The following is a 72,089-nucleotide window of genomic DNA, read 5'->3' as shown; positions in this document are numbered from 1 at the left end:
AGCCACAACACCTGTGCCCTGTGCAAATAATGCAGCTTTTACCTCAAGCATGTCTACATTCAGCGTAAACATTCTGCCCACACATTTGCCCTCTGTGATCAGCTTACAGCCATTGTGGAAATCTTCTACATAACAGCCATTTGGATTGAAGCGAACCTGCAAACCCTGCTCAACCATTTGTCCAACAGAAACAAGATTCTTTGTAATGTTTGGGACATGAAGTACATCTGCTAAGTACTTTGATTTCCCACTCTTCGTATTTAGAGGTATGTCCCCTACATGAGCAATGGGGTGAGCTGTGTCATCTCCTGTCTGCACATAGCCTGACACATCTGGTTTGCGCATATCTCTAAACCACTGTCCACGAGACGTCATGTGATTAGAGGCACCTGAATCCACATACCAAACATCATCTTGGGTGGAATTCTCTGCAGTCATTGTATTCATTACATGCTGCATAACAAACATGTGCTCGTTTTTGCTGTCATCTACATCTCTGCTAGTAGATGCATAGTTGCCCTGTTCTCTCTTTCCACTTACTTTTCCCTTTGGACAGTCACGTGACATGTGACCTCTTTCACCACAAGTCCAACATTCTCTGTTATCTAGAGTATGTTGCTGCCTGCTTGATCCTGCACCACAACCTCTTTGACTCCCCCTGCCTTGAGACTGGTTTCCCCTGCCACCTGTATTGTTTTGATTTGATTGACCTTCCAGAAATTGGCCCCTGCAACCCCTTGGGCCTCGACCACGACCTCTACCTCTACCTATGTTGGAGTTAGAATAGAAGGCCTGTTCAGAATTATTCCTGCCATGAGAAGAAGATGTGTCAAGGTTCTTCTCCTCAAGAATAAGCATAGAAATCAAATCTTGGAACACGGGGATGTCGTCTCTTGTATTCATGGAAGACCTAAAATGTACATACTCATCTTGTAGGCCATCCAAGCATGCACGGACAACGTCATTGTCTTCCACTGAGACTTTAATAGATCCAATAGCCTCAATGATACTCTTGATCTTCAAGGCATAATCATTGATTGAGAGGTTGTTCCTCTTAACCTGATTTAGCTCCGACTTTAGTTGAAGCTTCCTGGCCTTGGTGTTCACCTCGAACACTCTGCCTAAGTTTCTCCATGCAATGGCGGGGGTTTCAGCATCCTGTAGATAGCCCATCATGCCATCTGTGATGCTCATAGAAAGCCAATACATCACTTTGCTCTGGCCTTGTTGCCAGTCCCTCAAAGCTTTCCTTTGTTCTGCTGTAGCATTTGCCTCGGGAATCTCTGGTTCCTTTTCATTGTCTCCTTCTACATAGTCCCAATAACCTTTTCCTTTTAGGAAATTTGTTATTCTGAACTTCCATGCAGGGTAGTTATTTTTCTCAAGCTTCTCAGTAACAATTTGACTGAAACCGTCAGACATCTTGAAGCACTAAGACAAAATAGCTGCAATCTGCAAAATCCTGCAAATCTGCTGAACCTGCTATCGTGGTACCTGTAACGCTTTCTACACTCAACGAGTGTCCACAATCAAGCGTACATACAACCACTGTACTTGTACAGTAAATCTCTGTATACTGCACTTTGGAGACCTGTTCAAAAACTTCGGCATCTGGTCGTGGATTGTGAACAAAGGGATTGTGATTCTCTTGCTCTCTTAGCCTCTCTTGCCTGCACCCGGCTCTGATACCATGAAAAGAATGAGGATGCAAGAGAGCTACACAAGACAAGCACAAAGCACACAGAGATGGAAAGCTTCTTCTTCTTCTTCATAGAAAAGAGAGTACAAAATGACTAAGTGCTAAAGCTGAAAAGTAGCACATATGTACATGCGGTCACTAAGTGTGAACTCGCTAGAAGCGTACTAGGCTGGCACTATAAGTGTAGTCCAGCTGTAGAATCACTGGCAAAGATCCTCCGTGTCGGTCACCTAACATGCCAGTGAGTAAATGCCGTAAGCGGCCAAGACCCGTAGTGGATGCCAGCTCAAGGTGTAGAGCTCCACATCTCAACACTAGTTTGACCAAGTTAGGTGTTAGAGATCTTCTCTTAATACCATGGGGAATGCCTTCCTAATAATCCATGGTTACTTAGGTTCTTAATCCGATTTAGGAAGCATTGTGTGAAATGTACTAGGGATTTCTAGTGGGCTTGACCCTATTGACCTTTAGCTTAAGTATTATAAAGGGAGTTTACTAATGTGATGAGCCTGGCGAGGTGTATCAGTGTTATATGACCCCCCAAAGTTACAAAATTAAAATGCTGAAAATGAACAAACAAAAAATCAAAGTGCCACATTGTAAAATCTTAAGTTGGAAGAGAAATCTCAGCTTGATTGGGTACTTCACTCACATGTATCGCCTATGGTACTAGAGCCCTAGAGGTTCCCAGTATGGGCGCTTTTCCTTGAAAAGCAAAAAACCCAAGGCATACAAAATAAGCACACACATGAAAATTGAATCACTGTGAAAAGACTTTGGGGGATCAAAGAAAAGGTAATCAGTCAAGCGATGATTTCATGAGAAATTCCTTTTATCGTAGCTTAACTACAAGGTCTTCTAGGTATAGCCTCTAGTTAGCCCTCGAACATGAAATACTTGGCGCTCGCGATTAAACAACTTAATTGACCAGAGAAAATTAAGAAGCTTACCCATGGTATTAATAGTCGATCTCTAGTACTTTTCGACCGCCCGTTGAATAAGCGACCCCATACCTGTTTAATTTTATCATTGCATCTGCTTATGCATTTGATTATATTGAAATTTAATGTTTATTGCTGACAAATGGTTTAAAATTCTGATACCAATCAAATTGTCTGCTTACAACTGCATATGCTTTTTAATTGCTTATGAGAATGCAATTACTGTGCCAATGTTGTTTGCTTTTGCAATGACCGAAGGAGGCTAAGGACATTCATCTCAGATGCTCTTCCACCTCGACGAACAAGCTTGAACTCAATAGCTTCCGAGGATGGAATCTACATCAGGAAGGGGGGCATGTTAACCCTCATGGCTCATAGACACCCTATCACCTACGACGGATGATTGTATTATTTACTCGGTAGAGTCAAGTATAGGGCTTGTCGGTCCAATAGGAACAGGGTAAGAGTGATTGCCGATGAGAAGCGCACTCTAACTAGAACATTCAAGAGATTAGTTGGCTAAGCATGGGCACCCAAGTGTGAATGGGGCGAGCTCATATAAAAGTCAACTAAACCTAAAATTCATTCATTCTCTCATTTGTGCAATAGAAGAGTGCTCTTGCTCCATCTCCATCTTCTTCTTCTTCATCTCCTTGTGTGTGTGTGTGTGTGTGTATGCGTGAGAGAGAGAGAGGGAGAAAGTGTGCGATCAAGCATTGCGACAACGGCACAGCGCGACGAAGCGGCGGCTCCTTCTTCTTCGCGGCGAGGAATCCTCCATGAAGCAAGTGTAGAGCGGTGAGTGACACACCATCGCCTTCTTTGAGCTTACTAGTTTAGGCTTGTTGTGTGCTTGGAGCCATTTGTGGCTTGCAAACGGTGTATCGGCAAGTTCCTTGCATCGACACGTGCGATATACGCACACAATGTCTCATCTTCTTATGTAAGAGTGTGTAAGAGTTTGTCTCCTATCCTCCTTTGATTACTATTATATTTATGTATGTCAACATCTCCATCTCTTTCTTTCTATGTCAACATCTTCCCTTCTTTGTAATGGAAAGTCAATGGTTATATTTCATCAATGGCCAGGTGTGGAAGCCTACCCTTGCTCCCAACAGTGGTATCAAAGCATTTGGTTTGAATTAATCAGCAGTTGATTTCAAATTTCAATAAGGAATCTCAAATCGGCAACATCGGATTTGCACATCAAATCTTAATTGGAGAATTTATCGGCAATTTATTCAACAATTTTTGCTTATTGGCAATCAAAAACGGGTATGTGCAGCACTTGTATCAAAGAAATAGCTAAAACTTGTGGCTTGTGAAGGCAAAAGTGTGAGGGTTTGCAAAAAAGGATTTGAGAAGACATAATATTATGAAGAATTTGAATTAATTGTTATTTGGGCTCGACATTGGGAAGCTTAGAAGGAGCTTGAGAAGGAGCGATTTGAGCTAAAGTAAAGAAAAGCGGAGGATAAAGATTGCGGTTGCAATCGGTTAATGAGAGATATCATGGATAATCCTTGTAGCTACCAATTCAATTTTTGAAGCTCTTAATGCTTAAGAGCAACTTGACAACAACCGATCCCTCAATATATATATATATACATAAACATATGAGCACTCTGAAATCTCTAGCACAAATTGTGTGATCACTTCCTTACATCCTCCAAGCCAGATCCGTCCACTACCATCAAACCCTTTAGAAGCTGCATTGTACTAAGTGCCCTAGGATTTTTAGCATTTTCTTTCTCCTCGCACGCTAGCCAAAATGGCATGCACCAGTTGCCATCTCTTCTTTCTCTTTCGTGATGTCACTATCTACGAATCTTGTTGCATCACATTTTTTTTACCCCATGCATTCAGACCTTTTAACTTTAAAAGGTGTGGCCACCCTCAATTGACCACAAGTCCTTGAAACTTTTGACCGCCCATTTAATGTCCAAACCCCACAAGATCAATTAATTTAAGTCTCAATTCTCCCCAGTGTTGCGGTTTTTGGTTCGTGATCCTAGCTAGAATCTAACTCTATTTGCTCCTCGTCTGGTGGAATTATTGGTACCGGTGGGACCAGAATCTCATTTTTAGGTTTTCCAATTGGAGTCTCTAGTAAAGCTTGGACTGTTTGAATCATTTTCTAACACATTTCAAGCCTTTGATTTTCTAGTTCTACATATGGATATGTCATCAACCTTTGTTCATGAGTTTGGTTGTTTTTGAGTCGTGCATCATATGCTTTAAGGAGGGTGTCTAATGGTTTGTTAACCCTCTCTACCAACATTGATCCTCCTGAACTAGTGCTCTTGGGTTCCTCAACTATGCCTGGCTCTGGTATTATCTCGGGGGTTTCCTTTTCTTTACTCGTTTTCTCTTCAATTTTCCTTAGTTTTTCTCTTGTTTGTTTTAGTTCCTCACCTAAGGAAGACTGTTCTCATTCCTTTCTAGCTTTCATTCTAGCATTCCTAGCTTTCCATGTCCTTCGTTGAATCTTATGTTCAATGCTAGGCGTGGCTATTTTTGGATCATCTAAGATAGGTCCATTTCTCATTTTTTGAGCCTGCGCTCTTGTGATTACCTAGATTGGTATCACATTTTTGTTTTCTGATCTATACCATATAGCATTGCCTCTAGTGTATTCAATGTTGCTTTTGCTCCTTTGTTACAGTTCTTTGGGCATTCAAAACTCTAATGAGTGATCCCACAATCAAGACAATATGCATTCACTCGTACGATCTCCTTATGAGGATACTCTTTCATCAGGTGGTCACCACCACACTTAGTTGAGGTTCTTGTAGACTCCAAAATATTTTCACATTTTTGTACCAAACTCGGGTTGATATGGGGATATGCGCGGGCATATTAGGAGCATTTGCATATAAATCACTGCATCATGATGCCTATTTAGCATGATTTTATGCCCTTTACATATGAATGATTAGATAGGATTTGATAATAATTGCATTAAAGTTTGAATGATTTGCTAGTATTTTCAAGGCAAGTTTAGGAGTTTGCCTAGCATTGTATGATTCGAGTTAATAGTTTTTTGACTTGGAAAGTTTACAGGCTTCAGACCTCGGAAGTCCTAAAGAAGTGGGTTCAAGTTCAAGACTAGCCAGGATAGATCTCTAAGGTCTTTTGGGATTGTCTTTATGGCTTTAAAATATCTTTTTATGGTCAATTTTATTGAGCAAGAGAGAAAAAGAGAGAAAGGCTCTGTCAAGCCGTGTTAGATAAAAACCCACGGTACAGTGTATGTTAATCGATCGAAATTGTAAAATCTCGGTTAGACTTTGAGCTTGCTTTTAAGAAATCTAGGAAAGTTTACACTAGTTTTAGTGTAATTAGTGATACAAGCTTTGAATTCTGATTCCGTTTTTATTTTTGTGGATGGTCGTTCAGTTTTCAAAACGACCTGTGGTGGTGAGCCGCTAGAAGGCGAGGTCACGAGGAGGCATGAGAGCCCGGGAGAAGGGGGCGTGAGCGTGAGTGGGAAAGAAGGGAGCCCAAGAGGGCTACCCTATGTGAAAGAGAAGGCCAGAGCCGCGGGTAGGGTTGTCGAGCATGCAGAATAAGCCAGAGAGAGAGCTTGTAGAGGCAGACCGCCCTGTGTGCAGGTGAAGAGGGAAGCCCGAGAGGGCGCTGTAGAAGGAGATCAAGAGCTACAAGGGTGAGGAAAGGAGTGAGAGCCGGGGAGACGCTCCACCTGTGTGTGTTTGTTCATTGCCTAAAGATAGTATGTATATGTGCATGTATGAGTTAGAGAGAGAGAGAGAGAGAGAGAGAGAGAGAGAGAGGTTTGGATAACCTAAAAGTGTGTGAGTAAGTGAATATTAGAGAGTGGGGATCTTGCCATAATTTTGTAGTGCAAGATATTTGAGAGCCAGAACCCGAGAGAGAGAGAGAGAGAGAGAGAGAGAGAGAGAGAGATAGATATATTTTATTATCGTCCTCGGAGGTCCAATATGACCTATGGGACCAAAGTTACATGTGATGTAGTACGTGTATGGCTGATGAGTGACTCTCGATGCTCCAAAAATTGTGGTGATGAGAGTCGCAATGGAGAGCCCACACTTTGGCTAGGAGAGGAAAGTGTGTAGGTCTAAGTTATGGCTGAAAATTTGAGAGAAGAAAATTTGGATGTGACCAAAAGCTAAGGACTCTAGTAGTGTGTGGTACTCAAACTCTGGAACTTGTAGTGAGCATAATGTGCACAATCAATTTGACTCTTCTCCGTTGCCCCAATGCCCTATCTTGCATTGAAGGAAATGGGAGCTAAGTCGGATGGGTGCGATAGTGCGTATCGTCGAGACAAGGGGATAGGCTCAAGCATGTAAGTGTGAGTACGGTTCGCTCTTTTAGAGAAGAACATGGTTTTGTAGTTGGGAGCAATATGGGTGGTGTAATGTATGAAGCATGACCCACCGGATTTCTCCCAAGCCGTAATACATTGGCGTTGTAGAAAAGCTTCATGCACTTGGGAGTCAATTGAAGCATCATGTAGCAAGTGTAATGCATTCCATCTCCCAAACCACTTCTTTATGTCTTGCATCCATCCCATGCTCAAGATCTTGCTTTTATGCGTCTTTTTGAACTTTTTTGCTTGGTTCCCATGCAATCGTAGGAAGTCGATGTGAGGGGTTTTGACGCATCTGTATCATGTACTCCACAACCCTTTCCATGTCCATAACCTCAATTGGAAGACATCCAGACTCAAGAAGTAGGAGCATATGTGGTGTTTGTGTCTTCACTTGGAGAAAGTTTGTAAGAAAATGCTTTTGGACATTCGCAAACTCTTTCCAAGTAGACTTTGAGATGCTCCCTCCCCACACTTCAAATCCATAAAGAAGAACCGGTGTCACCAATGCATCAAAAGGATACTTCTTGAGAACCCAACACTTGATGTTTCCCGCATTACACATGTTCTCAAATGCATAATGAGTGAGATAGCATTAGTAAGAGAAGAAGGGCTAGAGACTGAACCCAGGAGAAAGCAAGGATAGTGTGTGTCGTAAACTGAGTTGAGTGAAAAAAAATAGTATGTATGTATCCATGTAAGCAATAATAAAAGAGAGAAAGTAGGTTCAAGAGAGAGAACCTTATTGTGTTTAGTCGACAGCTAGGAGGAGGAAGAAGTGTAGTAAAAGAAAGACTAGGGAGAGAAGTGTGAGCAAAGGGATAATGAGAGCATGTAAGTGAACAAGAGATGACATGGATGAGTGCATTGAAGCAAAGCTATGGAGCAATGAGATCAAGAAGAAGGTCCACAATAAATCATGACAAGAACATTTAATTCAGTGAGAGGTTGGTCCAAAAACTTGAATTATAATTTAATTACAAACATAAAATTATACAATAAACTATAAAAATTGAATGTTGAGCATAAAATGTTGAAATATAAGTTGAACTTGCATATGTGTTTATGATTTCTGATTGAGTGTTTGCTAGAGATGTAAATTGAGAAAATATTGCATAATAGAAGCATTGGGATTGGGAGAATTTGCAAAACAATAAAACATTTATATGTAAAAATTACAAATTTCAGATATTTATTGTGTCAAGAACAAGTGGAGGGGCAATTGAGAAAGAAATTTTGATTGTGATAAGTAAAACATAGTTTTTATTGATTGTTAAATTCATGTGTTAGTTTGAAAGTGCAATCTAGTGTCTATGATTGTTGTGATAAAGAAATGTTTTGAGAAATGAGACACTGAGATATTGAACATATATGTGATCTTTGTTGGTGTGTATGTGAAAGGAATGTTTGTAAATGTGGAGTTTGCAATGCATTACTGTGTGTTTTGTAGTTTGTTTTAGTAGATTTGAGAACGCATATAATGGAGAAATTAGTATAAAATAGATATAGTTGGACTACGAAGTATAGGAGAATAAGTAAATTACGAACGTTAATTTATAAATCTGTTAAAATGGGCTTGGGAGTAGCAAGTAAGTGGAAAACTTGTGCATTTTTAGGCTAGTTAAAGGAGCCGTTGGATTAATTGAATGTAGTTAGAGAGACTTGGAAGGCAGCATTCAATTCTCCTTGAGAAACTCTCTGCTAATAAGCATGTCTTGATCCCACTAATCCTCCATTAGCTATAAACAGTGATGTGTGCTCATCCAAATTGTATCTACCTTCTCCAGAAGCGTGTGCAGCTATTGATGGTCCGACTGATCCAATCATGCTCCATGGTTTTGATGCTTTTGGTTCTTTAGGTGGGTAATACACTGTACCGATCATGTATCCACTAGTCTCCTCGTAATAGGCAAGGGATTGTCACTAGTGCTTGCTCCTCATGCTCTTTTATACTTGGTGTATATCTGACTCCTACATGTCTTGTTCTTGGTAGTGGAGGTTGTTTTCCTAAGACTGGTTGTGGTCTTTCAACTCCTACTGGTCCCAAAAGAATTCCCATTGTGTATCTTGGCACTGGTGGGGCTTGTGCTTGCGCTACTTGGGCTTGCAGGTCATATTGGCATTCCTTTACGTACCCCTTGTTGTAATAGCACTCCTCAGTTACATGATTTGCCATTTGTGCTCTATCGCACACCACTTAGGTTGCTAAATCTATGGCTTAGCAAATGGATTAATCCTCTTGAGCACCTCTTCGATTAGTTGTTCTTGATTTAGCAAAGATTCGGGTTTTTGTACTAACTTGGCAGATTTGGATCCACTATGCTGTGATGAGAATCATCGTCTAAATCCTTGCATTTCCCTTCCTTGTAGATAAGAGAGCCTCTTTTGTCAACTTATTCAATGTAGGGCTCTTTTTCATGTGTAGGTCTTTTTGGAGATTTGTGTTCCTTGGTCCTTGGATAAAAATGAGCATTAACATTGATTGGGCTGATAGTTCTTCTACTAGATGGAACTTCACATATCGTTTCAACCTTAAGGCTGCTTTTCATACAGAGTTGCCTTCTTTCTGCTTGAATTTGTGGATTTGCAAGACGGTGTTGTTAGCTATCCCTATTTGAGATAATTCCTTGATAAACTCGTCAAACACCTCCTCGATCGACTTAAAATCCCTACGTTCTATGGAATCAAACCAGGTGGCGGCATCCTCTAAGGGTTATCCAAATCCTACAAATTTTATGGAAAGTCTAGGCCTTCCTCAGCTCTGATTACGCGCACAGAGGCTTCTACGTGATCCCTGGGATCTTTGTTCCCAAAATATTTCTTGTTTACCCATTTTTGAACCTGGGATGGTATGATCCTATGGTGGTCTACAAACCTAATCATATGGTCTCCCAGTCCTCTATGAGTTCTTTTTGGCCTAAGGTAATGTAAGGGTTCCTCCCTTAGAGGTGCTTCTAATCTCCTTGAACCCTTTCTCTTTTCTCTCGTTCTTGGGCTTCCCGTCCGAGCAGAATCTTGTGTTCTCGTCCTACTCTCATCTCGTTACTATTCATGGAGTGGTGGTGGTGGTGGCACTCCTAGCCCTTACATGGTTTGATAACCACCTCTATTTGTGTTCTATTTTGATGATGCATATTGTTGGATTCATGCTTGCAATGATGGCAGTGTTGCTTGTTGATCTTGAGGGTTAAGCAATTGTTGTCTATTTGTATATGATGTGGTGTCATAATCATTTGAGAAGGGGTTTGTGGATTTTCTAGGGGTCTGTACGAGCCTTAGCTTCTCTTTAGAAGTATGTGTCAGCATTTCTGGAGGTATCAGTCTTTCTACATCCCTAAGAAGTATTGGCTCATATTCGCCTCCATACTTATCAACATACAGTATGTGACTCCCTTTGCTTGAGTCGTAAGTCTACAAGTATAGAATCTTTTCCGTGTTTAGCTCCAATGCATAGGGTGTTAGGCATCTGGAATATGATTCGGCCATACCATTAGTATGCTCATAGATTCCTATGTCTCATTGGCTTGTTGGAACTTTCACTACCTTCTTGTCAAACACCTTGATGGCATTAGGGAGATCTACTTGAGGCAGCATGTCTGCCATCTCCAAAATCATCTTCCCTTTTGCAACATTGTCTCCATACATGTTATAGTTTTGCGGATCTCTGACAATTAGGTAATAGACCCCCTCGTTATCTCAAAACCTATGTCCGTCATTGTACACCTGGATTGTCTCAAGTCCTCTCGCGGGCTTTTCCTTGATTCAAACACACTTGCATCCCCTAGCGTCAGCATGAATAAGGCATCCATGTGTGTTTGATCCCTCTAGAGAGTCATGGTGTACCTAGATGCTTGATACATGCTTATGGAGGTGCTACCTCCTTCAACCATGATGGTCTGATGGTTTCATGTACACTGGTTAGCCATAATGTAGAGCAAATGGTCGAATGAGGTGTTGGTCTTGCTACCCTCTTCTAAGATTGGTGCAAGGGGATCTAACCATGCTTGATTGATGTTCTCTTCCCTGGACACTAGGCTAACTTGTTCACGTGTTGCTTAAGGGTCTCTTTGTAGATATCTTCTTGACCTTAAATACATGAATTCACAGACAGATTTTGTTTGCAAAGCCAACCTCTTAACCAAAGGTCGACTGGCAGTCTTTCGTGTCGTCACCTTACTTTGAATGCTCTCGATACCTCTCGGCCGTTTGAGTGCACTTGTCACAACTACACAAAAATTGATAGGATGTACAGAAATTGCAAAAAATAGGTCAAAAAACTATGCGAATAGTCTCTAACTTTCACAGAGTGCTTGACAATGATTCTGGTGTCTGTTTTTCTTGAGTAAGGTGTTAAAATACCTCTCTCAAGACGCTCTAAGGCATGGGACTACTACAGACGGTGTCTGGGGCAGGTAGCATCAATTGCGGTCACTAGCACCAATTAAAGTAGCTGGTAGTAGAGGGATTTTTCATATCTGACACTTCCAGCTAATAGCCTATCCTTTGTGGAGTCTTTTGGCACTCCGTATGAGATGTTTCAATGCCTTTTGGTGTCTATTTGGCCCAATTTATCAAACTCTGGCTTTAGAATGTAGTTTTTGGTTGATTTTATGGGCTTTTCCTTGTTCAAATGAGTCAAGGAAGGTATATTTGGGATCCTTGTACTTCTAGGAATCAAATGGAACCAAGCCGGCGGTCTCACTCTGACACAAGTGGCAGCAACTACAATTGTTGTCACTAGTGGGTTTCTTTGAATTTTGACACTACTTGCAGCTTTCCTATGACTTGTAGAGTCTTTTGCACCTATGGCCGATGACCTGAAATTCTAAGATTTGACCTATCAAAAGGCACTTTTTCTCTCCAAGTCTGGTCACTTAGGCACTTTTGGCTAGATTTTACCCAAGTTTTCAACTTTTTGGACCTGTGAAAAGTGGATTTGGCAAGTACAGGGCTTGAGGGTCCTCTTGGTATGCTTTGGAGATGAAAATTTGTCAGGAGGCAACAACCGTGATAGCTGCCACTAGTACATGTTTTTTGTCCATTCAATTCCTGTAGGTTTCTTACCTCTAGGGCTTCCCAATGACACCTTGTATCACTTAAAATGACCACTTTTTGACTCTATTTCACCTTGGTGCCACAATTTTGGTCTGGAATTTCAATTTCTTAGCAGTTTTAAGGGCTTTCACCTCTCCAAATTGAGTATGGAAGGTATATTTGGATCCTTGGACTGTTAGGAGTCAATTGGCACCACTTTGCCTCATTTAGACCTAGATGGCAACAATCACAGTGGCTATCATTTGGTGAATTTTGAAGATCTGATGCTTCTTGTAGCTAGGGCTCCCTCTGTGGAGTGTTTTGTCCCTATGATGGACCTAAAATGATGAGATTTGGTTAGTCAGTGACACAAAACCCTTCAATTTTGGCCACTTTTTGGACAATTTTGGCTTGATCTGGCAATCTGTAGACCTTCTGGACTTGGCGAAGGTGGATTCTTGCTATACAGAGTATGAGGGTCGTGACACACTCTATCTATGAAATTGGGTCAAATTGCAGCAATCATGATCGTTGCCACTTGGAGAATTTTAGAATTTTGACAACTCCGGGTGATAGCTTAGCCTCTAAAGATTCTTTCAAAGCCTATGCACACCCAGTTTGGATCAGCTTTCACTTGTGAACAAGCCAAAACTGCTATAAAAGTATCCTAACTTCGGGTTTTTGGTCAAATTTTGGGTCTTTTTTAATAGGTACAGGTGGATACACACTGTAGACAACTTGGAAAACCTATGGGCAGGGTTAGATTCTGAAAATGGGGTAGATGGCAGCAACCGTGATCCTTATCAATTGTCAAAACCGGATAACTGGATGGTCTCCGGTGAATCCCTGCCTCTTGGGCTTTCCACTGACACCCTGCAATACTTAATTGGACACTTCTTTTGAGCACAACTAAGGTTTCCGTCTTTACTTTGTCAAAAATGCACAAGTCAGCTGTCAAGACACCGACAAGGCCGGACTAGACAAGGGCAGGGCTAGGCTAGGTGGTGTGGAACGGGAGTCCAACTAGGGCAAAGGGCTAGGGGCTTTGCTATATAATGGCTGGTTGGGTGGTGGACTCTTAGGCTCTAGCTTCCCTTGTCTTACACTAGTATTAGAGCTAAGTGCCTATTTTGGGAAAGGGGAAGGCGTGGTGCTTTCTAGCCACACAAAGCCTTGCATGTCGTGGTCCAATATTGTGGGGATCACCCCTTGCTAAGGAAGTCGACGAAGAAGAAGCCTCGTGGGCACGCGGGCTTGGCAAGGAGAACCGCCAGGTGCAGGAGCACCAAACTGACAGGAGCAAGGGCCTGCTTGTCTCTTCTTGACATAGGGCCGAAGCCCCTCTTGCATTGCATCGTCCGCCCCCAGTGCTCCAAGCACCTACGCGCTACTTGCTCACAGCCATAGCCGACTGGTTCGTTTTATTTTCCCACTTGAGGGCGCCCAACCCCCTTAGGGGTAGTGGCCATACACAAAACTTAAGCATAAGGGGCGGTACCCACACAGTGGGTACCCCACCCCCCCCTACTCCACTCCACGTGAGAGTACGGCAAGGCCGGAAAGGACGGCATCGACGAAGCCGGCACACATTTCGACACAAATTTTCTACGTATTACATAGAAACTCAGAGATTTCAAGACCACAAATTTTGCGGAGTTGCAGTACAAGTTTTTGGTGAAATCAATTATCGTTTTCAAGCCTAATTGATTCGGCTATCAAGAACTTGTGGAATTCCATATACGGCGGACAATTCGAATCACTCTCCACCGGACTACTCTCGATTTTGATGGAATTAGCAAGGCTCATTATACTTTGCGAGTGCTCTCAATATCATGTATTTTTTTTTAGTACTCCTTGCACCGCACTGTGTAGCCATGGATTCGGATATCAATATGACATTCGATTTTGAGCAAAGTACTCTTGATCCTGCCAATGATGGCCCATGGCCAGATCCTCTCAAGGAGAGTACCCACGACGCTACGATAGGTGAAGATATTTATGAATTGCTCGATATTCAAGAATTTCATGCACTTCAGACACGCATGACAGTCATGGATGAAAATTTTCCTAAACTATCTACATTAGTAGCATTAGCATTCTAAGAGTCCTGCTGACATGCACATGCATGAGCACGTTGCCACACAAGGGTAGGGAATTTCTAATCTAGGGCAAGGCCCAAATGCTGATACATTGCATACTCTCACTGCAAAAGAGGTGGATGAATTGTTAAAGAACACCAAACCACCAATTTTTAAGGGAGAAGACCGAGACCGCAATAAGGATGCAGTGATATCTTTCTCAGCAAGTGGGATATGAATTCACGCCTAACGGCGTACTCCGGATGTAGTCAGAGCTCTGCAAACAAGCTTAACTCTGGAAGGCAAGGCCTACAAATGGTGGATGTCTCTCAAGGAGAAGAACATCATACCACAAAGTTGGGCAGCTTTTGAAGCAATGTTTAGCAAGGAATTTTTGCCTACAAACGAGGCCGATCGAAATTGGACGGCTTGGGACACATGTTCCATGCACCAATACCCATCACTCCTTGAATATATCTCTCATTATCGGGACGTTATCCTCAAGTTGGAAGGCTTAGATACCTTTCAACAAGTACAGGGGTTCATACGAGGTCTGACACCCAAGCTTAAGAAGTATGTCAAGACCCAAGATCCTAAAACACTTGAGGAAGCCATAGTGAAAGCACATATTTATGATGATCCTGATGAGAAGAAAACACATAATAGTCACGTGCCTACTAATATACATGGTAATACACGCACTCAGTATGGGCACAATAAAAGAAAATTTCTAGTTGCCAATTCAGATGCATCTAAAAAACCCAAGGGGTCCAGGGGTCCTCTCTCTCCTAAGGACTTTAATAAAGCCAAGAAAGAAAAAATTTGTTTTCAATGTTTAGGAAGAGGTCATGGCAAAAAGGATTGTCCCGAGGGGAAATCTGCTGCTCGGGGCAAGGAGAAAGCAGTGCACACGGTGCAACTGCTGCCTCTTGAGTCTTCCTCATGATTCTCAACAGTGGAAGTAACACACACTGAGGTGGTGCATGAATGTTGTCTCACAGCTTCCATGTGGCAACCAACCTTTGGACCACATGAGTTAGTACCTATGCATGGATATCTGCAAGGGCACAAGGGGTGCATCTTGGTAGATGATGGTGCTACTCACAATTTCATCAATTACGGATTGGTGAAAAAACTCAAACTGCCTCAAACTCCGAGTACCCACCGCTACAAGGTAGCAATGATGAATGGACATGATACTGAAATATGGGATACTCAATGCCGAGCTGTTCCATTGTAAGTACAAGGGTACTCCACATGTTTGGATTTTCAGGTTATGAACATGGAAAGGGCTGATGTGGTTCTTGGTAGGAAGTGGTTGCATAGCCTAGGACCATCACTGAAGCGTAGCTATGAGCACAACAGCTTGATGTTTGAATAACATGGCTCACATGTGTTGTTGTTAGGAGAAAAAGATATACCTTCATCACCACTGATTTGTACCGCTGAGCTTATGCAGCTCGTTTCTAATAATGAAATAGATCAGGTTTTCTTGTGTTACTCACAGTCTCATTTTCTTTCTAACATTGAGTCTGTTGAACATTCTTCAACGCCGCATGCTTCTCTCTCCTCTATTCCACCAATTGCTAATTCTAAACAAGCAAACGTTGCTAGTCAATTACAAAAAGTATTAAAGATGTATTTCCTAATGATTTGCCATTAGGATTACCGCTGACACGATCAGGACAACATAGCATTGACGTGGCTGCAGGTTGTACACATGTTAGTAAACCACCTTATCGTGTGAGTTATTTAGAAGCTGCTGAGGTGGAATGTCAACTTGCTGACTACCTTAGCAGAGGGTTTATACAACCGAGAGTCTTCACCATGGGCTTTTCCTATCCTCTTAGTGAAGAAAAAGGACAGCAGTATGCGCATGTGCGTAGACTACCGTGGCTTAAATGCGGTTACAGTTAAGAACAAATACCCATTGCCCAGAGTACATGAGTTTTTTGATAAGCTCACTCATACTCGCATTTTTACAAAAATAGACTTGCGGTCAGGATATCACCAAGTCCGTATTTGACTTGTCGATATACCCAAAACTGCATTCCGAACACGGTTTGGACACTACAAGTTCTTGGTGATGCCCTTTGGGTTAACCAATGCACCCACAACATTCATGACACTTAGGGATAGTGTCTTGAAGCCATATTTGGGCAAATTTGTCATTGTTTTCCTCGATGACATCCTAGTCTATAGTGCTTCTGAAGAAGAACATTTACAACATCTCAGGCAGGTGTTTGAGTTGTTACGCACAAACAAATAATATGCCAAGGAATCTAAATGTGATTTTCTAAAAGATGAAATTCATTATTTAGGGCATGTCATTTCAGCTAACGGGCTATACATGGATCAATCCAAATCGGATACCATCCGGAAATGGCCTCCTCCTAAAAATCTGGAAGAATATCACATATCTTTAGGATTTGCAGGTTTTTACCGAAGGTTTGTTAAAAACTATGCTCAAATTGTTGTTCCTATGATGTATCAACTAAAAGGCAAAGGTAAAGCTTTTTAGTGGAGATCCGCTCAACAGCACAGTTTCGATACGCTCAAGGATGCATTAGCTACAGCTCCTATACTGGCTATTGTAGATCCTTTGAAACCATTCATTTTGGAAACGGATGCCAATGACCATGCTATTGGAGCAGTCCTATTACAAGGCGGACGGCCGATTGCATTTGAAAGCAAGAAGCTTGATGTAGCTCAACAAAACTATTCTCTTTACGAACGTGAACTCTATGCAATAGTGTCTGCCTTAAAAACATGGCGGCATTATCTGTATGGTGCTCAATTTGAGATTGTGTTTGACCATGAAAGCATCAAATGGTTTACACAACAAACGGATTTGAAGGATCGAAAAGCCAGGTGGGCCAAGATTCTTCAGGAATATGACGCCAAACTAAGGTATCACAAAGGCCGATACAATGTCGTGGGAGACGCTCTAAGTCGAATGCCAAAGATCAATTCGCTCTTGTTCACGGAACTTCGTAGTGAATTTTTAGATTCTCTCAAAGGCAAATATGAGCATGATGAAGCATATTCCAAAGTGTGGAGCCATGTTCAAAAGAGGGATCCTTATCACTCCAATGATGGTAGTGTACAATTAACCTCCACACCTAGTTCTCCTTTCTCAAGTGATGAACTACAGCGATGGAAGCATTTCACCATCGACAATGGGTACCTACTCCATAAGGGGAGAGTTTGTGTATCGACGGACATAGACATTCAGCACCAAATTCTTTATGAATGTCATGATTGTCCAAGTGCAGGGCACCCGGAGATTAGAAAAACTTATGCTCTTGTACGAAGATAGTTTTACTGGCCAGGTCTACATGGCTTTGTTCAAGCTTATGTCTTGCATTGCCAAAAATGTCAAGTTAACAAAACAGAGTGCCTAAAAGCAAGAGGACTCTTACATCCTTTGGAGATTCCCAATGGAAAATGGGAAAGCATCTCTATGGATTTTATTGTAGGTTTACCAACCACTGTGCGATGTCATGACTCAGTATGGGTGGTCATAAACAGGTTGACTAAACTATGTAAGTTTATTCCGACCAAATCAACGGTTAAGACACCAAAACTAGCCAAGTTATTTGTGGACAATCTACACAAACTGTATGGTTTGCCAAGTAACATTGTTAGTGATCGTGATCCCAAGTTTAACAGCCACTTTTGGAGAGCTGTATTTAAATGATTGGGTACACAACTAAACCTCAGTACAGCTGATCATCCAGAAACGGATGGTTAGACGAAACGGGTTAACCAAGTGCTAGAGGATATGCTAAGAGCATATGTCAGCAAAAAACAGTCAGACTGGGAAGAATACTTACCTATTCTTGAGTTTGCCTGCAACAGTGCTAAGCATGTCACAACAGGTTTTAGTCCTTTCATGCTCATGTACGGGTTTCAACCTAGGTCACCAGTTACGGTGGGGTTCGCAACCAAAAAACTCCAACAGGTTAAGGATTTTCTCCAAGACCACATGGATATGCAGAAACTTGCTCGTCAAAATGTCCGGCAAGCACAAGATCGGTATGAGAAGTACGCTAATGAGAAACGTCGGCAAGTTACTTTCGAAGAAGGGGAGAAAGTATCTTTACGTGTGCCAGAACATTCAGAAAGTCTAAAAACTGGGTCGACACCTAAATTATCTCCCCGATATTGTGGGCCTTTCAAAATACTCAAGCGAGTAGGTGATCGTGCCTACAAACCATTACTACCTTCACATTCTCGCATTCATTCGGTGTTTCATGTAGGCCATTTACGTAAGCGGTTACATGGGGACGACAATGTCATTGACCAACAGGTTTTGGTTGATTTCAAGTTGAACCTCCTACCTTACCGCATGAACCTGAACGTGTTCTTGATTATCATGAGTTGTGTACATGTCATCACGTACCTCAACAAACCTTAATCAAGTGGAAAGACCGACCTGAAGAAGGTGCCACTTGGGAAAACATTAGTGTTCTTAAGAAGAAGTTCCCCACTTTTGTTTTCGAGGACGAAAACTCCTCTTAAGGGGGAATTAATGTCAGGACACTGGCAAGGCCGGACTAGACAAGGGCAGGGCCGGGCTAGGCGGTGTGGAACGGGGAGTCCAACTAGGGCAAAGGGCAAAGGGCCAGGGGCTTTGCTATATAATGGGTGGTTGGGTGGTGGACTCTCAGGCTCTAGCTTCCCTTGTCTTACATCAGCCTAAATCAAAAAATACAAATCCAAAAGCAAAATTTCCAGATATTCTTTTCTAATGCATGTGCAAGTGTACAAAAAAGAATTCCTCAATTCATCACTCTAAATCGTAATTTTTGCACACTTTGCATTTTTGTCACTTTATGGTATCCAAGAGATGCGATATGGTATCCAAGCAACTTGTTTGTGCACACAAGCAACACCCAAATTGAATGTCTACCTAATGCTACTCCTACTCCTACAAACAAAAAGAAACAAAAGACATGAAAACGGTGTAAGAAGCAAAAAGCGATATTTACCACAATCAACCACTATAAACAATAACTATCAAACTCAAAGTGTGGACTCAATGCATAAAGCACCAAAACCATCAACAAGAATCTTCTAACCTACAAGGTAGCCAAAAGAGAACACATGGCTCCTTGGTCTACTTGAGAAATCACCAACCTCACTGACTCTCCCTAAGTAAGATATGAACAAAACACAAAAACTACAACACTCGGGCACTGGGTAAAGAAGAACCTCACCGTAACTTGCTTCACTAGAGTTAGTCCTACGTGCCCGGCAGCAACAGTGCCAATGTTGGTGGATCGCCATGCTCAGAGGATGTAGCCTAGCGAGAACTTAAACCAACATAAATATGTCAATCCAAGGATGTAGCCTAGCGAGAAAGGATGTACCCAACTAGTGCATGGAAAGGTCGAATGCATTGCCCAAACGACAATGCAATGAGGACTGAGGTGTCAGTCTCAAGCAAGGAAGCATCGAAAATGCCTAAGTCTCCCATGCGGTCTAACTAGCACTCAAATAGTTGTAGAGGTGTCAAATGAACTCCAAATGACATGAAACTTGAGATTGGGGGTCTGTAGGCTATAGGCAATAGGTTCCCAACAACAAAACCTGAAAAAATTCACTGTCGGGTAGATGAGCAACCGCTATTGTTTCCACCTCTCACCTTTATCAAAAAGGACAAATGAGGGATCGTTTGGCTCCTCCTAAGGCCTACTTACCTCTTTCCATGCTTGGTTTCACTTAAAACACAATTGACAACACAAAAAGAGCAATTAAACACACTAGGAGACCTAGAGCTAAAACCTCTCATTGCATCACACATGCACACACTCAAACATAGCACATTGAACATGTACATGATGATGCCAAGAGTACGCGGAAGCAACACATGAAGTTTCATTAGTAAGTTTAGTCATACTAAGGGTAGTGAATGTGTAGGTGTACTCTTCACTACGTGAGCTATCAAGTGAGTTACAATAATTGTGTTCTCCAAAAATGAGGCTTTTCTACCTATATCTAGGGCTAGAGATGGAGTGAGGATAAAAACTATAAGATTTTACAAAAAGTAGGAGCTGGTAGTGGATCCAATGACATTACTTACTCATCATGTCCTTGGATTCACTGCAAAGTATATTTTACAAAAAGATGGCTCAGGAATTTATATTGCTCGTCGATCACCAAAAAGTGATGCTAGGCAAAAAATGATATACATTGTGAGGATAGAATAACTTGACCACTTCTTGCCAAAGTGTACATCTGAAAACTCGTAGTAGTTGTTGCTCGATCTCAACACTCATTTTATGACTCAGACGATCATAGATTGATTTAGCAACAAACAGACTTACTTTCTACCCTCTAATAAGACCCTCTCAGCTAACCAAGCGGCTCTATTATTTCTTAAGCATATTTTTGTTTTGCATGGAATGCCTAAAATCTATCATATCTGATTGAGATAGATGTCTTTGCAAAAATTATTTTTGGGTGACACTTTTCACAAGTTTGGCCACTCAAATAAACTTTACTTTTGCATTTCATCCAAAATCTAATGGTGGATAAATAAAAATGACCAATAACACCATTCTAGATCTTTGAAGAACATACACTCATGAGAGATTAGAAACTTGGAACACATACATCAACTTGCTTCAATTTTCAAACATCCACACTCCTCATTCTTCAACCAAAAATTCTCCATTTTGAATTGTATATGAGTACTCATTGCCTACTCCTTTGTCTTGCATTTCTCATGAACTACCACATGTTGATGAAATTGATGGACAACATACCCAAATCTTGGAGCAAGAAAAAACAAGAAATCCACAAAGCACAACATTCATACATGAAATAGACAAATAAAAAGAGACAACCCATGGTATTCAAAGAGGGGGATTTTGTGATGGCATTGAAAAGAGATGCCTTTAGAAGGTAGATACAATTCCTATTGTCAAGCTAGCATTATGGTCCCTTTAAAATTACTAATCATATCAATTCTAATTCCTTTCAATTAAATATTTATAGTTGTTGAAAAATCCACAAAAAATTCACATATGTTTTCTTCATCCTTTCAAAATTTCTCTATCATCACTCCCTATCATTGATGATCCACCCCTTTTAGAAGAAGATTCTGAAATCCTATTACCTAAGGCCATCAAGACACTTTCACATGTAGTGGTATGTTGCATTACAAGTATTTGTTTAAGTATAAAAGTCATGCCTTAAAAGTGCCAAGTGGAAGCTAGAGAGGTTTTTTTGCTCTCATCCCAGTATCATGGAAGCATATTAAACTTTTAGAAGCTGAAAGTTTTTATTATTTACATAAGTTTGTCCTTTGACTGATGATTGTGGTATTTCATAGCTAAGGTTCATCCCTTGAGAGTTTGTCATAAAAACTAATACCTAACCAACCCAAATGATTTTCTCATATTAAATTGATCATTTAATGTGGGAGAATAAATGGGAACAAGGGTTAGAATATAGACATGTGCTTACGGGTCTATCTCAACACGGGGCCAATGATAAAGGGTCCAAATGAGAGATGGTATGCCAAAGAGCAAGGCTAGCTAATGGAGCTTAAAGACCTTAGGGTTAGCTTCATTAAAGACCTCCAAAGGTTAGTGTTAAAAGTCCTTTGACCTTAGGCTGTGCTTGAGGTGGGAACCCAGCCCAAGCTTGAGGTGCTTGTTGTGCTTTCTGACTAAGGTGCTTGAGGTGCTTAATGACTAAGGTGCTAAGGTGCTCCATGACTAAGGTGCTTGAGGGGGGTAAGGTGTTCCACAGTCAACATGATCCCTACTCATGAGGGGGCAAGCCCTCATTGTAGGAGCTAGAGAGAGAACACACACACCCTCACACAAGGCAAGCTTGGTATAAAGAAAGAAAATAGGCTACTGGTCAAGCTCCTCTTCATGTTGCCCTCATGGTGTGCCTAAATCCTATTGGTTGGTCTCTCAAGGGGTCCAATGATAATTTAGTTAATTTAATTAATTATCTATGCATTTATCAGGTCCTCTCTCTCAAAGGGGAGAGGGGGACACTTGTTTCAAGACTACCCTTGTTGCTTGGTATACATTGAGCATGTGATTGGCCAAGCTTGAGGAGGTCCAATCATGTGCAAGCTAGTGCTAGAAGAGGGGATTGAACAAAGCAAGGAGGGGGCTAGCTTGGGGGGTATACTCTCCCACACACACACACACACACACACACACACACACACACACACACACACTCATTGGGTGAGGTGCAAAGTGCAAGAGCTCCATCTCCTTCTTTAAGCTTGTAGAGAAGTTGAGAGCCTACACCAACACTCTTGGCTATGGAATGCAAATCCAACCAAGAGCCATGCTCCAATGTTTAAGCTTGCCATCTTCTCCATCTTCATTACTATGCTATTATGTATGCTAAGCAAGAAGAGTGATGATAAGTGAGGAACTATTTGTTTTTCCTATGAATGTTTCTTGTTCCTCTTCCCTACCCTCATTCTCCGCTAGCTCTCTCCACCTTTGAATGTGTTTGAGGCCTTGGGACTAAGGCTGGGGATGGTTAATACTTTTTACAAAGTCTATGTTATGCTCGTGATGCTTGAATCTTTCCATCTTCATTGCAACACCTAGGTCACAAGGAACACAAAGATTGTAATGTACCAAGTCTCTCTTTATGGGAGCATCTATAATACAAAAGCCTATTGGAGAGGGGGGACCGGCTCCACATAAATCCGGTCCTCAACTGTTGTCAAGTTCTCTAAACTCTCTCTCTTGCAAAAGTATTTTCAATGCCAAGAATTAAGTATTATGGTTAGGTTGCTACCGCTAGATAAGTCCACCCTCTATGTTCTCAAAGTAGTCGCACAAAAATGTTCTCTTTAAGACTCCTAATTCCACTATTCTCAAAGTTCATAGGCCATTTCCATTACACTGGTATCAGAGCTATTGGTTTTTCTTTTCTTGCTTAAGAGAAGAGAGGTCCTTAAGTTGTCCAAGAAAGGTTGGGCCTATTTATTGCAATAGGGTAACTGGGACAGGGATCTATTATCTTGGTTGAGAAGGACTTAGTTCGAGGTACACCGATGGAAACTATACTCTTCATAATGGAGCCTCTTGGGATTTGCCTTTGGCTTATTAACCATTATTGAGCTAGGACCAATCTCTAAGGAAACCATAATCTACCGAGAAACGTTATAACCTCTCCACTAGTCTTTGCAATCAACGGTGTCTAAACCACGGGTATGGCTGCTTGAGAACTGATTTTCAAAGGTAAATAGGAGTAGTGACTAAGGTTTTTGAGGGTACCAAAGCACAAAGAAATATAAACATAAGATTAATCAGCATGGATGACAATAACCAAGAGAGTAGAATGAACATTGATAATTTTGATTTTTCACATGAAGGTGCTAATGATGATGCCCCCATGTTTGTCAATTATCTTGTTACTAGGTTGCAGCAAGCTATGGGAAACCCTTGTAGGGAGGCGTTGTAGCACGACCTAATCACAACCCACAAAATTGTCAAATTGTGGATCGGTAACCCGGCTAGGGCATGGAAGCACGAGCCTAAGATGTATAGACATAGAGGATTCAAGGGATTCTTCTACTCATCATAGAGAGAAGCCATGGAAAGGACTTCCTCTAATCAACCATACATTCCTACTTACTAATCACTTGCACACAATCATGTGATTGAAATTCACCTCTCACATCAATCACTCTATTCACAACTCTTAATCACACAACTACACAAGCATGCAATTAACATACCTACTCCGCATTAGTGTGTCCATTCCGGCACATCCCCTCAATGTGACTACGTATGCACACACACTAACCGTACACCTTGTAGAGAGAGATGAAGAGAAGGAATGCATAGCCCTCACACACCATGGCCAATGGTGTGGATAGAATAGATTAACTTAAAAAAGGGAGGAGATCTACCATGACACTAATACAATCTCACTCCATGTAATTAAACAAAGAAGACTAATAAGAAAGAAAGTTTAATTGGTTATTAGAAATCAAGAGCTACATGGGCATGGAAAGCCCATGAGCCTCATGACCATCCACTCTACAAAGAGAAGAACTCACCCAAGAATGACTTCTCATTAAGCATAGGGCTCTTTCATAGCTTTGGGCCTCAAACCCTTCAACTATGGGATAAAGTTGAGCTCTTTAGTCTGAACTTATACAGCTTCGGAACTCCTAAATGAACCCAAGTCCCTATACAATGAAAAGGAAATATTGTGCACTATAGCACATCCATAGCTTGGTGCATAATTGGTGTAGCCTATGTTAGCTCCTGCTACTAACATTCCCCGCTTCCTAATTTGGCACACGTCCTCGTGTGCCGGTGAAGCAAGACACGGTGACATGGTAGAAAGAAAGTCCATGGAAGAAATGTTGAGCTGCAAAATATAAGAACAAGTAATGAGCATCAAAGGCCACAAAGAATGAATAAAATATGAACCACAAATGAACAATCATGCAAAGTGATTTTTTGCTTCTAAAAGATGGGTCAATCATAGTCAAAAACTAAACAACATAAAGCAAAAAAGACACCTAAACTATCGTGAAGATTAAACCACTTGAAATCTCAGTTTTATGCATGAAACACAAGCAATCAATTATGACCCTAGGCTAATGCAAGTTCATAAACCTACTAGCCTAAAAGCTATGTGAACAGTCTTAATAAATTATTCAAGTCTATCATGTCTATGGGCTATAAAAAAACTCTTGATCTATTAGTACATTGTCACAGCTTTTTGAAGCTCATGGAAGTTTGTTTTTGTCAATCATTGAAAAAAGTATAGCACAATCACAAGGCTACCACCCCAAGGCACTCTCGGCTCCTTGAACCCTCAAGAAGGTGTTCCAAAAGCCTACTAGCCCACCAAGGTGACGGCTAACCCCTATCAGCCCAGGGCATCGATTTAGGGCCTTGACCAAGCGAGCCAAGGTGATTACCCTCGCCTGCCAAGTGCCAATAAGGCGCTAGGCCTCACATAGACACAACATAACATATAGATTTTGATTTTCATGTGTTAGTAGCATTTTTTCTACTTTTTCTTGATACTTTTTTTGCTTCATTGTTTCACTTTTTAGCACTTTTTTATTTCTTCCAATATGAGATGCTAATGGCAATTGGACTAAAGGACTAAAGCCTAATCATAGCCCTAGGTCATGTTAAAAATGAATGGAGTATTAAGACTATCACTAAGAGTCTAGGACTAGCAAGAACTCATGCTACATTAACCTAAGGTCAAGGCCAATTACCTATGATTAGCACACATAAAACCTATTTTTTTGATGAGTTAATTTTCACAAAGCAAAGCGTTGAAACTTTAGTATGCCTAACCTTTAAACAAGAAAGAACCATACCTTAGAAGTAAAATTTCACTTAAGCCAAGCACAGAGAATGAAGAGATAAAACCATGGAAGAATTACACCTATTCATGCTCTTTTGAGCATTCTTGAGCAAGCATCCCCTTTGTAGAGAAGCCTCTTGATGTTTTTATTAGCAAAAGAAGCTTATTTGAAGCTAAGTGTGAACACAAGCTCCAAAGTCCTTTTATTAAAAGCCAAAAGCACACAAAATACATGAATGAAAACCTAAAGCTAGGGTCTTGCATACCAAATATGCTAAAGGGAAAAAACCCAAGGGAAAAAAATGCCTTCGGTTATACACATGATGCTCTTTGTAGCAAATTTATGCATACATAACAACAATGAGAGAGATAAAAATGAGCTTCTACATAAGCGAATTTTGCAATTTTTACAACCTCTCATGCATGATTCAAAAGTTTGATTAATTTCTAGCTCAATGAAATATGGAATTTAAAACAAGCTAAGAGCTAAAAATAATGCAACTTTTGAATGAAATGAAGTGGCTCTCAAAAGCCAAATTTTATAATTAAAAGCTTTCCAAAAAGTTGGCTAACAACTAGCTCACATGAAATTTTCAATTTAAGAGCAATCTATGAGCTAGAGATGACTTCAACTTGATGAATTGAAAATGAATGGCTCTCAATAGCCAAATTTCTACTTGAAAGCTCAAAAAGTTGGCAAACACTAGCTCAAATGAAAACTTTTACAATTTAGACCAAGCTATGAGCTAGCATATATACAACTTTTAGTCCAAAGAAATGGAATGGCTCTAAGTAGCCAAATTTTTCAAATTTTGCAATGATGACCCCTTCTTGGATCATTTGAAATCACACTCATGTCCACATCCCTTCAAACAACTCAACTCATTTGTGCTCTTAAGCATTTGGAAATTCAACACAAGCACTAAAAGATGCATAATTAACCACAACCCCAAAATTTTACTGCTCTCCCATGATCATTCACCGCATCTCAACTTTAGTGCTATGCAAGGAAAAATAAAGCACTAAAATGCACAATCACCCAAGCATCAAATCATTAGCAATGGTAGCTCTCGGAGTTCATATGCTTGTCAAAAATAACATCCCTTTTAGTGCAAAGAGAATTTTTCAATAAAGCCAAGCACTAGATCATGCATAAGCCAAATACTCACACAATCATCATCCACACTATCCACACCCACTTATTGCTCTTACATAGAAAATACGACATATATAGTATAAGAGAGAGAGCTTAAAAAGAATTTTTAGCTCTTGCCAAATTGGTTATGAGTTGATTAACCCCCAAATATATGAAAGTGAGTGAGATAATGCACAAGAGATGTCCCTGACTCATGATAAATGGCAACTGATAGAAAAAATTATGATCTATTATCATGGCGACCTCTCTTTGGCCAATCATTTCCCAAAACCTGTCAACTTCCCTTTAATTGTTATTGCAATGTCAAATTCAATTCAAGCACCCGACAAAATTGTGAGTGACAAGGCCTGCAACCATTACGACAATCAAGAAAAAATCCAAACCATCATGATGCACATTGATCTCATGCGGTAAACATTTTCATTCAAAGCATGTAACAACACAAATTTGATTCGGGCCATATTTTAAGCTAGCATCTTGCAAAATCTGATTTATGTTCCGCCTTGCTCTCTTCTTGTCGGCAATGAGCTCAAGTCCATCAAGCTTTTGAGTTCGACGGTGGGAGCTCCCTCTTATTAACAAACCAATTTGTTTTGGCTTATATTATTATTTTTTAAATAAATCGATGCTTCTGGCAAGTCGCGGCCTGGGTCATTGACACACACACACACACATAGGTAGCATTAATTTGGGTGCATGTGTGGGATTTGAGCATGCTTGTTGCAACAGATGAATCGGGAGCAGCCTGTGGGTCCCAGCTTGCGTGTGTGTGCGTGTGTTCCAGGCTACAATTGCGAGCCAGCGAGGTGGGCCAAGTCAAAACGTTGCCACTAAAGCCGCGCATAGCGTGGCTGCGTGTGTGAGTGGGGTCGACCTGAGTAATGCCAAGATCAGCCAGCGATGATTGAGCCACAAATGCGGCACCTTTCGAGGCTCGAGTGGTGTGTGTGAGTGTGTGTTTGTAGTCAAAGGCTGTAGAACGCAAGCCAGCATGTGTGTGAGTGTGTGACTTGCTAGCTAACACAGGATGCCACTCCTGGCGAGTGCATGATTTCAGTGAGCGCACTGCAGGCTACAATGAGTGCACTGCAGCCGGTTGAGGAAGAGAGAGAGTCGATTGAGAGCAGGAAGGGCTAGGTAGGTGTGTGTGTTAAATGGCGCGCAACGGGCCGAAAACTATGCAAGGTGCCAGCGCGAGATAAAACGAGCAGCGAGTGTGTGTGTGTGTGTGTGTGTGTGTGTTCGTGATACGCCAAAATCGGCAGTCATTGCGGCCCTTGTGTGTGTGTTTGTTTCGCCCAGTCAGGAGCCAAAAGCGGGACCAGGTGGGAGAGGGTGTGTGTGGGTAAAGACAAAGCAAATCCCGGCCATAATTGGCAGCACCACTAGCAAACAAAACCGGTTATGTATTTGTGTGTGTGTTGCGAGCCCATGTGTGCCAGCGCAATTCCAGTAATGTGTGTGTGTGTGTGTCGTGTTGAGACCGCCAAGCGGTTCAAGGCAACAGGCAAGGTTAGCCACAAAGAAAAGGTGAAATAGGCCCCTCCCCCTCCCTTATTTATTTTTTATTTTTTATTTTTGAAAAACTCTTTAAGGGGAGTTCTCATGGGTATCAAAGGCGAGTGAGGATTCTATGCATACTTAGTGGCGCTATATTTTTTTTTAAATGTGATTTGCAATATCACCCAATTAACCAATGGATATACCCATTAATCTTTGCAAAGTTGATTGCTCACATCCCAAGTCAAAAATCATCCAGATCCGATTTGATAAGCCTTTTGGGTTTACAAGGCTATATATATTTGATGTTTGGTCTTAATTGACATGCATTTGATGCAAGTTTATCACATCCAAGCGAATTTTGACTTACCATCTAGTGGTAATGCGCATATATAATCCCCAATTGCATATCAGTTGAGCCATTTACACCATTTTCCAAACGATGCAAGCTCATGGAGCATTGCACACATAAATGTAGCATTAGACTTTTCCTCAATTGTCTTCAATCATTGCAATTTTGAATTGCTCATATCCCACTAGTTCAAATCAACCAAACCAACTTGGCTTTGTCATTTTTGGACTACACACACATGACTTTTGGGTACAATTGTGCACACACATCAATGTAGTAGTTCCATGTTGATAACTCAATTTTCGAGACAATTTGTGTTACACACATTAATTCTTTGGCCAAATTAATCATCATAATTGGTAAAAATTACCAATTATTCATTCAAGCACCGCATTGCACATGCCATTAAGTAGGCACACACACCCAAATTTAGGCCAAAAAAATTATGCAATCAATTGCACATTGCAATGCACAAATTGCAAGCTTGATCAAGCATAATTAAATGCCAACATGCTCAATTTCAAAAAAAATAGCATTATTTTTACCCAATCAAGCAATGCACACACTCAAAAATTAAGCACAAAAGTTCAAATTTGGATCAATTGGCAATGCATTTAGGCTTACACCTAATGATTGCACACACTTTCCATACAAATTTCATAATAAAAAACCATTTAGGTGCCCTTATTGACAATCAATCATTAAAAATCAAGTGGTCGTGGTTGAGCACACACACTCAAATTTTGCCCAATTTTTTGGCAATTAGGCTTATCCAATGATTGAATTAGCCTAACATACACATCATTTACATGATTGCATACTCATGTATCATCAATTCCATCAATTTTTATGTATGCACACATTCGAGATTAGGTGCACACACACTTGAAATTTTTGACAGTTTTTTCCCTCTTTGGTGTGTGCACACACATGAATTCTTGATGAAAATTAAGCATTATTTGGATACACACAAAGTTCATTAGTCACAATTTGACTATCAATTTCATTCCAAGTGTATCAAATTAGGTGCAAAGTGTAGGTCAATTTTTGTTACACACCTAATTTTAGCAAATGATTAACAACATTAAACCTCATTAATCACTCAAGTATTGACATAACAAGTGAGTGCACTTACATCGTAATTACACTCCAGGCTATTCCTTTGCTCCACGCGAAGTCGCATCATTGCACACACAAGTGTGTGCATCATCAATTCGGCTCCAAAATTGACCATTTGTAGGTCAAAATCAAACACTCAAATCATCAAATTAGGCATAAATTAGCACAATTAACTTGATTAGAGTGATGATTCCATCTCTTGCAAGGGGATTTCACATACTTTACACTTCAAATATTAGTGGTTAGGTTAGCAAGGTCAGTCAAAATTAGTAAAAATTAGCATGAAATTAGTAAAATTAGCATGGAAAGAAGCGAAATTAGCAAGGGTTAGCATGAAATTAGTGAAATTGGGGGTGGAATTGGGGGTTTGGGATATTCATAACTCAACATTAGCATCAATTTCTTGCACAACATCATCAAATCAAACCAAAAAATGAGTTACACACACTCGAAAACCAACAAAATTAGTAGTGAAATTACTCTATTCTACACATCCTAAACTCATAAGCTTAGGTTATCGTTCTCAGCAACGGTGCCAAATGTAGGGAGGCGTTGTAGCACGACCTAATCACAACCCACAAAATTGTCAAATCGCCCGGCTAGGGCATGGAAGTACGAGTTTAAGATGTATGGATATAGAGGATTCAAGGGATCCTTCTACTCATCGTAGAGAGAAGCCATGGAAAGAAATTCCTCTAATCAACGACACATTCCTACTTACTAATCACTTGCACACAATCATGTGATTGAAATTAACCTCTCACATCAATCACTCTATTCACAACTCTTAATCACACAACTACAAAAGCATGCAATTAACATACCTACTCCGCATTAGTGTGTCCATTCCGGCACATCCCCTCAATGCGACTACGTATGCACACACACTAATCGCACACCTTGTAGAGAGAGATGAAGAGAAGGAAGGCATAGCCCTCACACACCATGGCCAATGTGTGGATAGAATAGATTAACTCAAAAAAGGGATTATGGGATCTACCATCACACTAAGACAATCTCACTCCACATAACTAAACAAAGAAGATTAATAAGAAAGAAAGTGTAATTGATTATTAGACATCAAGAGCTACATGGGCATGGAAAGCCCATGAGCCTCATGACCATCCACTCTACAAAGAGAAGAACTCACCCAAGAATGACTTCTCATTAAGCATGGGGCTCTTTTATAGCTTTGGGCCTCAAACCCTTCAACTGTGGGATAGAGTTGAGCTCTTTAGCCTAAACTTATACAAATTTGGAACTCCTAAATGAGCCCAAGTCCCTATACAATGAAAAGGAAATATTGTGCACTATAGCACATCCACAGCTTGGTGCATAATTGGTGTAGCTTGTGTTAGCCGCTTCTAACAACCTTGTTTTGCAAGCCAAAGTTACCCAACAACTTCGTGCTTATGGGATTTCCCTTACTCTCCAAGAGGAGAGAGAGCTTAGGAGGCCTCTTTATAAGACCCCCAAAAGAAGACTCTCTCCCATACAAGAGGAGGAATCCAAAGAACAAGAAAGTAATGAATCCCTAAGTTCCTCTAAAGATGTGGCTCCATGAAGAGAGCGGTCTAAATGGTCGCCAACTCATCCCGAGAGGAAACAATCAACCCGCAGTCCTTCTCCTCGTCGCTCCAAAAGGGAAGAGAGAAAACAAAGGAAGAAAAGGTCACCCTCTTCTCCTTCTTCTTCACCTTACTCCTCTTCCGAAGAAAGCTATGGATATTCTCCTAGAGAATATAAGAGGGGAGGACATCTAAATCTTACCCTGCATGGTGAAGATCACAAAAGCTCAAGAAGTTCAAAGAGAGAGGAAATAATATCTCTATTCTCACCTATGATGGCACATTTGGTGCTCCCACAAAGTATTGGTCTTCATCCATGACTTTGATGCGGCCTTTTGAGACGAGGGCTTCACAGAGTCCTCCAAGCTACACCATGTAGCTATGCACTTCCACAAATGTGCTCGTCAATGGTGGGCTAGGCTTTGTGGCAACGGAGAAGCCCCAAGACATGGAAAACTCTACAAGTTTCCATCATGAAGCAATTCCTTGCAAGCGATGCAAAGGAAAAAGTGCTTACCAAATGGCTGAGTTTGAAGCTTCTCTCCCATGAGTCTATCCACAAATACGTGGACAAGTTTTTGGATTTACATCTCAAGGCTATTGTCTTTCAAAACATAGACTTTGTCGAGAAAAAGCAACAATTCTGTGCGGGATTACTTGAAGAGATGGCCGAGTACGTCAACACCCAATGGCCTGCTTCTTTGACCAAAGTAATCCACCACACCATGGTTGCTTTGCGCATCAATTTCCAACAAGGGTCTAGAAGGAATGCAAGTATGATAGAGGGAAGCAACCTGGATTACTCCAACCATTGCCAATCCCTAATTCACCATGGGAGAATATATCCATGAATTTTATCTTTCAATTACCGAAGTCTATCCATGGGAATACGAGAATATGGACAATAGTCGACAGGTTTAGCAAGCAAGCACACTTTATTCCTGTCAAAAGACTATTAAGGCACACCAAATGGCAACTCTTTGGAAGGGTCTCTTTGAAAATCTAGGTACAAGATTGAATTTCTCTTCGACCTGTCACCCACAAATGGATGGCCAAAGTCAGATGGCCAATCTTACAATACTCAATCTACTAAAGATTTATATTACAGAAGTAAATCAATGCTCACAATGGGAAAAGTACTTACCCCTTGTAGAGTATGCGTACAATAATAGTGTCCATACTTCTACGGGAAAAGCGCCTTTTGAAATTATATAGGGAAGACCTAAAAGTCCCTTGCTACTTAAAGTACATGGGAAGATCTTCGTTTTGCTGATGAGTATAGCCATGAACTACAAGAATATTTTCAAAAGATTAAGGAGGCTATATCCATCTCTCAACAAAGGCAAAAAACAGCTGACAATCACAAAAGAGCCTTAACATTTAAAGAAAATGATTGGGTCTTAGTTTCCCAAGGCTCGATTGAGGCAAACGACGGGCAAAAATAATACGAGCCATCAAAAGTATTATGCTAAACTAGCAAAAAGATACTATGGTCCTTTTCAAATCTTGAAGCCAATCAATGAGACGGCTTATCAACTCAAGTTGTCGGACCAATTGACTAATACAAAATTCTTTTCATGTGAGCCTACTTAAGCCCTACAAAGGAGAGCCACCAAGTGAACCAATTCTTGAAGACCCTCCTGAAATCAAAGACAAGAAGAGGGCTACAACCTGAAGCTATCATTTGGCATGAAGACAAGGTACTACAACATGGTAGGATTATCCGGAGGTATCATATTAATTTCAAAAATTATCCTTTTGAAGATGCTAGATAGATGCAAGCAATACAGCTTAAGGATAGTATGAACCTTGTCAATGCTTACAATGCTACATTAAAGTAGGTAAATGTACATGTTTCTTTCAAATGATCAATGTTTTTTCTTATAAGATTAATTCTCTTTTTATTGTGCACAGATTTAAGTAGTATGCATGCTTAGAATCATGTTTGTGATGACGACGTCTCTCAAACACCAAGTGGCATTTTTCACTCTACTTGGGAGAATAAAATGGACTAAAGAGCAGACATTCTTGCGACAGATATGCCTCCAGCGCATTTATCAAGTCCTCTCTCTCAAAGGGGAAAGGGGGACACTTGTTCCAAGGCTACCCTTGTTGCTTGGTATGACTCTTGCTTGTGATTGGCTAGGCTTGAGGGTTCCTATGAGATTCAAGCATGAGCTACAAGGGGGATCGACCAAAGCAAGTAGGGGGCATGCTTGGGGGGTATACTTGCGCCACCCCCCCCCCCCCCCCCCCCCCACACACACACACACACACACTCATTGTGTATTGTGCAAAGTGCAAGAGCTACCTCTCCTTCTCCAAGCAAGTAGAGAGGTTGTTAGCCTACACCAACACTCTTGGCTATGGAATGAAAATCCTACCAAGAGCCATGCTTCAATGCTTAAGCTTGCCATCTTCTCCGTCTTCATTACTATGCTATTATGTATGCTAGCAAGAAGAGTGATGATAAGTGAGGAACTAGTTCTTTCTTCTATGAAATGTGTCTTCTTCCTCTTCCCTACCCTCATTCCCTGCTAGCTCTCTCCACCTTTCAAGGTGTTTGAGGTCTTGGGACTGAGGCTTGGGATAATTAATGCTTTCCACAAAGTTTATGCCTACCATTTTTATTTGAGGAAAGATTAGGATCTTTTAGAGACTCTTTAACAAAAATCATGTATGCAGAAACAGATCTCTTCATTGATTTATCAAAAGCAGGAGGATTTACAAGTGGTATAGTACAACCACACTCACTAGCATCTATATACATGTTCTTTCCCTTGTAGGTGAAGTAGATTCTCCTTTCAGGAAACTTCATGTTGGCAGCCATGCAATCAAACCATGGCGCCCCTAGGATAGCATCCTCATGTTGGAGAGGAGAGATGAAAAAGTCTTCTTTGTCGACATAGCTTTGGACATGAAGCCGCAACTTCCCAATCAAGGGAGTAACGGAGGCTTGCTGTCCCTTGAAAGATGTGTCAGCCGTTATAATATCTCCCATCTCAAAAGCTTGAATGCCCAACTTGGCGGCCAACTCCGTTGATATGAAGTTGTGAGTAGAGCCAAGGTCAAACAAGATGAAGGCATCATGCTCCCTTACCTTTCCCCAAGCATAGGAGAGAGATGATCATTTGCAATGAGCATCCTCTTTTGGATCTTCGATGGTGGAAACCCTAGGAGTCTCATTGCGAGCATTTTTCTTGGGGCAAGAACGATAGCCATGTCCTTGCTCCCCACACTTAAAACACTTATGGTCCTTGAGAAAAGATTCAAGCTCTTCAGGAGAGAGTTTGTTTTTGCCTTTGTAAACTCCCTTCTCCTTGGACCAGTTGTTGTTGTTGTTGTTGGAAGCGCCTTGGAAAGAATTTTTGGCATTGGTTTTCCCCTTTGTTCATTTTTATCTTTGTTTTCCATGGGCTTGACATTCCGTCTAGCCCCTTGTTGGAACTTGATGCGTGAAGCAACCACGGTGTGATGGATTACTTCGGTGATAGAACCAGGCCGTTGAGAGTTGATGTATTCAGCCATCTCTTCAAGTAATTCCGCACAAAATTGTTGCTTTTGCTCGGCAAAGTCTATCTTTTGGAAGATAGTACCCTTGAGATGTAAATCACAAAACTTGTCTACATATGTGGATAGAATCATGAGAGAGAATCTTCAAACTGCACCATTCAATGAGCACTTTGTCCTTTGCATCCCTTGCAAGGAATTGCTTCATGATGGAAACTCGTAGAGTTTCCATCATGAGCACTTTGTCCTTTGCATCCCTTGCAAGGAATTGCTTCATGATGGAAACTCGTAGAGTTTTCCATGTCTTTGGGGCTTTGCCATTGCCACGAAGGCTAGCCCACCATTGACGAGCCAATTTCTGGAAGTGCATAGCTACATGAATTAGCTTGGAGGACTTCATGAAGCCCTCGTCTCCAAAGGCCGCATCAAATTGCTGGGTGAAGGTTAACACTTTGTCGGTAGCACCAAAGGTGCCAACATAGGTGAGAAAAGAAATACTCTTTCCTCCCTCACTGAACTTCTTGAGATTTTGTGACCTTCGCCATGCAGGATATGATTTGCGATGTCCTCCCCTCTTGTATTCTCTACGAGAATAGCCATAGCTTTCATCAAAAGAGGAGGAAGGTGAAGAAAAAGGAGAAGAGGGTGACGTCTTTCTTGACCTTTTCTTCCTTTGTTTACTCTCTTTTCTTTTGGAATGACAAGGAGAAGGATTGTGTGTTGATCTTTTCCTCTTGGGAGGAGTTGGGGATCGTCTAGACCGCCATCTTTGTGGAGCCACCTCTTCGAAGGAACTTAAAGTTTTATTGATTTCTTGCTCTTTGGAGGTCTCTTCAAGAGACCTCTGAAGCTCTCTCTCCTCTTGGAGAGGAAGGGAAATCCCATAAGCGCAAAGTTGTTGAGTAACTTTGGCTTGCAAAATAGGGTTGCCCATAGCTTGATGCAACCTAGTAACGAGATAATTGACAAACATGAGGGCATCATCATTAGCACCTTCATGTGCAAAATCAAAACTATCAATGTTCATTCTACTCTCTTGATTATTGTCAGCCATGTTAACAAAATCTGTGTACTTACTTAGTGTATGCTTTGGCAATTCAAACCCTTAGTTGCCACTCCTCTTAGCCTTTGAAAATCGTCTCTTAAGCATAAACAACCCACGGCTCGAAGTGTTTGATAATAAAGAGTAGTGGAGTGGGTCTAATATTGCAAAATTGCCGAGGGCTAGCTCCTTTCGGACTTCTTATGGCTCAATAATGGTAAAGCCGTAGGCAAGTCTAAAAAGACCCCATTATTAAGTCCAAAGCTCCCGAGGTGTGCACCATATCCCACATAGTGAGCTCAACAAAACCGATAATAGATCCCAGTCCCACTTACCCTAATATAATTAACCAAATCAACCATTTATAGGCTACTTAAGGACCTCTCTTCTTAAGCAATAAAAGAGAAACCAAATGCTCTGATACTGATGTAATGGAAATGGCCTATGAACTTTGAGAGTAGCGGAAATTAGAGAAGCACTTTTTTAGGAAATTACTTTGTGAGCATAGCGGTTGAACTTAATTGATGGTAGCAACATAAACACAGCATTTGGTTAACTTGGCATAAACAATACTTGTAATGGAAATGGCCTATGAACTTTGAGAATAGCGGAATTAAGAGAATTAGAGTGAGCATTTTTGTGAGATTACTTTGAGAACATAGAGGGTGAACTTAATTGATGGTAGTAACATGAACATAGTACTTAACTAACTTGGCATGAACAATACTTTTGCAACAAGAGAGAGAGTATTAGAGAACATGACAATAGTTGAGGACCGGATTTACTTAAAGTTGGTCCCCCTCCAAAAGGCGTTTGTATTATAGATTCTCCCATCAAGAGAGACTTGTTACAATACAATCTTTGTGTTCCTTGTGACCTTGGTGATGCTATGAAGATGGAAAGCTTCATGCATCAAGAGCTTAACATAAAATTTGCAAAAAGCATTAACTATCCCAAGGCCTCAAACACCTTTGAAGGTGGAGAGAGCTAGCGGGGAATGAGGGTAGGGAAGAGGAAGAAGAATCATCCATAGGATAAAGAAATAGTTCCTCACTTATCATCACTCTTCTTGCTTAGCATAGCATAATAGCATAGTAATGAAGATGAAGAAGATGGCAAGCTTAAGCATTGAAGCATGGCTCTTGGTTGGATTTGCATTCCATAGCCAAGAATGCTGGTGTAGGCTCTCCACTTCTCAACAAGCTTGGAGAAGGACATGAAGCTCTTGCACTTTGCACTCCACACAATGAGAGAATGTGTGTGTGTGTGTGTGTGTGTGTGTGTGTGTGTGTGGGGGGGGGGGGGAGAGTATACCCCCCCTCTCATGCTTGGTCTCTCTCTCTCTCTCTCTCTCTCTCTCTCTCTCTCTCTCTCTCTCTCTCTCTCTCTCTCTCTCTCGTATTATTTTATTAGGACATGTGTCCTCTTTTTCCTCTTTTAGAGAAAGAACTTAATTATTTATTTTTATGTATCTAGATTCTCATTGGACCTCTTTAAAACCTATCCAATAGCATTCAAACACATCATGGAGTATCATTTGAACATGTGCCTTTTATGCTTATTAAGTCATTTGGTTGAATTGAATACTTCAAAGACTTAGTCAATCAAGCATGGAAACGTTGATGCCTCTTGAGAGTTATCTTTGAATTGAATACTTCAAGAACTTTAGTCATTTAAGCATGTGAGAAACATCTCAAGCTTTTGGGTAAGGTTCCCACTAACACTTAGCAAGCCAACAAACACCTCATGCTTGGGTAGATTCCCACCTCAAAGTCAGTCCTAGCTTGCCTAAGGTCAAACGACTTTTGAGCACTAACTTTTGAAGGTCTTTATTGAAGCTAACCCTACGGTCTTTAAGCTCCATTAGGTAGCATTTCTCTTTAACATACCATCTCTCATTTAGAACCCTTTTAGCCTTGGCCCCGTGTTGAGACAGATCCATAAGCACATGTCTATATTGTAACCCTTGGTCCCGTTTATTCTCCCACATTAAATGATCAGTTTAATATGAGAAAATCATTTGGGTTGGTTAGATGCTAGATTTTATGACATTACCTCTCGCTTGAAATCATAGTCGTCCTCGACTATGAGGTAGAAGAGATAAAGTCATAGTCATTAATCTATGTTTCTTAGCGGATAGAGGATTCCTTTTCACCCTGCGACATCATTCCAAAATGGATGACTAGTCCATTTGGTGCTTGGGAGACGTAGCTGTCGCAAGCATGTCTGCTCTTTAGTCCATATCATACCCCCAAAGTAGAGTGACAAATTCTACTTGGTGTTTGAGAGACGTCGTTCATCACAAACATGATTCTAAGCATGCATACTATTTAAATTTGTGTACAAAAGAGGATTAGTCTTATAAGACAAAAACATTGTTCATTTAGAAAGCATTTACATTTGCTTACTCTAGTGCAGCATCGTAAGCATTGACAAGGTTCATACTATCCTTAAGCTGTATTCCTTGCATCCATCTAGCATCTTCAAATGCATAATTTTTGAACTTAATAAGATACCATCGGATAATCTTACCATACCGTATTACCTTGTCTTCATGCCGAAGGATAGCTTCGGGTTGTATCACCTCTTCTTGGTCTTCGATTTTTGGAGGGACTTCAATAATTGGTTCTATTGGTGGCTCTCCTTTGTAGGGCTTAAGTAGGCTCACATGAAAAGCATTGTGTATGAGCCAATGGTTGGGCAACTTGAGTTGATAAGCCATGTCATTGATTAGCTTCAAGATTTGAAAAGGAGCCTAGTATCTTTTTGCTAATTTAGCATAATACTTTTGATGGACCGTAGGATTTTTGCCCGTCGTTTGCCTCAATCGAGCCTTCGGAAACTTAAGTAAGACCCAATCATTTTCTTTGAACGTTAAGGCCCTTCTATGCTTGTCATCAGCAGCAGCTTTTTGCCTTTGTTGAGAGATGGATATAGCCTCCTTCTTTTGAAAAGATTCTTGTAGGTCACGGCTATACGCATCAGCACAGCGAATATCTTCCCATGTACTTTAAGTAGCAAGGGACTTTTAGGTCTTCCCTCTATGATCTCAAAAGGTGGTTTTCCTAAAGTAGTAAGGACAGTATTATTGTACGCATACTCTATAAGGGGTAAGTACTTCTCCCATTGTGATCGTTGATCTACTTTTGTAACATAAGTCTTTAGTAGATCGAGTATCGTAAGATTGGCTATCTCGCTTTGGCCATCCGTTTTTGGGTGGTAGGCCGAAGAGAAATTCAATTTTGTACCTAGATTTTCAAAGAGACCTTTCCAGAAATTATTGGTCATTTGAGGATCTCTATCTGACACGATGGGTGTTTGTAATCCATGGTGTTTGAAAATCTGAGATATGAAGATGGTTGCCATTTGGTGTGCCTTAATAGTCTTTTTGACAGGAATAAAGTGTGCTTGCTTGCTAAACCTGTCGACTATTGTCCATATTCTCGTATTCCCATGGATAGAACTGGATAATCCAAAGATAAAATCCATGGATATACTCTCCCATGGTGACTTAGGGATTGGCAATGGCTAGAGTAATCCAGGTTTCTTCCCTCTATCATACTTAGTCTTTTGGCATACCACACATTTTGAAAGATACTCTTGTATGTCCACTTTCATGGTAGGCCAATAGAAGTATGTCTCTACTCCTCAAAGAGTAGGTTGAATGCCTCTATGCCCCGCATAGGGAGGAGCATGGGATTCATACATGACTTTCTCATTAAGGGAGTGGGTAACACATAGCCTATTGCCATGGAGAAGATCACCATCCTGCAAGGTGAATGGTTCCTCTTTCTTCCCCAAAGCAAGGGCTGACATTACATCTTTGAAGTCAGGGTCAATAGCATACTCATCTATCATGGAAGATAGATCATTGTGAGTTGCTATAGATACCGCATTGACTTTTGGTCGTCGTGAAAGTGCATCGGCCACTTGATTCACCAGCAATGTGAGCAATATGAAAATAAAATTGCGAAAGAAAATTTGCCCACCTCATTTGTTTGCCGGAAAGCTTGGTTTGTGTCATGAAGTACTTGAGACTTTGGTGGTCTGTTCGTAAAATGAATGGAGTCCCCAATAAATAGTGCTTCCATGTGTCTAGGACATATAAAACAGCTAAAAGCTCTTTCTCATAAATGCCCAAGTCTACATGTTCATCCGTACTGAGCCTTCGTCGTCATATGCTATGGCATGCACTTCTTGAAGCAAGAATTCTCCAAGACAATCACCACAAGCATCACATTGGACCTCAAATGGCTTTAAGAGTTCTGGAATCATGAGGACTGGTTGAGAGGTAATCTTCTCTTTGAGCGTGTCAAACTTTTTTCTCATTAGCATTCCATGAATACTTAACGTTCTTCTTTGTTAAGTCATGTAATGGTCCTACTATCTGAGAAAATTTTGCTATGAAGCATCTATAGTATGCACACATACCAATAAAGCTTCTTAGCTCATGTAGAATCCTTGGATTAGGCCATGCTTTTATTACCTCTAACTTTGATGGATCCATACGGATACCATCTTGAGAGATAATATGACCTAAGTATTGAATCTCTTGGAGGAAAATTTTGCTTTTCTTTTGGTTGAGAAAAAGCTTGTTCTCCCGCAATGCTTGAAAAATCACTTGGAGATGTTGCTTGTGTTCCTCCAAGGACTTCGAGTAGATGGTGATATCACACTCCAGTGAACTTGCAGTAGGGTCTAAATATTTTCTCCATCAAACGATTGAATGTGGTTGGTACGTTGGTCAAGCCAAAAGGCATGACTAGATATTCATAAAGACCAAACATTGTACAAAACGTGGTCTTTAGGATATCTTCATCCACTATCCTTATTTGATGATAGCCACTTTTAAGGTCAATCCTACTAAAGTAGGTAGAGCCTTGTAGCTTATCAAACAGACCTTCTATCCGAGGCACAGGAAATTTGTTCTTGATAGTGATATGGTTTAGTGCTCGATAGTCCACACACATACGGTATGTACCACCTTTCTTTTGCACTAAAATTACTGGAGAACAAAAGGGAGAAGAGCTAGGCCTCACCATCCCTTTGTCTACCAATTCTTGTACTTGCCTCATGATCTCCTCTTGTTGAGCTTGGGAAACTCAATAAGGAGGCTTGCTAGGCGGTGAGCTTCCTGGTAGGATCTCAATTCGATGGTCATCATCCCCTCGTTTTGGAGGTAAGTCCATAGGGATATCATCGATGAAAACATCTTGGAATCCATTTAGAAAAGTAGACAAGTCTAGCTCTTCTGGATTCCTACTATTTTCATTTGATAAACCATTAGCATCGTTAGTGGATTCTTTCACAAAAATCACGTACGCAGAAATTGAGCTCTTCATTGATTTATCAAAAGCTGGTGAGTTTACAAGTGGTATAGTACGATCAGACTCATTAGCATCTATATACATATTCTTTCCCTTGTAGGTGAAGTAGATTCTCCTTTCAGGAAACTTCATGTTGGTAGCCATGCAATCAAACCATGGCACCCCTAGGATAGCATCCTCATGTTGGAGAGGAGAGATGAAAAATTATTCTTTGTCGAAACAGCTTTGGACATGAAGCCTCAACTTCCCAATCAAGGGAGTAACGGAGGCTTGTTGGCCCTTGAAAGCTGTGTCAGCCGTTACAATATCTCCCATCCCAAAATCTTGAATGCCCAACTTGGTGGCCAACTCCGTTGATATGAAGTTGTGAGTAGAGCCAAGGTCAAACAAGATGAAGGCATCATGCTCCCTTACCTTTCCCCAAGCATAGGAGAGAGATGATCCTTTGCAATGAGCATCCTCTTTTGGATCTTCCATGGTGGAAGCCCTAGGAGTCTCATTGCCAGCATTTTTCTTGGGGCAAGAACGATAGCTATGTCCTTGCTCCCCACACTTAAAACACTTATGGTCCTTGCGAAAAGCTTCAAGCTCTTCAGGAGAGAGTTTGTTTTTGCCTTTGTAAACTCCCTTCTCCTTGGACCAATTATTGTTGTTGTTTTTGTTGGAAGTGCCTTGGGAAGAATTCTGGGCATTTCTTTTCCCCTTTGCATCATTTTTATCTTTGTTTTCCATGGGCTTGACATTCTGTCTAGCCCCTTGTTGGAACTTGATGAGTGAAGCAACCATGGTGTGATGGATTACTTCGGTGATAGAACTAGGCCGTTGAGAGTTGACGTATTCGGCCATTTCTTCAGTTAATCCTGCACAAAAGTGTTGTTTTTTCTCGGCAAAGTCTATCTTTTGGAAGACAGTCGCTTTGAGATGTAAATCCCAAAACTTGTCCACATATTTGTGAATAGACTCATGTGAGAGAAGCTTCAAATTGCGCCATTCGGTAAGTACTTTATCCTTTGCATCGCTTGCAATGAATTGCTTCATGATGGAAACTCGTAGAGTTTTCCATGTCTTTGGGGCTTTGCCATTGCCACGAAGGCTAGCCCACCATTGACGAGCCAATTTCTGAAAGTGCATAGCTACATGGCGTAGCTTGGAGGACTCCGTGAAGGCCTCGTCTCCAAAGGCCGCATCAAATTGTTGGATGAAGGCCAATACTTTGTCGGTGGCACCAAAGGTTCCATATTAGGTGAGAAAAGAGATACTCTTCCTCCCTTTTTGAACTTCTTGAGCTTTTGTGATCTTCACCATGTAGGGTATGATTTGGGATTTCCTCCCCTCTTGTATTCTCTAGGAGAATTATAGCCATAGCTTTTGTCGGGAGACAAGGAAGGGGAAGAAGGAAAACAGGGTGACCTCTTCCTTGACCTTTTCTTCCTTTGTTTCCTCTCTTCCCTTTTAGAGTGATGAGGAGAAGGACTGTGTGTTGACCGTTTCCTCATGGGAGGAGTTTGCGATCCTCGTCTTCGTGGAGCCACATCTTCGGAGGAACTTATGGATTCATTATTTTCTTGTTCTTTGGATTCCTCCTCTCCTATGGGAGAGAGTCTTCTTTTGGAGTTCTCATCAAGAGGCCTCCTAAGCTCTCTCTCCTCTTGGAGAGGAAGGAAAATCCCATAAGCACAAAGTTGTTGAGTAACTTTGGCTTGCAAAGTAGGGTTGCCCCATAGCTTGATGCAACTTAGTAACAAGATAATTGATAAACATGGGGGCATCATCATTAGCACCTTCATATGCAAAATCAAAGTTATCAATGTTCTTTCTACATTCTTGGTTATTACCAACCATGCTAATTATACTTATGTGTTTACTTAGTGTATTCTTTGCCAACTCAAAACATAAGTTTCTAATCCTCTTAGACTTTGAAAATCAACTCTTAAGTATCTACACCCACGGCTCGAATTGGTTAATTATAGAGGGTAGTGGGGTGGGTCTAACATAACAGAATTGCCGAGGGGTAGCTCCTTTTGGACTTCTTATGGCTCAATAAAGGTAAAATCGTAGGCAAGTCTAATAAGACCCCATTATTAAGACCAAAGCTCCCGAGGTGTGCACCAAATCCCACATAGTGAACTCAACAAAATCGATGATAGATCCCAGTCCCACTTACCCTAATATAATTAACAAAATCAACCATTAATAGGCTACTTAAGTACCACTCTTCTTAAGCAAGAAAAGAGAAACCAAATGCTCTGATACTAATGTAATGGAAATGGCCAATGAACTTTAGGAATAGCGGATTTAAGAGAATTAGAGTGAGCATTTTTGTGAGATTACTTTGAGAACATAGAGGGTAAACTTAATTGATGGTAGCAACATAAACATAGTACTTAATTAACTTGGCATGAACAATAATTTTGCAACAAGAGAGAGAGTATTAGAGAGCATGAACATAGTTGAAGACCGGATTTACTTGGAGTCGGTTCCCCCTCCAAAAGGCGTTTGTATTATAGATTCTCCCATCAAGAGAGACTTGTTACAATGCAATCTTTGTGTTCCTTGTGACCTTGGTGATGCTATGAAGATGGAAGAGCTTAACATAAACTTTGCAAAAATCATTAACTATCCCAAGCCTCATTCCCAAAGCCTCAAACACCTTCGAAGGTGGAGAGAGCTAGCGGGGAATGAGGGTAGGGAAGAGAAAGAAGAATCATCCATAGGAGAAAGAAATAGTTTCTCACTTATCATCACTCTTCTTGCTTAGCATAGCATAATAGCATAGTAATGAAGATGAAGAAGATGGCAAGCTTAAGCATTGAAGCATGGCTCTTGGTTCGATTTGCATTTCATAGCCAAGAGTGTTGGTGTAGGCTCTCCACTTCTCAACAAGCTTGGAGAAGGAGATGGAGCTCTTGCACTTTGCACTCCACACAATGAGAGAATGTGTGTGTGTTTGTGTGGGAGAGTATACCCCCCCTCTCATGCTTGGTCCACACCTCTCTCTCTCTCTCTCTCTCTCTCTCTCTCTCTCTCTCTCTCTCTCTCTCTCTCTCTCATATTATTTTATTATTTCATTTGGACATGTGTCCTCTTTTTTCTCTTTGAGAGAAAGAACTTAATTATTTATTTTTATGCATATAAAATCTCATTGGACCCCTTTAAAACCTATCCAATAGCATTTAAACACATCATGAGGGCCACATGTGCCTTTTATGCTTATTAAGTCATTTGGTTAAATTGAATACTTCAACTTTTCCATGCTTGATTGACTAATTAGTCAATCAAGCATGGAAAAGTTGATGTCTCTTGAGAGTTATCTTTGAATTGAATACTTCAAGAACTTTAGTCATTTAAGCATGTGAGAAACACCTCAAGCTTTTGGGTAAGGTTCCTACTAACACTTAGCAAGCCAACAAGCTCCTCATGCTTGGGTAGGATTCCCACCTCAAGGTCAGCCCTAGCTTGCTTAAGGTCAAAGGACTTTTGAACATTAACTTTTGGAGGTATTTAATGAAGCTAACACTACGGTATTTAAGATCCATTAGGTAGCATTGCTCTTTAACATACCATGTCTCATTTGGACCCTTTTTAACCTTGGCCCCGTGTTGAAACAAATCCATAAGCACATGTCTATACTCTAGCCCTTATGCCCGTTTATTCTCCCACATTAAATGATTAGTTTAATATGATAAAATCATTTGGATTGGTTAGATATTAGATTTTATGACAATACTTTTGCAAGAGAGAGTTTAGAGAACATGACAAAATTTGAGGATCGGATTATGTGGAGCCGGTCCCCCCTCCAATAGGCATTTCTATTATAGTTTCTCCCATCAAGAGAGACTTGTTACAATACAATCTTTATGTTCCTTGTGACCTCGGTGATGCAATGAAGATGGAAAGATTCATTCATCACGAGCATAACTTAAACTTTGTGGAAAACATTAACTATCTCAAGCCTCAGTCCCAAGACCTCAAACACCTTCGAAGGTGGAGAGAGCTAGCAGGGAATGAGGGTAGGGAAGAGGAAAAAGAAACATTCCATAGGAGAAAGAACTAGCTCCTCACTTATCATCACTCTTCTTGCTAGCATACATAATAGCATAGTAATGAAGATGGAGAAGATGGCAAGCTTAAGCATTTAAGCATGGCTCTTGGTTGGATTTGCATTCCATAGCAAAGAGTGTTGGTGTAGGGTCTCAACCTCTCTACTTGCTTGGAGAAGGAGAGGGAGCTCTTGCACTTTGCACAATACACAATAAGAGTGTGTGTGTGTGTGTGTGTGTGTGTGTATGTGTGTGTGTGTGTGTGTGTGTGTGTGTGTGTGTGTGGAGAATATTACCCCCAAGCATGTCCCCCTACTTGCTTTGGTCGACTCCCCCTTGTGGCTCATGCTTGAAGCTCATAGGAATCCTCAAGCCTAGCCAATCACAAGCAAGAGTAATACCAAGCAACAAGGATAGCCTTGGGACAAGTGTCTCCCTTTCCCCATTGAGAGAGAGGACTTGATTAATGCTAAAAAAATTAATTAAATTAACTAATTTATCATTGGACCCCTTGGGTGGCCAACCAATGGGCTTTAGGCACACCATGAGGACAACATGAGGAGGAACTTGACAAGTGTCCCTTTTGCTTTCTTTGTACCAAGCTTGCCTTGTGTGAGTGAGTATGTGTTCTCTCTCATCTCCCCTCTTATAGGGATCGCCCCCTCCTTGTAGGGATTGATGATTGACTTTTTGATACCTCAAGCCCCTCAACCTTGGGCCTAGTTCCCACCAAAAGCTTGGCCCTTAAGCCCCTCAAGTTTGGGCCAAGTTCCCACCTCAAGTACAACCCTAGCATCTCAAGCATGACAAGCACCTCAAGCATCTCGGTCATCAAGCACCTCAAGCACCTTTATCATCAAGCACACCAAGCACCTTAAACTTGGATCGAGTTCCCACCTCAAGCTCAGCCCTAGCTTACCTAAGGTCAAAGTCTTTAATGAATCTAACCCTAAGGTCTTTAAGCTCCATTAGCTAACTTGCTCTTTGATAGATCATCTCTCATTTGGGCCCCTTTACCATTGGCCCCGTGTCAAGATAGACCTGAAAGCACATGTCTATATTCTAACCCTTGTTCCCGTTTATTCTCCCACATTAAATGATCAAGTTTAATATGATAAAATCATTTGGGTTGGTTGGATATTGTGTCAAACCAAATGATTTTATCATATTAAACTGATCATTTAATGTGGGAGAATAAACGAGAACAAGGGTTAGAATATAGACATGTGCTTTCAGGTCTATTTCAACACGGGGCCAATGGTAAAGGGGTCCAAACGAGAGATGGTCTATCAAAGAGCAAGGCTAGCTAATGGAGCTTAAAGACCTTAGGGTTAGCTTCCTTAAATACCTCCAAAGGTTAGTGTTAAAAGTCCTTTGACCTTAGGCAACCTAGGACTGTTCTTGAGGTGGGAACCGGGCCCAAGCTTTAGGTGCTTGTCATGCTTGCTAAGGTGCTTGTCGTGCTTGTTGACTAAGCTGCTTGAGGTGCTTAATAACTAAGGTGTTAAGGTGCTCCGGTACTAAGGTACTTGGGGGGGGTAAGGTGTTCCACAAAGTCAACATGATCTCTACTCATGAGGGGACGAGCCCTCATTGTAGGAGCTAGAGAGAGAACACACACGCCCTCACACAAGGCAAGCTTGGTACAAAGAAAGAAAATAGGACACTTGTCAAGCTCCTTTACATGTTTCCCTCATGGTGTGCCTAAAGCCTATTGGTTGGTCTCCCAAGGGGTTCAATGATAATTTAGTTAATTTAATTAATTGTCTATGCATTTATCAAGCCCTCTCTCTCAAAGGGGAAAGGGGGACACTTGTCCCAAGGCTACCCTTGTTGCTTGATATGCACTAATCCTGTGATTGGCCAAGCTTGAGGAGGTCCAATCATGTGCAAGATAGTGCTAGAAGAGGGATCGACCAAAGCAAGGAGGGGGCTAGCTTGGGGGGTATACTCTCCCTCTCTCTCTCTCTCTCTCTCTCTCACACACACACACACACACACACACACACACACTCATTGTGTCAGGTGCAAAGTGCAAGAGCTCCATCTCCTTCTCCAAGCTTGTAGAGAAGTTGAGAGCCTACACCAACACTCTTGGCTATGGAATGCAAATCCAACCAAGAGCCATGCTCCAATGCTTAAGATTATCATCTTCTCCATCTTCATTACTATGCTATTAAGTATGCTAAGCAAAAAGAGTGATGATAAGTGAGGAACTAATTCTTTCTCCTATGAATGTTTCTTCTTCCTCTTCCCTACCCTCATTCCCCGCTATCTCTCTCCACCTTTGAAGGTGTTTGAGGCCTTGGGACTGAGGCTGGGGATGGTTAATGCTTTTTACAAAGTCTATGTTATGCTCATGATGCATGAAGCTTTCCATTTTCATTGCAACACCTAGGTCACAAGGAACACAAAGATTGTATTGTACCAAGTCTCTCTTGATGGGAGAATCTATAATACAAAAGCCTATTGGAGGGGGAACCCGACTCCACATAAATCGGGTCCTCAACTGTTGTCAAGTTCTCTAAACTCTCTCTCTTGCAAACGTATTGTTCATGCCAAGTTAATTAAGTATTATGGTTAAGTTGCTACCGCTAAATAAGTTCACCCTCTATGTTCTCAAAGTAGTCTCACAAAAATGTTCTCTTCAATTCTCGTAATTCCCCTATTCTCAAATTTCATAGGCCATTTCCATTACAGAGTTCATTCAATGGTAATTTGATGTTGAGGTTTGCCCTTTAACTGTTAGTCTGTGGTATTTGATACCTGAGGTTCACCCTTTGATAGCTATTCAGTGCATCATTTCGCGGAATACTTGACTCAGGTTTTGCCCTTTGAACAATATAAAAGGTGATTTCTTTTCACTCTTGTCATGCTCTTCTTATCTTTGTTAGAGGGCCCGCTAGCAAAAATCTTTTTCAATTTTGTAGATATTTTGATAGGTGGATTGCATTTACCTTTTTTGTTTCCTCTTTTCAAGATATTATGATGAGCAATGGGAGGTTCCCCCTAAGTATATTAGTTGATTCAACATATATCGTGTGGAGCTCTGCTTAGTCTCCACATAAATTTTGAAGATTCTTAATTTTCTATATTTTTTGCAATTGAGGACAATTGCTTCCCTATTGGGAAAGACTGTTATCACTATTACTACTTTTGGCATTTTATCAGTTTTGCCTATGTTTTATTCTCAAAAACCATTCAAAAGAAGCAATGTAAATAGAATTTCCCTTTTCCTTTTATTTTGAGAGTTTAAGTGAAAAGCAACCACTTTTATTTTGGGTGTATGTATGCAAGTGATAAGGAGAGAAAGAGAATCCAGAATTCATGTCATCGTGCGCACCACACTTTTTCATCAGGAATCATCTTCTTGACCATCCATGAAGAAGACAAGTGCTACAAAATTTGACAGAGCTTCCAACGCTGTCTTTGTATCTAAGGAAGGAGAGAGAGAGAGAGAGAGAGAGAGAGAGAGAGAGAGAGAGAGAGAGAAGTCTTGAGCTCATAAAATTTGATGAAGCTCCCAACTCTATCTCCACATCCAAGCCGAGAGAGAGAGAGAGAGAGAGAGAGAGAGAGAGAGAGAGAGAGAGAATCACATGACAAAGGGGTGGAGCTAAGCTTTCACTCATGCAACCACTAAAGTTTGGCTTAGTGTGCTCCTTATTGCACTTTGTTGAGATAAAAAACTAAGTTTAACAATGGTAAGTAATTCATGGTGTTGTGCGAACAGACAGAGCAGTGACCGAGCACTCTGGCTTTTCAGCCCAACAAAGGCTACTTGAGTAGGGTTATTAGACTCCTATCATAGTGAAGCTCGAATTACAAGGTTTTGGCAGCAAAGTTGAGCTATGAATCGTACAAATCATGGAGTAACTAAGCCTTCATAGTTTATAGATGATTTCTCAAGAGCTCTACAAATTTTTAAGCATGATTGTAATCATGGTTCATTTCTTAGTTAAAAAATCCTTCAAGAAGAAAGGGGGGGGGGGGGGGGGGGGGGGGGGGGGGGGGGGCCTCAAAAAATCTAGCCCTCTATACTGTCCATGCTTGCGCATTAAATCCTTTCTTGGGTATTTAACGAGTGCATGTTTCCTTGATTGCGACCATTATAAGTCTTTGATTATTAGGCTAAATAGGTTTCAATTACAATGACATGTTTTGGAATATCCATGAGGAATATTAGGTTTACATTTTTTTTATTTATGTCCACTATTTTGATGTATCCATCATCCTCTAAAATTGCTATTCACCAATTAGTCATGGTCTTATTTTTTGGAAAGGCTCCTAAGTGCTCGTGCACTGGGATTGAGCCTCGAGCAAATGTACATGCCTCATCTCCCCGTGGAAACCGGCACGACTTACTGCCCGAAAGGGCTCTAAGAGTCACATGTGTTGCATTGCTAATTGTGAAAATTGTTTGATGATTTGTTTGATCGTGCGATTGATGTCCAAAGGCGGCAGAAATAGAGCAAACTTGACTGCTTGGGCTAAATTAAGGGTCAATAAATGGGAATGGGGAGTGGAGGATCTAATCTACTTGGCTTTCCTCATTGAGCTTCCCTAGTCCTTGCTGTGCCAGCTGCGGGGTTCAATCATCGCTAGGTATAAGGGGTATGAGCCTCCCGAGAACGGCCAAGGGAGGGGACCCCCCACCTAGACACTGTAGCCTCACTCCACGCACTCGCGCACCGTGGGGACTCCACGCAAGGTTCCCCGGGGCACGCTATGACCCTCCGTCAGTGCGGCGGAGCCTGAGGCTACGTGGGGCTAGGGAACCGGAACGCAAGACCCGCGAAGACCCGCGAAACGCAAACGGCCGTCGACCCATGGAACGCAACCACGCCCGAGCCGTCCCGTCCGAGCCGGGCCCTCCTGAGCCGGTGCCGTCCGCGCCAGGACCCCTTGAAGAAACACCCCGACCCGAGCCGGTCCCGTCCGAGCCGGGCCCTCCTGAGCCGGTGCCGTCCGCGCCAGGACCCCTTGAAGCAACACCTCGACCCGAGCCGGTCCCGTCCGAGCCGGGCCCCCCTGAGCCGGTGCCGTCCGCGCCAGGACCCCTTGAAGAAACACCCCGACCCGAGCCGGTCCCGTCCGAGCCGGGCCCCAAAGGTCCCCTCCCCGACGCGCCCAGATTCTGGGGCGTCACACTTGGTATCAGAGCTCTAGAAACGAGCTCCTGGAAACGAGCTGAAGACCGACGTGCCCGACGTGCACGATCCTCACGACGACTCCAACCGCAATGGCCCGGGTCGTCAAAATCTTGGTGAAGAGAGCTCCAGAAAGCAACCACACGCCCTCCGTCCCCGTGACGCGTTCCCTGAACACCGGGCCGTCACCCGTGACCCGCGCCGGCCCCGATCCGAGCCGGGCACCTCCATGATAAAAGGAAAGATGCGAGCCAGACAGGGCTCCCCAGGACGCGCCCAATCCGTGGGCCGTCCCCCGTGACCCGCGCCGGCCCCGATCCGAGCCGGGCACCTCCAAACACAAAAAGCAAAGATGTGAGCCAGACAGGGCTCTCCACATGAGAAAAAGGCAGATGCGAGCCAGACAGGGCTCTTTATATCAAAAACGGGAAACCACCAAAAACGCGACGAACCAAGCCAACGGTGTTCGTCGCGCCCCGGCCACTTTTGTGGCCCATGCTGAGTTGAAGACCCATTCAAGTCTACAAAGAGACCACAGGGCCCCGAGCTTGCCCTCCAAATGACGTCCAGACAGGGACCAACTCGCAAGTGCTGCATTGCGACGGAACGCTATTTCAGATTCGGCTTTCAAGAAGCCTCTGGCGGGCCAACGCAGCAGGTGGCTCCGCGCACATCGGGTTACCTATTCGGGGAATGCTCAAGTACGGGGAATTCTACTTGGGTGTTCAAAGCATACTTTTTCAGCCTTCTTCCAAAAATCCAAAAATACACACACTCTCATTCCAAAAGGACAAAAACAAAGCATGCCAACTTACTTGCATTTTGGGAACAGTTTTGTCACTTGCACTTATATGCATCCCTTTGTCCCCACGGCCTCATGCATAGCCAAGCACTCTTTTCCACGTTCGACGCGGTCGTCGAACTCTCTTCAAACGGGGGTGTATATAAGAGGTATGAGCCTCCCGAGAACGGCCACGGGAGGGGACCCCCCACCTAGACACTGTAGCCTCACTCCACGCACTCGCGCACCGTGGGGACTCCACGCAAGGTTCCCCGGGGCACGCTATGACCCTCCGTCAGTGCGGCGGAGCCTGAGGCTACGTGGGGCTAGGGACCCGGAACGCAAGACCTGCGAAGACCCGCGAAACGCAAACGGCCGTCGACCCATGGAACGCAACCACGCCCGAGCCGGTCCCGTCCGAGCCGGGCCCTCCTGAGCCGGTGCCGTCCGCGCCAGGACCCCTTGAAGCAACACCTCGACCCGAGCCGGGCCCTCCTGAGCCGGTGCCGTCCGCGCCAGGACCCCTTGAAGCAACACCTCGACCCGAGCCGGTCCCGTCCGAGCCGGGCCCTCCTGAGCCGGTGCCGTCCGCGCCAGGACCCCTTGAAGAAACACCCCGACCCGAGCCGGTCCCGTCCGAGCCGGGCCCCAAAGGTCCCCTCCCCAACGCGCCCAGATTGTGGGGCGTCACACTTGGTATCAGAGCAAAGGAAAACGGTCCCTCCCCGACGCGCCCAGATTCTGGAGCGTCACACTAGGGTTCCTTCGCGGTGGAGGCGGCATGAGTTCTCACAGCTGCCGTTATAGAAGCCTTTGCCAGCAAGCTTGCCATCGCTGGGCCTGTAAATAGTCCAGGCGCCCAATTACAGCAGCCACCTGAGGTCCTCAATATTGTTCTCCTTATGCTTCGGAGGAATGAACAAAGTGCTAGGGTTTAATGTGGATGTGGTTGGCGAAGGCCCCGTCGCCCTTGAACAGACAATGGTGGATGAAGGTTCTGTGTATGTGAAGGGCATGGATGACCTGCCAGATCATCTGCTATGGCTCATCTTCTCTCGGCTGTGTGTTTCTTCAGATTTGAATTCCATCTCTCTCGTTAATAAGCGTTTCTTCGAGCTTGAGAGGAAGTGCAGACATTCGTTGAAGGTAAAATGTGGTCTTCATCCTGTTGATTTTACTCTTCAATCTCTCTGTTCGAGGTTTCTCAATCTGTCAAAGATTGAAGTAGACTATGCGGGTTGGATGGCGAGGTATGGAAAACAGCTAAACGATAACGGGCTAAAAATCATAGCGGCGCTATGCCCAGGTTTGCAGGAACTTGGGCTTCGCTTTTGCACTTTTATTACAGATGTGGGTATTGGCAATCTTGCTTCATGTAAAGGTCTTCAATCCGTCAAGCTCAATTTTGTGCCAAGTATCACAGGGCGTGGCCTTCTTTCGCTTGTAACGGGCTGTAAGAATCTGTCACTGCTGCATCTTACTCTTTGCATACATGTCAACAGTGCGGAATGGCTCTACTTTCTCGGGCGCCTTGACAAAATCGAGGATCTTGCTATTCGTCAGTGTAAGGGTATCAGTGAGGGTGACCTTGCCAGGCTTGGCCATGCATGGAGCCGCCTTCGCAAGTTCCAATTTCAAGTGGATGTGAATCATAGATACATGAAAACATATGGGCATCTCGCGCTCGATGGTTGGCATGTGCAAGATATCAATTGTGAAACACTTGAAGAGTTGAAATTGATTAATTGCCTGATAAGTCCAAATCGAGGGTTAGGATGCATTTTACCAAAATGCAAGTACCTTGTCAGGTTACATCTTGACATGTGCATGGGCTTAAGAGACCGGGATCTTGTTTGCCTTGCAATGAGTAGTACTGGGCTCAAGTACCTCTCTTTGAGGTGCCCCTCAGACTTTTCTTTATCAGTGCCAGCGAACTACTCTCCTCAGCTGACGGATGAAAGCTTGAAGGCAATCTCAAAGTATTGCAAAATTCTAGAGGAAGTATCGATCTCATTCGCTGATGGATGCTACCCGTTTGTGCCATGCTTCTCATTAGAGGGCATTCTTGCTCTTGTTGAAGGCTGTACTATGCTGAAGTCCCTCGTATTGGACAGGGTCTATGCATTCAACGATTATGGGATGGAAGCACTATGTGTCGCTCGCGCTCTTGAAAAGCTAGAGTTGATTCAATGTCCAGAGGTGAGCGATGACGGTATGCAGCTGATAAGGCATCTGCCATCATTGAAGCACTTGAGAGTAGCCAAATGCCTTGGAATCTCAGATGAGGGCCTTGCGGCATTCACAGGTTCGTTCATGCTGGAATCGCTGAAGATAGAAGATTGCCCCAAGATCTCAGAGAAAGGGACACAAGGACTTGCGAAGGTGGTTCATTTTAGGTGTGATCTGACATGGTTGTATTGATTTCTAAGGGCGGCAGGGATTATGTAGTTTTTAATGTGTGTAACCTTAGTGATCTATGCTTGCTGTTGAGACGCGTCAGTGTCATTCATGGTTTGATATTGGTGATTGTGTTTCTTGTATTCTGTCCCTCCTTCAAAGGTAATAATCACAAAGTTCTTTGGGAAGCTGTATAAGGTGCAATAATCAAACATGTCATCTCTTGTAAATGGTTTATTATGTGGATGATGTTTTGGGGGGAGAGAGAGAGAGAGAGAGAGAGATGGATGGATGTTTTCCCACTGTTTCATGCCATTCTAGGTTGCTTTACTGTGAAAAAGTCTTGTATTTTTGTGTGCTTGGTCTGAATTAAGTTTTGGTCGGGGATCGGAACGTCAGTTGCAGTAAACGTTCCTCAAATAGATTTTAAGGTTGATTAGTAGTTGAAGTGATGTCGTGACAGTGAAGTACTTTCCATCATATTCTGGGCTGAAAAGCATGGTTCATTGTTCCCCACCATTCCAACCATTGTGATACATGCATGGTCAGGGGTGCATACAGTGATTATACAGTGAAGTGTATATGTGGTGGTGAGCTAATCCAAAGTGGTTTATGGCCAACAGGTTTTCAAATTACCAACGGTCTAATCAAGTTATGCATCATGTGGGGGTATGTGTGTATGTATGGAAGAAATTTGTGCATATGTGACAAGTGCACCTTCATCACATCTCATTGTGCTGGATGATCGTGAAAATTTTGTCCTCTGTTTCCACCTATTACATGTGTTGGTGATATCAAAGTATTCCTCACATGTAAGTATTGTCACTCTATTGAGAGAGCCTTAATATTGCACCACTAGCCTCAAAAGGCTCAACATGTAAACAAGGTCTTAGGGACTGTAAAACGTTTCATATTCTGTAGTCATCACAGCTTAATGGAGTGTGAGGTTGATCATAAAAATATCAATTTGGTGAGCTCTACAAACTGGCTAGGAGACATGGAGGTAAGCATGTAGAGAAATGAAGCACACAAATAGTGTCACCTTATGTGAAAAACCAGCTCTGAACTCATTTATAAAGTGCATGCCAATTACCCAAACACTCATCTACAAACGGAACTCAATCTAGCATGCCTACAATAACAAAGCAATGCACATACATACAATGGACAATCGATTTGTCTCTACACACATCATGAGTGTACACACACAAACAAGCATATTGTAGTGTCACACATTCGTACATGTAGGCAAAGAAGGAATGCGGACATTCAATAGGGAAAACAAGAGAGTATTACAGCTTCATTGCCTTGATGTATCTTACAAGGTGGGTGTGTAAAGTAAGAATCATTAGGAGTTTGTGGTAAAGTAACCAAGTTTTGTCTTTAGTACACACTTGTACAAGGTGTGTGCTAAAGTGAGGAATCATAAGAAGTTTGTGATAAAAAAGCAACCAGGTTTTGAAGTACCAAGTTATAAGCTGGTTGCTTTAGAGCACTAGTAAAGGGCGAGGAGATGAATGGAAATTCCTCACTTTTGGCTTGTATTTTGTAGGGTCATTCTTGTCTTGATACCTGCATGGGGTCCTCTCCTTCATTCTTGTCTTGATGTATCCATTTGTTGATACCTGCATGGGGTCCTCTCCTCCATTCAGCGAAAAGGAACTAGTATGCCTTGATTGCTTCACTATGTACATGGAAAGAAGTAAAGAAGTGATAATAGTATGGATTTTACCGCAAGGTGTAGCTTTTGGTGATGGCTCCATAGCATCTTTCCTCAAAGATTCCGCCCAAAACTGTATGACCTCGCATCGCAAAGAATATTGTGCATTAAAAGATGCATGGAGGTGAAAATTTTCTGATAACAATAAAGATTGAGAGAGATGCATTTGGTGCATTGTGATGCTTGTGCCCAAAAAGGAAAAGAAAAACCATACATATATATGGTGTGGAGTTGGCACCGTTCTCCACATTTATAATAATACCGTAGGGAACGTGCCCTTCTCCGGCCACTTTTATCCCCTCTAGTGTTGAAGGGGGACTTATGCTTCTCCTCTGATATTGGAGGGACTTTTTTTATGTAAAAATATTGTAGTTATACAAAAAAGAACTCATTACCGATGTTTTATAAAGACACGTATCTTTCCACGTTGCCATGTCGTGGTGGATTGTCCGCATGTCCCTTTGTTGAGGACAACAAGTCCTCGTCATCTTCATCTAAAATTGTTTCAATAAAAATGGTGTAAATTCATTGGTTTAATATATACATGATGTAATCTAAGAACTTTTGAGATCACATAGAGGAAATCAAAACACAAAATATAAGTTTACCTTTGATACTTGTCTGCATCGAAGCACAATCTTGGATAGATCAACTGCTTGACCTTCCTTGCATTGTTCCATCACCTTCCAGCTAGTATGTGTTATGTCATCATCATCCCTTCTGCAACATCTACCAACATGTGGACTGTCACATTCACTTTTTCTATCATGCCTACCATTACCTACACTACTTTTAATGTTCGTGGTCTTAGGGTAGGTTAAATCTACCGAATTGTCCGTCTATAAGCTCACACACATACACAAACTCGCAATTTGGGCACCTCATGTGGCATACATATTGATCAAATCACAGCCAAGCACGCCATCTTTCTCCAAGAGTTCCTAAGCATGATATCTTTCTGCAAGAGCCCTCGCCTTACATCTGCTAAAAACGGCCCAGAGCTTTCTGGCATTGCCCTTGGGGAGCAAATCCTACAATCAGGATAGAGGCCATCGCTCTGCATCTACCAAAAACGGACTAGAGCTTTCTGGCCCTATCGCTATGGCGAAAATCCTACAATCAGTGCATTCCAAGAGTCCCTGCTCAGGACAAGGAGTATTTTGAGAAGTTCCGGTGCTCTCCAAACTGCACGACATCTAGCAAACATGTCAACCAAGGCATTGCCAAGCATGAAATCTTTTTCAACAACCCTTGACTAACAATATCGGTATGAACTTTTATGCCCATATCAACATCTTGCATCGAGTCACAGTTTTTCAAGATGCACGCATATGTGATTGCATCAGGAGAGAGACCCTCAATTTGCATCGGCTGAAAACAGCCTAGAGATTCTTTACCATAGTTATTATGGGAAGTCAGGTATTCCAAGAGATGACATTAGCAAGATGGGGTGGGTTTGGATAGTACGTTGATATTGCACGACATGCATCTGTAGTTGTGGTCTCTTCAGGGAGGCATGCACCATCCTGTGGTGGAAGGATGCCTCTTCAAACCCACGGCCTTGCAATATTTTGGCAACAGTGCTCCCTTCCCTCTCCTCGCTTCAGTTGCATTCGTGTAGTATAGACATATGATAGCATTGTTTTTTGAATGACACTCGCTTAGTTTAGACTACCTTCTCTACATTTTACCATTCCCCCTCCAATCAACCAATGCTAACGGTGCTGCCTCTGCTGGACATATCCCTCGATCAATGAATTCCAGAAGACTACATTCCAGACAGCGAGCACTTTTTGTGATTTATGAAGTACACCACCTCTAGCATACATGTCGACCAAAGCAGTGCTAAGCATGACGCTTTTTGGCAACAGCCCCTGGCTAACAATATCACCTTGAACTCTTTTGCCGATACCAACGTCTTGCATGATGCCAGATGCCTTCAATGTGCACGTGTAGGTGATTGCATTTCGAGAGATGCCCTCTCTTTGCATTTGCTAAAATAGCCCAGAGCTACCCTCGAGCTACCTAGCTGTGCATGCCTTCAAGATGCACACGTAGGTGATTTCATCTCGACAAAGGCCATCACTTTGCATCCACTAAAAATAGCCTTGAGCTTTTTGTCCTTGCTCCTGTTGTGGGTATCTTGCAATCAATGCATTCCAAGAGACGTCGTTTCAAACAATAAGCTCCTCAAGCTACTTCTGAAGTGCACCACATTTAGCATACATATCGAGCAGTGCCAAGCACGATAGCTTGTTGCTCTCCGACAAGTACAAAGTTCCTCAAGCACTTTCTATGCTTTTTGAAGTGCACCATATTTGGCATACATATCGACCAAGGCATTGCCAAGCATGACATTTTTTGCAATGGCCCTTGGCTAGCAATACAAGATCAAATATTGAAGCCCATATCAGCATGTTGGGTAGAGTCACATGCCTTCAAGATGCATGCAAAGGTGATAGCATCTGGACAGAGGCCCTCACTTTGCATGTGCTGAAAACAACCTAGAGCTTTCTTGCCTTGCTCCTCTTGTGCTAAGCACGACTGCTCGTTGCGCTTAGACAAGTATACAGCTCCTCAAGCACTTTCTGTGCTTTTTGCAGTGCACCGCATTTGGCATACATGTCAAGCAAGGTAGTGCCAACCATGATGTTTTATGTCAATAGCCTTTGACTAACAAGATCATCGTGAACGCTTTTGCCCATACCAACACCTTGCATGATGCGAGATGCCTTCAAGATGCACATGTAGGTGATTGTATCTGGAGCTTGAGGTGCTCTCATCGCATCTGCTGAAAACAGTCCAGAGATTCCTGGCCCTGCCCAACTTGGGTATATCCCACAAGCAATGCACTCCAAGAGACAAGATTTTGGACAGGAAGCTAGTTCAACCGTGTTGATTCTCTCTCTCTCTCTCCCCCCCCCCCCCCCCCCCCCTTGCTGCAACAAAAATTAGTCCATAGCTTCCTGGCCCTACTCCTGTTGGGCATATCCCACAATCAATGCACTCCAAAGAGACAAGAATTTGAACAGAAAGATTTGTTGATTCTCTCTCTCTCTCTCTCTCTCTCTCTCTCTCTCTCTCTCTCTCTCTCTCTCTCAACACTGTTCCCCATTCCCACATAGGCATAGGCTACTAGTAATGTAGTCCAGGGGATACTACTTATCATCTAAACATGTACTTTATGAAGCTCTACACACTTGGCATAAACATTACCAAAAGCATGCAAATACTTTGACTCCACAAACCCACGTCTGTGAAGGCGATTACCGAGATGATCATGGTGGATAAGAAGGAACAGAAATAGTGTGTCAGATGAAGCCCCCAACAAAGCTGGCGAGATAACAAGAAATCTATATGGGGCACATGTCATGGCGTCATATTGAAATACACAAGCACTCTTCCATGCATACTACAATAAGTTATTGCTCCACCATGCATTCTGGAATATGCTAGTGCTCACTTCCATGCCTTTGCTTCCTCTCTAACTCAAGTAGGCAGAACATTTCATAGTCAAAGAAAAAACAACAATTCATAATCAACAATACATTGCCTACCTATCGAATGTCATTGCAGTTCTAGTTCAAAACAAAATCTATACCAACAATTAGATTTGTTGCATTAGCTCCACCATGCATTCTGTAATAGGTTACTACCTTCTCTTCCATGCCTTGTCTTCCCCTCTCACTTCTAGACATGTTGAGGTAGGTTTGAAGTAGGCTGAAAATAGAAGCATGCCATTAAAGCCTGAACAACCCTTGTAGGATGACATTTGACTCCATGATCCATGCTCCACATCATAGAGAAGGGGAGAACTATAAAGCCCTTCCTTATACTCATCCAGATAATCAACAGCCATCATACATATATGCCTTCCATCAGTAGCAAAGGAGATGTCATTCTCACTAAGATAATATGCATCGTATGGTTCAACAAGCTGTCTAGCACACCACCATCTTGCTGCCAATGCACCCAGCACGCTTGAGAACAATCATTCTGGACCTGAAGCTTACATACAAGCATACCCTCTACTAGTGTGTTTAGAGAATTCGGAGCAGAAACCTTTTTACAACTCCATGTATCTGACTTTGTGTGGTAGCCCTAGAGCATACACCTACCTTCAGCACTTCCCTGGAAAGGATAAAAAAAAAGTCAGCATTGGTGATGTCATTTCTTGTGATGACCATGGGTTTAAGAATCTTCCAAGACCCGCTCTTAGAATCATAAACATGTGCTTCTGCAGGCCTCGGTTGTCACACACAAGGAGACGACACTATTGTGTAGGATTTGCCAGCTTGGTCATAATCCATGGACAAGAGAAAGAGCAGGGGCACAGTATCACGTGGTCATGGTGGCAATGCCTTCATGTGGCCTGTAAGCACGTTGAATACCAGTAAGGTAAACTGATCATTTGGGAATAACGCAAATGGATCTCTCTCTCTCTCTCTCTCTCTCTCTCTCTCTCTCTCTCTCTCTCTCTCTCTCTCTGCAGCAGAAAACGCCCCAGTTGGACATATCCTGCGATCGATGCACTTCAAGAGACAAGACTCCAAACAGGAAGCTTTGTTGATTCTCTCTCTCTCTCTCTCTCTCTCTCTCTCTCTCTCTCTCTCAGTCCAGAGCTTCCTGGCCCCGTCCCTGTTAGGCATATCCTTCAATCAATGCACTCCAATAGACATGATTCCGAACAAGAAGCTTTGCGCTCTCTCGCTCTCTCTCTCTCTCTCTCTCTCTCTCTCTCTGTGTGTGTGTGTGTGTGTGTGTGTGTGTGTGTGTGTGTGTGTGTGTGTGTGTGTGCGCGCGCGCGTGCGCACTGCAGGAGACTACGCACCTGATTCTCTCTCTCTCCTCGGCTACCATTCCTTTTCCAGAATTACCTCACCATTTTTTGCCCTCTCTATTCTTTAATACCAATGAGATGCTACCAAGTGGCGTCAGTCTTCTTGAAGCATTCTCAAAAACAATATTACATAATCAAGGTTAAAAAAAGTCAAGGTGAAGAAAAAACCATGTGAATGCCTAGCCTTACTAAGATTATAGGGTTAAGTCAGAAGTGTGTACATACAAGAGTCGAACAACATCACCATGCTTTATGCATATGTTTAATGGTGAGATAACCTTTTTTAGCCTGCTTATGCATTCATAGAAGTATGAGTTAACTCAAATATGCTACTCTCAAAACTAGTTGTGGGGCGTTAATATGCTCAAGGATTTTTGTAGCTCTTCCAAGAAACCTAAGCATGATAAACAATGTATACATTTCCAAAGAGCACTTTACCATAGATACCTCTACTCTTCCTCCCACTGTGAAGCTTTGCCATCTACACTTGGAGTCAATCTAATAGATTCATCTCATCAAACATGGCACAGCTTACATATGTTCTCCTCTCCGGGCATGAGCAACAAGCACACAAAAACTTTAACAAAAACGAAATTAGACTCAAGTTGTCTACTTTTGTAAAATAACAAGAATTTATGAATATCTTGACTCTCCTTATGCCAGTAGCTTGGTGTCGAAAAGCCAGTGAAGACTTTTGACGAATGAGAAATGAAAAACATCTTGATTTTGGATTTACAAACTCCTTACTATTTTGCAAGATTGAATTGCAATTAGTCCCTTGCAACAAAAGAATTCACCTTTGCCCTTAGAGTAGAAAGAAGTGGACAGTATGAGAAAAACCTCTTGCAGCACCTTGACTTTGGTAAAGCCCTACCCCTTGGATGGTATTGGATTTTGCTTTATCTTGGTTGATTTAATGTGTGTAGTCTCTATGTTTGACTTATGGGTTTCTTGGCCTCCTGAAACAAAGTTCTTTGACATCGATTATTGCTTTTGATAGCCGTCCATCAAAATATCCATGCGCCTTTGGGTTGTCCTGGGGAGCCCTTAGAGGCTTGCTACATATTATGTCTTGAGCCTTGCATCATTCTTTTGACTTCATTTTCTGAGTGGCATCTTTGCTAGTTGGGGCTTATGCCCCTAGTACATTTTCCTTTGCTCATCCAATAGTGTTGAAGGGATCGACCATAAACACTTAGCATAACACGTAAATGCAGGGGAAGGGAGTTAATTCAACAATTTACCTAAGCATATAATTTAGAGGCAGGCCTTGAATAATTTTCCCTTCTAAACTTATAAGTAGGAGGGGAGGTGGGATAAAAGTCTCACTTGAGGGGAGAGAGGGAAAGGGAAGGAGAACAAGTAGAGATGTATTGGAAGGATATGAACATATATTCTCTCCATGAATTCTCTCAATAACATATATTGACGAGATATTGCCATGGATATATATAGCTGGAGGTTTCCACAAATATTTGAGATGCCCACACTGTTAGCATAATAATTTTGATTTCCATCTGATGCCAATTGAAAGAGTCTTTGAAATCAGGAGCCCTAAACCCTTTTCACATAAATCAACTCAAGTAAATATATACTCACACGCTACCATCAAAAGGATTTGAACCTAACAAGTAATTCTTATTGTTTTTTTTTCTTATCTTTCCATACATATGTAGTAGTGATGTGTGTGAACACACTTAGGACCGTTGGGGTATTTTTTTCCCTCACTGGGACGTTTTTTTCCCCCATGCATTGTATATACGCCCATCATTCTAGGGCTAACTTATCTTTATTTGTGCACGAAGCAATCAACTCTTTGTCGTGTGTCTTGAGCTTCTTCACCTTCTTCAAGATGTGTGTTTCCCTGCAACCCTATTTCCAACAATTGGTATTAGAGCAGGTTGCGTTCTCCCAGGCATAGTCGTGAGCCATCACCCACCTGCTCACTTTCTCCAAATTGGGTGAGATTTGGTGAGCATTAATAGGTCAACAAGCCTCCGAGTAAGCTCAAAAATCTTGGTCTACTCACAATTTTTATTCGAGCTCATTTCGGCCTCCGTTTCCACTACCAGCAGTACTATACAGTCAATTTCGTCCTTTTGTGCTTATGATGTTAGGGTTGATTGAAGACTTAAAAATCAAAAGAATCCCATCAAGGTATATTGACATGAACTATGCTAAAGAAACACAAATGATATGTTTAGTAAGCCATAGGTGTTTTCAAAGAACCATTGAAAACCTTATCTGTAAGATATGAGTATAATTTATTTTCTTTAACCATAAAGACATATATAGGAATTTTGGGAATTATTCAAGTCCCATTGTTTAAAATGAGATCTGAAATTGTAGTATTTCTTGTTAAGTTTGACCTTATGGTTGTTTGTGGGGACCCTTTGTGGCCATATAAATTGAAGCACTAGCTCGGGGGGTTCACCATTCAGTACCCCCCTATATGACGTGAGTTCATGGGTTATTTGAAAAACCCCTCTTTTAACATGTTAGAATGAATAAAATGACTCCTTATTTTAGGAAATTTTTCCAAAATTGAATATTAAAACCCCTTATTTTAATGTATCTCTGTTAAATTGCCTAAATTTTTTGTATTTTAAAACCCCTCCTTTCGAACTCACGTTATACATTAACATGATTACATAGTGCACCCCCCGAGAGCACTAGCACATGAACCGGGGGCTGAAACTTAAGTTTAAAAAATTTCAAGCCTCACTTGTTTCTTTTATGTGGGATATTAAGAAGATTATTTAATTTGAGTTCGAGCCTCATATGGATCGCTTAAATTGGCAGGTGGACACACTCAAACTTCGTTCAAGGCACTAGCACATGGATGCGAGACTCAAACCTAAACTCAATCCTCACTTATTGTTGCTCTATAGGATATTAAGAGGAGGTTTGAAGCTCATTAGAGCATCAAATGCCTCAATTAAACTAGCAAGTGGGCATGAGGCTCAAGCCTAGTTCAAGACAACTCTATGTGACTAGAGGATGGTATCATAAATTTAACCTTAACACATAGCCATATCCTCAACACACAAACATATTTTTGTGTTTGTGTATATGCAGCGACAAATCATTTGGAAGCATGATTTTAACATTGTTGATAAGGAAGAGTATCTTTTATGGCCAAAAGAAAAGGATGGGTAACTTTTTAATAAATAGCACTTTCATCAAACATTGCACTAATAATAAAAAGATATTGTCTACAAATTCAAGACACTTTAAAGGGAGGCCAATGGAATCAAAAGCATCATCCAAGAGTACAATGTTAAGAAACTAGGATAAAAAATGAGCAACAAAATTGGACTTGTTCACAAGCACTTACTAAACCAATTTTCATGTTGAGGGGATCTCAAATAAAGATGGTGTTTACAAACACCAAGATAACAAATGAAGGAAAAAAAGATATTAACACTTGTATTCTTAGTTATGTAGGCAAATCATATTTACAATAAGATAACCGTGAGTTTCTAAGCACAGTGGCTAACTTAATACATATATATCCTTAATAATTGTGTTTCCTCTTGTACATAAACTGGTTCTCTATTGCAAGCCAAGTCATTTACTAGCGTGCTACAAGTATATCCAATCTTGTCTTTGCATATATCATTGTAGGTAGCCATGCAATTAATGTTCCCCTCAAAAAACATTAATCTCTTCACTTGATAGGCTCCCAAATTTTGCAAAAATGAAGTATATTAGTGCATAATCCACTTACATGAGAGGGGAGGGTGTCTCTTTAATCACAAAGGTGGGGACTCTCTCTTATGAAGAGCATGATCATGCTTACTATTCCAACTAGATAATATGTAAACATAGGCTATTTCCATGACATTATTTTCATGGATTTGGTACCCTTTCATTACCTTATATCTTAAATATTAATAGATAATTATAAACACATCACTATCTAACAAACCAAAGAGGATAGGGGTATAGTTCCCGAGCTCGGGGGGTGCACAGTTAAGTAACTATTCATATAATGTGCATTCAAAGGGTATTAAAAAAATCCCCTTTACTTACATGCTTAAGGTAATAAAATAAAAAAACCCCGAGTTCTCAAGTCTAAATAAACCACTACTTGTCACATGCTAGATTGTGGAGGGTATCTCTTTGAGAGCAAAGGGAGGAATTTTCTCTAATCAAGAGCACAAGCATGCCTGCTTTTGCAACTAAATAACACATACATGAAGGATATGTCCATGAGACGATTACATGGGAATGGTATCCTTTTCTTATCTTCAATAGGTTAAGAGTAGCTAAAAAAACCAAAAGCATCCTTATCAACTAGCATCAAAGAGGAGAGGAGTGTGGTTCACCGCTCAAATGCACAACCTTATATCACACGCTTGATTGGAGGAGGACATCTCTTTGAGCACGGATGCTAGAATTTTCTCTTAATTATGAGTATAAGCATGATTTCTTTTGGGAGAGAGTAGTATGTACTATGGGATCTAATTTCATGAGATAGTTCCATGGAGCCTCAAGTACATACGCTTGATTGGAGGAGGACATCTCTTTGAGCACAGATGCTAGAATTGTCTCTTAATTATGAGTATAAGCATGATTTCTTTTGGGAGAGAGTAGTATGTACTATGGGATCTAATTTCATGAGATAGTTCCATGGAGCCTCAAGGGGTGCACTATTTAGTACCCCCCTATATAGTGTGTATTCATGGGGTAATTTAAAAAACCCCTATATATTTTAACATGTTTGAATGAATAAAATGACTCTTTATTTTAGTATTTTTTTTTCAAATTTGAATATAAAACCCCCTTATTTTAATGTATCTTTGTTAAATTGCCTAAAGTGTTTGCCTTTAAAAATCCCTCCTATTGAACTCACAAGGTAACGTGATTACATAGTACATCCCCCGAGCATGGAGCGGCCTCTATTTGTTTGTATTGATCACTTGAATAGAACATAAGAGCGATTTTTGAGAAATTGATGAAACTTCAAATGTGGTCTTTACAAACACAGCATATACTCAAAAACCAAAATAAAACAAATTTTGTTATGATGAAAACTCGCAAAAATATGAAAAAATTTACTCGAAGATACATAAATAATATCTATAGATATATTGGCACTTATTCAAGTAGTGCAACTTTTAAAAGCATCATTAATACTCCTTTTATATTTGACTCATTTTTTAGTGCTAAACATGATTGTGCAAATTTCATTCATACTTGAGGACATGAATCCTTGGTCATATACCTTAGTGATAAGATCACATAACTTAGTTGTGAAAATTTCATTTGTACTTGAGGACATGAATACTTGGGCATATAGCTTAGTGATAAGATGACAGAACATGGATTCTAAATCCAAAGTTTATTCTTTTGAATAAGGTGTTCTTCCTTCAAGCTACCTCTTGTATAATATATGTAGCTTTTTCTTAAAATACTTCATGCATACTTTTATACGTTTTTATTTCCATCTTTGTATAATTAGGATTACCAAGGCTTGTTTTAGTTGGACAATTGCAATAAGGAACTCTCTAAATCCAAAAATAAAGCTATTTTTCTACTTAGGTGGCTTCTCTTCACAAAGTTAGCATCTATCTATAAGATATGCTTGGCTATTAATAAAAAACTCAAACATCAAATAACAAAACATTCATGAATTCATTTAAATCTAAGCTATGATGTAAGAATACCATATTGATGCACTTAACAAGTCCTTTTCATAAAATTGTACCAAATATAATTATTGATGTCCCTCTCTCTATTCAAACCATATCTCAAAAATAAAATACCAATTCTACCTATTCTAGTCATATTGGTAAACTAAAAATTCTAAATCTTCTCATTCCTCAGTCTTCCAAACTAATACAAAGAGGTTTTAGGATAAGTTGCGAGTCTTCACATGTCCATATCCTTCTCATGACAGTAATATATATCTCACAATATTGTTGACGGACAAGTGAGGGATAATCCCACGTAATTGGCGTTGATATTGATTAGGTACATAATCTTGAGTCAAGCGATCAAAAAAGTTAAGAGAATAACAAGGTGCAAGGTTGAAGTTTGAGGTCTATAGCTGATGTAGATAACTTTCCGTTGTTTTACAAGCATTTTTGGATCATGAGGCTCAAACTAAATTTTGAGTCTCATGTGATAGAGACACTTGGGGATGGCTTCTAGTTAAAAACAGTTCATATGGCACTCTTCGGAAGATGTCTTTCAATTGGAAAGACTTCTCCAAGAGTCTCTAGCTTGTGAGATTCTCATGCTTAGTGTTGTAAATAGTCTTGCGGGTAGAAAGAGTCCTCCTAGAGTTCTCATGAGGGTCAAGAGCCTCATAAGTCAAAGATGTTTAAAAATGGATTTCAACTTGAAAGAGTTTTGCATGTGTCTCTAACCCATGAGCTTCAAACCTAAGTTCCAACCTCATAAGATAGGACTCTTGTAGATGGATTCTAGCTTGGAAGAGTCCTACTAGAGTGTTCATGATGCTTATAAATTGAGTCTTTAGATGATGAGACTCAAAAACAAGTTTGGACCGCATGAAGACTCAATTCAAATCTTGTGAGATACAAACCCTTCGACATAGTTTCTAGATCATAGAAATTGTTGTACTAGAGTGGTCATGTGGCCTTGCAACTAGAGACTAAATGCTCAACTAAAACAAGTCATGTTTGAGTGCTCACGAGGCTTGAAAAATAAACATACATGTCATGAGGCTTGAACTTATAGCTAGAGACTAAATGCTCAGTTAAAATAAGGTTTATTGTGCTCAAGAGCTTGAAAACTATCTAGGTCATGAGGGTCGAACTTTAGTTCAAACTCAAGAGGAATAGAATAAATGCTTAACTACTTAGAAAGAGTTTTTCAAGAGTCTTTGTTTCAAGAAGCACAAGAGAGAGAGACAAAGAAAGAGAGGAGATATCATACCTTGAGGTACGTCTGCCCTCAAACAAGTTAAGGGCATGAGTGTCATTGCCTTTGTAGGATGTGGCAAGAGTGGATAACAGTTGCAAGAACGCATGCATACTCTTGCTCAATATTTATCTTCTATCCTTGCCATCTACTTCCCAAGAGGCCCTCTTTTCCATATGATCTACCTACAATCAGGCACATACCATACAGATTCCATGGATGGAAGCTTCTTAATTGCCTCCACAGAAGGTATCAGGCAAGTAAGTTCTTCCTCCTAGAGTTCTCCTGAGGATTAATAATTGAGTCTCAAGGGTATGAGGGTCAAGAGCCTCAGGAGTCAGATATGTTTAAAGATGGATTTCAACTTGAAAGAGTTTTCCATGTCTCTCTAGCCCATAAGAATCAAACCTCATGAGATAGGACTCTTGTAGATGGATTCTAGCTTGGAAAAGTCCTACTAGAGTGTTCATGATGCTTACAAATTGAATCCTTAGATGATGAGAGTGAACAACAACCGCATGCAGACTCAATTCAAATCTAGTGAGATACAAACCCTTCGAAATAGTTTCTAGATAGAAATTGTTCTACTAGAGTGGTCATGGGGCTTGAAAATTGAGTATCCATGTCATGAGGCTTGAACTTAAATTTGAGCCTGATGAGTTCTACTAGAGTGCTCATGAGGCTTGAAAATTGAGTTTTTGTGTCATGAGGCTCGAACTTAGATTCTAGCCGCGAATCTTGAAACTATATTTTCAACTAAAACAAGTTATATTTGAGTACTCATGAGGCTTGAAAACTAAGTATTCACGCCATGAGGCTCGAACTTAAGTTCGAGCCCTGAAACTAGAGACTAAATGCTCAACTAAAACAAGTTATTTTTTAGTGATCGTGAGGCTTGAGAAATAAACATCCATGTCATGAGGCTCGAACTTAAGTTTGAGCCTCGAAGCTAGAGACTGAATGCTCAACTAAAATAAGGTATATCATGCTCAAGATTCTTGACAACTATCTAGGTCATGAGGGTTAAACTTTAGTTCGAATCCAAGAGGAATAGAATAAATGCTCAACTACTTAGAAAGAGTTTTGCAAGTGTCTTTGTTTCAAGAAGCATGAGAGAGAGAGAGAGAGAAAGATAAGAGAGATCATACCTTGAGCTACTTATGTCCTCAAAAAAATTAAGGGCACGAGTGTCACTTCCTTTGTAGGATGTGGCAAGCGTGGATGTCAGTTGCAAGCACGCATGCATGCGCTTGCTCAATACTTATCTTCTATTGTCCATGCAGTATCCTTGCCACCTACTTCCCAGGTGGCCCTCTTTCCCATATGATGTACCTGCATTCAGGCACATACCATACAGATTGCATGGATAGAAGATTCTGAATTGCCTCCACAACAGGTATCAAGCAAGCAATCTCTTCCTCCTAGAGTTCTCATGAGGATTTATAATTGAGTCTCAAGGGCATGAGGGTCAAGGGCCTCATGAGTCATAGATGTTTAAAGTTGGATTTCAACTTGAAAAAGTTTTGCATGTGTCTCTAGCCCATGAGAGTCAAACCTCATGATATAGGACTCTTGTAGATGGATTCTAGCTTGGAAGAGTCCTACAGAGTGTTCATGATGCTTACAAATTGAGTCCTTCGATGATAAGACAAAAAAACAAGTTTGGACGGCATGAAGACTCAATTCAAACCTTGTGAGATACAAACCCTTCGAGATAGTTTCTAGATAGAAATTGTTCTACTAGAGTGGTCATGGGGCCTGAAAATTGAGTGTCCGTGTCATGAGGCTTGAACTTAAGTTTGAGCCTGATGAGTTCTACTAGACTGCTCATGAGGCTTGAAAATTGAGTTTTCGTGTCATGTGGCTCGAGCTTGAGTTTGAGCCTTGAATCTTGAGACTATATTTTTAACTAAAACAAGTTATATTTGAGTACTCATAAGGCTTGAAAACTAAGCATCCGGGTCATGAGGCTCGAGACTAAATGCTCAACTAAAACAAGTCATGTTTGAGTGCTCAGGAGGCTTGAAAAATAAGCATCCATGTCATATGGCTCGAACTTAAATTCGAGCCTTGAAGCTAGAGACTAAATGCTCAACTAAAATAAGGTATATCATGCTCAAGATGCTTGAAAACTATCCAGGTCATGAGGGTCGAACTTAAGTTCGAGCCCAAGAGGATTTATAGAATAAATGCTCGACTACTTAGAAAGAGTTTTGCAAGAGTCTTTGTGTCAAGAAGCATGAGAGAGAGAGAGAGAGAGAGAGAGAGAGAGAGAGAGAGAGAGAGAGAGAGGAGATATCATACCTTTAGCTACATATACCCTCAAACAAATTAAGGGCACGAGTGTCACTGAAGTGTGGATGATAGTTGCAGGAATGCATGCATGCTCTTGCGCAATATTTTTCTTTTGTTGTCCATGCAGTATCCTGGCCACCAACTTCCCAGGAGGCCCTCTTTTCCATATGATGTACCTGCATTCAAGCGCATACCATACAGATTCCATGGATGGAAGCTTCTTGATTGCCTCCACAACAAGTATCAGGCAAGCAAGCTCTTCCTCGCTCGTAAACTTGGTGGTAAATGGCCATGTAGAGTATGCACCCAAGTCAATGATATCGGCACCTGCATGTCACATGCATTTTGTTATACTGCATCAACACATATTAAAAGAAAGTCTTTATGTCGAGCCAGTTAATCTGTAGCTCAAGTCTTTCTACGTTCGGCAACTCGATTGTTGCAGAATAGGGAGCAAGTGTTAGCCATCTTGTGCTTCATGCTACAGAAGTAGGCGCATGGAGGCAATTGGTGCTTTTTGAGGCGACCACAACAATTTCTTGCAGGCAATCAGGGCCTTTTGGGGCGGAGCGAGAGGTAGAGGGTGGCAGTAGGTGAAAGAGCAGGCGTAGCAGCAATTTCAAATATTGCATGGCTGGAACTTGATTTCTATCTCTTTGGATGTGCATCTTCTTGTTTATATACACATAGGGCCCTCGAGAGCGGAAGTTTTGAGTGCGCACTGCAGGTTTGGTACCAAAACTCAACATGAAGCAAATATTTCTCATGGCGCAGACGCAACAAATCATGGCTCCTCCTTGATGCAAAGTTGAGTTCATGCAGTAGCTCATGGCGGGTCCAAGGCATGGCACTTCATGGTGCTTCCTGATCATGCCTTAGCCAAGTTCAGGGCAAGCTCACAACAGAGCACGACATGCATGCTGACATGGCACAATAGCGGAGTGAGAGGCATGCCGACTGATGTGAGGTGGAGTGAAGAAGGGGGAAGGCGTGAAAGCAAAGCAACTGACGCAGGTACTATGGCGGGAAAGTCATGAACAATGGCTCAATTATGGATGGTACTGACATAAGTGACCAGATTATCTCCGGCGCGGATCACTTAATTCTACTGCTACAACAAAGGTTTTCTTAGGTGGGCGACAGAGAGGTCTATGATGCGAGCAGTGGATGGCAGGCTCAAGGGCGCATAGGAGCTCATGGTGCTTCAGGATCATGGCGAGGTCACAATAGAGCAGCGAGAGGCATGCTGACATTGCACAATAGCGAGCGAGAGGCATGGCAGCTGATGTGATGTTTAGTTGTTGCAGTGGACGGCTTCAAGATCTTGCCTTCACCTAGTTCATGGCGAGCTCATAGCAAAGCAGCAAGTGGCATGGCGGGCTCAGGCGGATAGCAGCGAACGTCATCGTCACTTTCAAATTTCAAAATTAACGTTGGGTTTCAAATTTAACGGAGAAACCTAACGTTCCCATCAATTTAGACGGACTTAGCCAATGACTAAAAGTGTGGGTAGTTTCCTCAGGGCCTCCTCAAGCTTTCTCGAACTAAAGCTTGAGCCTTAACAAAGCTCCCCTAGGGTAAGTGTCCCGAAAAAAGGACGGGTCTTGATGGCCGGTCCTGCTCTGCCAATAAAGCATGCCATTCGTGCTCCATTAAGGGTACACCCATGAGTGTATTCTTGGAGTAGCTTGGCTGATGCGCCATCTAACGGCTGGGGAAGGAGTGAGTTTGAATGGCATCGCCGACTTGGTCTTTTGTTGGGGCAAGGCGAGTCCTTAAAATGGGACCTGAATTTTTCACATTGCGAGACACAAAAGGCTGTCGCAATTACTATGTGTTGAACGAAAACCCTCAAGATTTGTTTCCTTGCTTGGCGACCTCTTGAGCTACACGCTGCATTCTTCCAGCATATCCTGAGATTTTTCCCCGGCATTTTCAGTGTCCTTAAGATGGATCTTTTGCCCTATAGACTTGTCAAAAGTGATTCTAAAGGGCTACGTAGTTACAACATGACGTACCCATAGGTTGGCTTTGTAGCTCCATGAAATAATCCATCTCCTCAGGTCAAGCTAGGGGGTGGTGGGTGTGGGTAGTTTGTTAGTGCCTCCTGAAGCTTGCTCGAACTAAAGCTTGAGCCTTGATTCTAAAGGGCTATGTAGTTACATCATGACATACCCATAGGTTGACTTTGTAGCTAAGCGAAATAATCCGTCTCCTCAAGTCAAGCTAGGGGGTGGTTGAGCCACCCTCCACAATAGACAATTGCATCCAAACGTGTCATAGCTAGTCAAAAGGAGTCTTCAACCGGATCGAGGCTCCCAATTTAGGTGCTCTATGTTGGACTGTAGCATTTAGATGATACACAACCGTATGATATTATGGGCATGTATATCTGGGCTAAGAGGCCTTTCCAAAGCTGGGAAGACCCTACTAAAGCTCGAGCCTTAACAATGCTTCCCCATAGACCCGTCAAAAGTGATTAAAAAGGGCTCTGTAGTTACAACATGATGTACCCATAGGTTGGATTTGTAGCTCCATGATATCAACCATCTCCTCAAGTCAAGCTAGGGGGTGGTTGAACCACCCTCCACAATAGATCATCGCATCCAAACCTATCATAGCTATTCAAAAGGAGTCTCCAACTAGCTCGAGGCTCGTAAATTAGGTGCTCTATGTTGGACTATAGCATTTAGATCATACACAAAAATGATATTATAGGCATGCATATCTCTGCTAAGAGGCCTTTGCAAAGCTAGGAAGGCTCTACCCATAGTCGGCTCTGTGGGAGGTGTTCTAACAATTGTAAAAGAAGTATCAAATCCTAAGGTAAGGGGGCCAATATTGTGACGACCCCCATTACTAGTTTTAGTAAAGACATATATTATTGCACCAACTCTACAGGCCTACAAACAACACACTAGTGGAGTGGTCTATGCGTTACTACTATGCGATACT

General features: G+C 41.6%; 2 protein-coding genes across 11 annotated transcripts; one reads left to right on the top strand and one right to left on the bottom strand.

Moving 5' to 3' along the window:
- The first annotated feature begins 51,674 nt into the window (after nt 1-51,674).
- On the top strand, nt 51,675-53,575 carry LOC147449948 (RNI-like superfamily protein). The gene has a single exon (XM_086522284.1). It carries the CDS (start codon nt 51,904-51,906, stop codon nt 53,407-53,409), a length of 1,506 nt encoding a protein of 501 aa, XP_086378410.1. The 5' UTR covers nt 51,675-51,903; the 3' UTR covers nt 53,410-53,575.
- Nucleotides 53,576-54,630: 1,055 nt separating this feature from the next.
- On the bottom strand, nt 54,631-60,066 carry LOC147449947 (uncharacterized). 10 transcript variants are annotated; one of them, XM_086522289.1, is made up of 7 exons: nt 59,315-59,926; nt 59,168-59,236; nt 58,762-59,065; nt 55,714-55,834; nt 55,501-55,599; nt 55,118-55,178; nt 54,631-55,010 (listed from the first exon to the last, which is right to left on the bottom strand). In XM_086522289.1, the coding sequence occupies exons 3-7, from the start codon at nt 58,965-58,967 to the stop codon at nt 54,940-54,942; spliced, it is 558 nt and encodes a 185-aa protein (XP_086378415.1). In that variant the 5' UTR covers nt 58,968-59,065; nt 59,168-59,236; nt 59,315-59,926; the 3' UTR covers nt 54,631-54,939. The 10 variants fall into 10 exon arrangements, with proteins under 10 accessions (XP_086378415.1, XP_086378412.1, XP_086378414.1 ...); XM_086522286.1 differs by adding an exon at nt 59,937-60,066 and having other exon boundaries at nt 58,762-59,477; XM_086522288.1 differs by lacking the exon at nt 59,315-59,926 and adding an exon at nt 59,937-59,996 and having other exon boundaries at nt 58,762-59,236.
- Nucleotides 60,067-72,089: the final 12,023 nt, after the last annotated feature.

The sequence above is a fragment of the Adiantum capillus-veneris genome, chromosome 10 (genome assembly GCF_014529385.1).
Source record: "Adiantum capillus-veneris isolate H3 chromosome 10, ASM1452938v2, whole genome shotgun sequence".
Lineage (NCBI taxonomy): Eukaryota > Viridiplantae > Streptophyta > Polypodiopsida > Polypodiales > Pteridaceae > Adiantum > Adiantum capillus-veneris.
The sequence above is the reverse complement of the archived record's forward strand: the minus strand, read 5'-3'. Positions and strand labels throughout refer to the sequence as shown.

Bases quoted from the DNA above. Each gene is read 5' to 3' on its own strand.
- LOC147449948 (XM_086522284.1), top strand. From the start codon at position 51,904: ATGAACAAAGTGCTAGGGTTTAATGTGGATGTGGTTGGCGAAGGCCCC.
- LOC147449947 (XM_086522286.1), bottom strand. From the start codon at position 58,967: ATGATGGCTGTTGATTATCTGGATGAGTATAAGGAAGGGCTTTATAGT. The intron at 55,600-55,713 runs GTAAACTTATAT...AAACAATTTTAG, and splicing joins GATGCAGACAAGTATCAAAG to ATGAAGATGACGAGGACTTG. The intron at 55,011-55,117 runs GTAAAATCCATA...GACCCCATGCAG, and splicing joins ACCAAAAGCTACACCTTGCG to GTATCAACAAATGGATACAT.